At 37.9% G+C, this 72,089-nt stretch overlaps 1 protein-coding gene across 2 annotated transcripts; it reads left to right on the top strand.

The window, feature by feature from the left end:
* Window positions 1-27,771: 27,771 nt before the first annotated feature.
* sp3a (sp3a transcription factor) lies at window positions 27,772-48,833 on the top strand. Of its 2 annotated transcripts, XM_061971608.2 has the most exons (7): window positions 27,772-27,955; window positions 28,222-28,319; window positions 31,608-31,682; window positions 41,467-42,709; window positions 44,026-44,212; window positions 44,324-44,520; window positions 47,420-48,833. In XM_061971608.2, the coding sequence occupies exons 1-7, from the start codon at window positions 27,949-27,951 to the stop codon at window positions 47,710-47,712; spliced, it is 2,100 nt and encodes a 699-aa protein (XP_061827592.2). In that variant the 5' UTR covers window positions 27,772-27,948; the 3' UTR covers window positions 47,713-48,833. The 2 variants fall into 2 exon arrangements, with proteins under 2 accessions (XP_061827592.2, XP_061827593.2); XM_061971609.2 differs by lacking the exon at window positions 31,608-31,682.
* Window positions 48,834-72,089: the final 23,256 nt, after the last annotated feature.

Raw genomic sequence — 72,089 nt, 5'->3', positions numbered from 1 at the left:
TGCCGTCTGAGGGATCGAAGGTCACGGTCATTCAATGTTGGTTTCCGGCCATGCCGCTTACGTGGAGTGATTTCTCCAGATTCTCTGAACCTTTTGATGATATTATGGACCGTAGATGTTGAAATCCCTAAATTTCTTGCAATTGCACTTTGGGAAACGTTGTTCTTAAACTGTTTGACTATTTGCTCACGCAGTTGTGGACAAAGGGGTGTACCTCGCCCCATCCTTTCTTGTGAAAGACTGAGCATTTTTTGGAAAGCTGTTTTTATACCCAATCATGGCACCCACCTGTTCCCAATTAGCCTGCACACCTGTGGGATGTTCCAAAAAAGTGTTTGATGAGCATTCCTCAACTTTATCAGTATTTATTGCCACCTTTCCCAACTTCTTTGTCACGTGTTGCTGGCATTAAATTCTAAAGTTAATGATTATTTGCAAAAAAAAAAATGTTTATCAGTTTGAACATCAAATATGTTGTCTTTGTAGCATATTCAACTGAATATGGGTTGAAAATGATTTGCAAATCATTGTATTCCGTTTATATTTACATCTAACACAATTTCCCAACTCATATGGAAACGGGGTTTGTATTTTGTTTTTATTTACCATTTACACAACATGACAACTTCACTGCTTTTGGGGTTTGTAGAACGCAAATCGCTACCTGGCAATTAGAGCGCTTATTGCTAACTGGCCACTATTCCGCAAATCGCCAAATGGAAACTACAGTGCTAATTGCTCCGTGGCAACGAGATTGCTGATCACTAGTTATTTTAAATGCTAACACAAATACAATAATATAGTTGTTTTATGTTTGTATTTTACATTATTATTATTTTACAGTGATTAGGATGTCCATGTCAATGCCATTTATAAACAACACTACAGCGTGTTGAAACAATGTTAATGTGTATTTAAAAACATTCAAATTTGTGGAAAAATAATATGAAAAAAAGTCCTATCAACAAAACATTTTTCAACCAGTCTGCACTAATTTAGCAGGCCCTTTTGAAGACTTCTGATTTAGCGTGTCTGTCTTCATGTACATGAATGTATGCTGATCATCAAAACACCTACAATACTGGGGAGAGATGCAAATAAAATCATTTAACACTCACAGTGTGATTTATCAAAACTTCAATTGTTCTGCGGCCGCTGTTTTGCGTCTGTATTTAGCACGTATGGAATGTTTGCGCAAACTGGCACAGTTACGCACACAATTTTAATGTTTTAACTATGAAAATATTAGATTTTTGAATATGAATTCTACTTTATGGAAATTAATTGGCTATGGACCTATAACTTATTGCGAAAAATAAGGAACGACTGTACTATCAATTTCTGCATGAATCATTTTTTTGCACATGTCTTATTGTGGCTTAATATTTATGATGAATTATTTTTTGTGGATTTTATTTTATATTGGTGAATTTATACTTAGTTGTTATTCTTTTTATATCACTTAAGTATTTAAACTACTTCTAAATATTCATAAAAAAAACATTATTTATATTTTGTTGATAGATAGATAGTACTTTATTGATTCCTTCAGGAGAGTTCCCTCAGGAAAATGACAAGCATCCTGAACCTAAAATAATAGATATAGTAAAATGGGTGTAATTTGAAATCCAATTTTTTTTTTAATTTGGGGGCCGCATTGGGCTAAAAAAAATATTGTCCGGGGCCAAAAGCAAACAATATGCAATATACACACATATATAGCCAATACATCAATACATATACTGTATATGTGTACATATATACATGTTATAGCAATATAATATTATAAACATATATATTATATATATATATGTATATATATATATATGTATATATATATATATATGTATATATATATATATATATATATATAAATGTGTGTGTGTATATATATATATATATATATATATATATATATATATATATATGCGTATATATATATATATATATATATGCGTATATATATATATATATATATATATATATATATATATATATATATGTGTATATATATATATATATATATATATATATATATATATATATATACATATATATATATATATATATATATATATACATATATATATATGTATATATATGTAATTAAATAAGGCATTTAAATACATTTTAAATCGAAATCACTGCACTAACTTTATTGTTGTTGTGTTTTTGTAATCATTTATTCCAACTCTGTGTGCTGTCTCATTCGGAGTGCCTGTGTGGTCACATTTACACAGATGTTTTTACATCTGTGTAAACCTGTTTTACATCTGTGTAAATGCAGATAGCAATGATCTGCATATTAATTTCATACCTAGGTGAAGAGGGAAGTTTGGCCATCATATAAACATGCAGTACAACCTGCGATAAGGCCCTATTTTCGAAGATAATCGCCAATACGCTGCCAGATTGACGCACGTTCACACCGATACACACACACATAGACACACATACACAATACACTATATGCACACATCACGGGTTTCACTATGTAAAGCACTTTGAGTCACGACTAGAGAAAAGCGCTATATAAATATATTTCACTTTTTTGTGAGTGTTAATTGCGACGTAACAACAATAATTTTTACACTAATGGGTTTCCCCTTGACTGCCAAGATACCTGGAAGGTAATTGGCGGAGAATGAGGAAGTGTGATTGGGAAGTGCGGACTCGCGGAGATAAAAATATTTGCACATGTCTGTGTGATCATGTTTTGTTTAAGTTATGTTCTGCTTGGTTTTGGACTCTTTTTAGTTCCTGCTTTTCACTCCCTTGTCTTGTTTCCATGGTTACCCATTAGTTTCACCTGTTTCACGTTTGGACTCATTGTGCACTCTTGTTTGTCACCATAGCAACCCATTAGTTTTCACCTGCCCTCACGACTCACGCACCTGTCTTTAATCATGTCACTATTATTTAAACCCATTGTTGCCAGGAAGTCTCCCTGGCGACATCATACCCCTGACACTCTTTATCGTCACTCTGCATAATGCCATGTTCACAGTCCCATGCCAAGTAAGTTTTTGTTTCATTGTTCACAGTTTCTGCCTTTGTGCAAGTTTTGTTTTCATTAGCCAAGTTTTTTACCTCTGCCATTGTGCGCGCCTTTTGTTTGTTCTTTTTTTGATAATATTAAATACAATCATGTACTCACATTCCCGTCTCGCCCGAGCCAACTTTCCGTTGCCTTCCGGAAAAACCAACCCCAAGGACCAAGTCTTGACAAAACCTGTTGGAATTGTGCAGTTTGTTATCATAAAATTGGTGATAAAAGTTAAAAATAGCGTCGGACCTTGTGTGATTTCTTCTGGGGGCTGGAATATATTATATTACTTTAATTTGTTTCAAGTAAAAAAACAAAAAAACGTATTTTTAAGGTGTGGCGGTAAAAAAAAAATACTGTTGTAGCACGTCACGTTCAATTACATTAAGGGGAAACTCTGGCGGATTCACAATATTATCAGGAAATGATTGGCGACACTTACCAATTTTTAGCTAACAGACTGAACAACAACACACTACTTCAATTACTTCAACTTTAATAAACCCCCCATCATCACAACATGACGACCCTGCAATATAAAGTTTAAAAGATAAAGTATTTACCTTTTATCGAACTTTAGGAGTATGTTAAAGATCGGCTCCTACCTCGTTTACTTCCGTGACCACCCCCTTAAAGTTTTGTAATTAATTAGATATACCAAGCAGCTGAAATGCGCCAAACATGGCAATGTATGGAGGGAGTGTTTTGCAAATTACCCATCGTGCTTTTTAGTAGATTTATATGGGTTTAATTTTTAGATTATGTATGGTGCTTAGACCTGTTTTATAATGTTCACAAAGTTCAATGAGTAGGTTGTGTGTTATAGACCGTGTGCGTTGAATCTCTGTGTTGGTCATGGTTTAACTGCACCATGAGTGGGAAAGATTATTTGGATTGTGTCAAATAAATGAATACTATGCTCACTAGACCTCAAAATAAAACTCATGGTTCATTAACCAAAATTACCAACAATGTCCACAAGATCTCGACAGTTATGCAGCAATTTGGCTGACGGGTAATTAACATTGAACCCCGGCCAGAATTCCTATTTAACTTTGAACGTGTCGCGGGCCAAATTGCACACCAGAGCGGGCCATAGTTTGGAGACTCCCGGCCTTAATGGTTGTAAGTTGTTCTTCAACATAAAAGCAGAACTGTAGTGAATTCTCTGAGTACAGAAGAAGTGTCAGGATCATCAATCAAGCGGTGCCACTCTGGCCCAACAAACCGCAAAGCCATCAAACCAAGAAGACCACAAAGTGGAAAGCACCCTTTTTCAAAACACACATGAGAGAAGGAAAAAAAAAGCCATAGAAGGCTTTGGTAAATCACACACAAAAGATCTTTAAACAAAAGAACCGTTATGACAAATAAATATTAATATCCAAGACGGAGTTGTGACTCTAAGGATGGAGTTGAGTTTGTGTAATTCAATACTTCAATTCAATTTGGTTTATTGGGAATGACAGACAAATCGCTGCCATGTTGTTTGCGAGCAGACAACAGAACATTGTAGAAGTATTTAGGTTGTGAAGCGTTTAAATACAGTCAACACAAAAGTGACTTTTTTAAACATGTTGCCATACTTGATGTCAGTCAGTGTCATGTCTGTGTGATCATGTTTTGTTTTGGTTATGTTCGGTTTGGTTTTTGGACTCTTTGTGCACTCTTGTTTGTTTTGTCACCATAGCGACCATTAGTTTCACCTGGTTCACGTTTTGCACACCTGTTGTCAATCATGTCTGTATTATTTAAGCCCATAGTTGCCAGGAAGTCAGCCTGGCGACATTAAAGGCCTACTGAAACCCACTACTACCGACCACGCAGTCTGATAGTTTATACATCATAGATGAAATCTTAACATTGCAACACATGCCAATACGGTCGGGTTTGCTTACTAAAGTGCAATTTTAAATTTTGCGCGACATATCCTGCTGAAAACGTCTCGGTATGATGGCGTCAGCGCGTGACGTTGCGGATTGTAGAGGACATTTTGGGACAGCATGGTGGCCAGCTATTAAGTCGTCTGTTTTCATCGCAAAATTCCACAGTATTCTGGACATCTGTGTTGGTGAATCTTTTGCAATTTGTTCAATGAACAATGGAGACAGCAAAGAAGAAAGCTGTAGGTGGGAAGCGGTATATTGCGGCCGACTTCAGCAACACAAACACGGCCGGTGTTTCATTGTTTACATTCCTGAAGGATGACAGTCAATCTTTACCATTGGCCTGTGGAGAACTGGGACAACAGAGACTCTTACCAGGAGGACTTTGAGTTGGATACGCAGACACGGTACCGTGAGTACGCTTCCAAACATTTGATCGCTTGCCCGTACGTGCGTGCCACTATGTGCATGTCACGTACGTAACTTTGGGGACTTTGGGGAAATATATGTGCTTTATGAACTTTGGGGAGGTGAACGGTACTTTGGGCTGTGGGATTGAGGGTGTTTGAGTTGTATTGGCGGGTTATATGGACGGGAGGGGGGAGGTGTTTGTTATGCGGGATTAATTTGTGGCATATTAAATATAATCCTGGTTGTGTTGTGGCTAATAGAGTATATATATGTCTTGTGTTTATTTACTGTTTTAGTCACTCCCAGCTGAATATCAGGTCCCATCCGCCTCTCACAGCATCTTCCCTATCTGAATCGCTCCCACTGCCCTCTAGTCCTTCACTCTCACTTTCCTCATCCACGAATCTTTCATCCTCGCTCAAATTAATGGGGAAATCGTCGCTTTCTCGGTCCGAATCGCTCTCGCTGCTGGTGGCCATGATTGTAAACAATGTGCAGATGTGAGGAGCTCCACAACCTGTGACGTCACGCTACTCGTCTGCTACTTCCGGTAGAGGCAAGGCTTTTTTATCAGCGACCAAAAGTTGCGAACTTTATCGTCAATGTTCTCTACTAAATCCTTTCAGCAAAAATATGGCAATATCGCGAAATGATCAAGTATGACACATAGAATGGACCTGCTATCCCCGTTTAAATAAGAAAATCGTATTTCAGTAGGCCTTTAACTCTGTTTGACTTCTGTTACCCATTCAAGATTCAAGATGATTTATTGTCAATTCTTAACATGCACAAGACACATAAGAACTGAAAAGTATATTTTCGGCACAGTCCCACTAAGAGCAGACATACGTTTCAGGGTAGACAATACAAGACCGCCGACGGTGCAGCCATTTTTACGGCGCTCCTTAAAAAAAGGTGAGAAAAAGGTGATATTGGTAAAGGGGGGAGAGTAAAAAAAATATCAGTCAAAGGCTGGATCCGCAAGAGGGGGTCCAGACTGAGTCCAAGGGGAAAAAACTCATTTGCAATGCAAACATAAACACGTTACATTTAGTCACAACAAACTCACAACAGAGGGTAACCCATGCTACCATAGTTCCATGCCAAGTGAGTTTTGTCTATATTCTTGTCACAGTAAGTGTTTATTTGTTTCATGTTCATAGTTTTTTGCCCAAGTGCTAGTTTTTGTTTCATTAGTCAAGTTTGTTCTCCGCCTTTGTGCGCGCCTTTAATGTTGTACCTTTTGTTAGTGTTAAAAATAAATAATGTGTTTACCTTCACGCCATGTCCGATCCAACTTTACTTGCATCTCAGGAAAACAAACACCCCATAGACCACGTCTTGACAAGTCAGCACTAAGGTATGGTCCGCCTGTAACTAGGGACGTGATATCAAAATCTCATATCGTAGTCATAGTGACCAAAATGATCACAGTTATCACGGCGGTATTGTTGAATGGGCTCAAAAAGTACTTATACACACACTGACATCTTTTGACCAATTCATTTTTTTAAGAACTAAAATAGATAGACTCACTCAGACCTGGAATTTCATCATTTTAGAGGCAAGGCCACTTGGCCTTTGGTGTCTTCAACCTTTTGAGGGCACACATGCCAACTGTCAGGTCAGGAAGGCCATCAAATAAACAATCATTTTAGGTTCACGGTCATAATTAATGTAGCTTAAAGGTTAAGGATGATTACAATATTAATATGCATTACTTTCAATTAAATACATTAACAAAGTTTTCCAAAATAAATCAACTCAATTTATGGAAAAAAAAAGTGCCAACATGGCACTGCCATATTTATTATTGAAGTCACAAAGTGCATTATTTTTTTTTTAACATGCCTCAAAACAGCAGCTTGGAATTTGGGACATGCTCTCCCTGAGAGAGCATGAGGAGGTTGAGGTGGGCGGGGTTGAGTTGGGGCGTGGGGGGATAGGCGGTAACTGGGGGTGTATATTGTAGCGTCCCTGAAGAGTTAGTGCTGCAAGGGGTTCTGGATATTTGTTCTGTTGTGTTTATGTTGTGTTACGGTGCGGACGTTCTCTCGAAATGTGTTTGTCATTCTTGTTTGGTGTGGGCTCACAGTGTGGCGCATATTTGTAACAGTGTTAAAGTTGTTTATACGGCCACCCTCAGTGTGACCTGTATGGCTATTGATTCAAGTATGCCTTGCATTCACTTGTGTGTGAAAAGCCGTAGATATTGTGTGATTGGACCGGCGCGCAAAGGCAGTGTTGTCTGGATGGAAATCGGGAGAAATTCGGGAGAATGGTTGCCCCGGGGGAGATTTTCGGGAGGCGCACTGAAATTCGTGAGTCTCCCGGGAAAATTGGAAGGGTTGGCAAGTATGACTGGGAGACGCAACTGCTCTGTACTTCTCCCTACGTCCGTGTACCACCCCGTACAGCGGCGTTTTAAAAAGTCATACATTTTACTTTTTGAAACCGATACCGATCATTTCCGATATTACATTTTAAAGCATTTATCGGCCGATAATATCGTCAGTTTGGTATTATCGGACATCTCTACTCATAGAACACTTTTCCACTTTGTATCAGTCCATCTTAGATGAGCTCAGGCCCAGCGAAGCCGACGGCCTTTCTGGGTGTTGTTGATAAACGGTTTTCGCCTTGCATAGGAGAGTTTTAACTTGCACTTACAGATGTAGCAACCAACTGTAGTTACTGACAGTGGGTTTCTGAAGTGTTCCTGAGCCCATGTGGTGATATCCTTTACACACTGATGTCGCTTGTTGATGCAGTACAGCCTGAGGGATGGCTTAGCTGCTTACGTGCAGTGATTTCTCCAGATTCTCTGAACCCTTTGATGATATTACGGACCGTAGATGATGAAATCCCTAAATTCCTTGCAATAGCTGGTTGAGAAAGGTGTTTCTTAAACTGTTCAACAATTTGCTCACGCATTTGTTGACAAAGTGGTGACCCTCGCCCCATCCTTGTTTGTGAATGACTGTGCATTTCATGGAATCTACTTTTATACCCAATCATGGCACCCACCTGTTCCCATTTAGCCTGCACACCTGTGGGATGTTCCAAATAAGTGTTTGATGAGAATTCCTCAACTTTATCAGTATTTATTGCCACCTTTCCCAACTTCTTTGTCACGTGTTGCTGGCATCAAATTCTAAAGTTAATGATTATTTGCAAAAAAAAAATGTTTATCAGTTTGAACATCAAATATGTTGTCTTTGTAGCATATTCAACTGAATATGGGTTGAAAATGATTTGCAAATCATTGTATCCCGTTTATATTTACATCTAACACAATTTCCCAACTCATATGGAAACGGGGTTTGTACAATTTATCATTACATCCTTAGGTATGTAAACTCTGTTTACATTCAGGTAATCTTTTCTCCTTTGTTCAATTATGTGATGCGTCTGTTTTGTAAATGATAACTAAAGATTTTAACAGGGTAAAATATGAGATGAAAAGAAGTCGCTGCTGTATTTCAGGATGGTTCTTCACACTCATTGGATATTCCATCCACACGTCTCCATGCTGCACCAATTTCATCTGTCTCTCTCTGGTTCCATTTACAGTGTCCCTCATGGGGCCTCCAGCGGGACACTTTCTCTCTGTGGGGTCATTCGCTCTCAGACTGGACGTGGTGACAGCGGTTGTTAATATGTTAATGTCAAACACTCGGGGCCACTGTGGGCAGAGTTTTTCTCCTCTACGTTTCTGCAATGTGCTGAAACCGTAACAACGTCTTCAAGAAGACCGTGAAAAGCAATTGCTACGCCGCAGAGATTAGAGCACTTTTATAATACAAACCGACAGCCAAGGAGCTGTACATTAAAGTGTACAGTAGGTCAAAATGTATCTTCCAAAGTGTCTCCTGTCCTGCATTGGGCATACAAATGTTGCATTCACACAATTTTTAGGATATCTAGCTGGTCTCCTATACTTTGAAGTAGGTCTACAAATTGTTTATACCTTTCCAAAGTCTCCTGGAGTAAGACAGATATAGCTGAAAGGGTTTTCCAAAGCTGTTTCCAATGGTCTGTGTTTACCTGACACTTGGATTGACAGCGAAGTGATTAGAAATATCCACCATTCACTGCTGTGAGCTCCTGAGTGCCCGGAAAGTGCTTTTGTAGTCTGGCTGTAATGGTCCAAGTTTGAATTGAAGGTTGAGAGAAATAGCCTCACCGCGGTGGTGCACTCCGAGGAACTGACACACCACAATAATACACGGAAGTGTAGTCCTGATAGCAACACAGGCGGGCACAGAGCGGGCACATTAACATGTACGCGCTCATTTAGTGCACGCTCACAATGTTGTCATGCACACAAAAGCTATGAGGGTGGACTGTACTCAAAAAGAGGTACATTTTTCGAGACTTTATGATGACAGTCATGTTTCTAATGCAACCATGAACCATTTCACATTTCTTAATCACCAGGCAGAGGTCAAAACTGCGGCATAAGTAGTATCATCACAGTCTAATTTGTATGTATAATACCATAATGCAATGAGTTAACTGTCTGTGATGACAGATGTGAGACAGGTCTCAACGTTTTCAAATCCAGACTTATTTAAACGGGGATAGCAGGTCCATTCTATGTGTCATACTTGATCATTTCGCGATATTGCCATATTTTTGCTGAAAGGATTTAGTAGAGAACATCGACGATAAAGTTCACAACTTTTGGTCGCTGATAAAAAAAGCCTTGCCTGTACCGGAAGTAGCAGACGAGTAGCGTGACGTCACAGGTTGTGGAGCTCCTCACATCTGCACATTGTTTACAATCATGGCCACCAGCAGCGAGAGCGATTCGGACCGAGAAAGCGACGATTTCCCCATTAATTTGAGCGAGGATGAAAGATTAGTGGATGAGGAAAGTGAGAGTGAAGGACGAGAGGGCAGTGGGAGCGATTCAGATAGGGAAGATGCTGTGAGAGGCGGGTGGGACCTGATATTCAGCTGGGAATGACTAAAACAGTAAATAAACACAAGATAGTCTATTAGCCACAACACAACCAGGCTTATATTTAATATGCCACAAATTAATCCCGCATAACAAACACCTCCCCCTCCCGTCCGTACAACCCGCCAATACAACTCAAACACCTGCACAACACACTCAATCCCACAGCCCAAAGTATTGTTCACCTCCCCAAAGTTCATACAGCACATATATTTCCCCAAAGTCCCCAAAGTTACGTACGTGACATGCACATAGCGGCACGCACGTACGGGCAAGCGATCAAATGTTTGGAAGCGTACTCACGGTACCACGTCTGCGCAACCAACTCAAAGTCCTCTGTTGTCCCAGTTCTCCACAGGCCAATGGTAAAGCTTGACTGTCATCTTTCGGGAATGTAAACAATGAAACACCGGCTGTGTTTGTGTTGCTGCAGCCACTGGCCGCAATACACCGCTTTCCACCTACAGCTTTCTTCTTTGCTGTCTCCATTGTTCATTGAACAAATTGCAAAAGATTCACCAACACAGATGTCCAGAATACTGTGGAATTTTGCGATGAAAACAGACGACTTAATAGCTGGCCACCATGCTGTCCCAAAACGTCCTCTACAATCCGTGACGTCACGTGCCGGCGTCATCATACCGAGACGTTTTCAGCAGGATATTTTGCGTGAAATTTAAAATTGCACTTTAGTAAGCTAACCCGGCCGTATTGGCATGTGTTGCAATGTTAAGATTTCATCATTGATATATAAACTATCAGACTGCGTGGTCGGTAGTAGTGGGTTTCAGTAGGCCTTTAAAACACTTATGACAAATTATAGCATTTTCTGCATTCTTTAGTTTGAATGCAATCAATCAATCAATCCAAGTTTATTTATATAGCCCTTGATCACAAGTGTCTCAAAGGGCTGCACAAGCCACAACGACATCCTCGACTCAGATCCCACATCACACTGCAAAAACTGAAATCTCAGTAAGATGAAATATCTCAAATAAGGGTGATATTTGCTTATTTTCTGTCTGATAAGATAATTCTTCTCACTAAGCAGATTTTATGTTAGAGTGTTTTACTTGTTTTAAGGGTTTTGGTCCTAAATGATCTCAGTAAGATATTACAGCTTGTTGCTGAGATTTGATGACCTATATTGAGTAAAACATGCTTGAAACTAGAATATCAAGTGTTGCAAAGCTGTGTCATCAACACTCACAAGTATAAAACTACTTTTTTAAAGTAATAATTTCTTACTTCAAGCGTGAAAAAAAAAATCATGATGCCGAGCGCATATCATTATGTCAAGATAATGGCACTAGCATTTACTTAATTTAAGAATATTTTTCAACATATTGAGCAAAAAGGTCTAAAAAAAAAGAAAAGTGCACTTGTTAGTGAGAATATACTTATTTTAAAGTATGTTTGGGTTCATTGAGGTTAGCTAATTTTTACTTGTTTTGGAAAGTCTTGACAAGCCAAATTTTCTTGTTCTATTGGCAGATAATTTTGCTTAGTTCAAGTAAAATAACCCTCATTTTTGTATTTTTTTTTCTTGTTTTTGAACACTGACTTTTTGCAGTGCAGGGCGAGAAAAAATCTCAACCCAATGGGAACAACAAGAAACCTTGGAGTGGACCGCAGATGTCTTGCCTTACCTTGCCTTCTTCAAACCTGCATCTCAACCCAAATCCTTTATATGTGAGGTAGAATTGTTTATCACATATCCACTATACTGCCTAAAAAACATCATAAGAATAAATCAAAATTACAACAAATATTCCCTGAAATTTTTTTAGCATAATTTGATGAGGTTTTTAAATATATTTTTATTGTTTAAAATATATTCCACAATATGTACAGTTGCTTTGGTTCCTTGTAGGGATGTCCGATAATGGCTTTTTGCCGATATCCGATATTCCGATATTGTCCAACTCTTTAATTACCGATACGGATATCAACCGATACCGATATATACAGTCGTGGAATTAACACATTATTATTCCTAATTTGGACAACCAGGTATGGTGAAGATAAGGTACTTTTAAAAAAAATTAATAAAATAAAATAAGATAAATAAATTAAAAACATTTTCTTGAATAAAAAAGAAAGTAAAACAATATAAAAACAGTTACATAGAAACTAGTAATTAATGAAAATGAATCAAATTAACTGTTAAAGGTTAGTACTATTAGTGGACCAGCAGCATGCACAATCATGTGTGCTTATGGACTGTATCACTTGCAGACTGTATTGATATATATTGATATATAATGTAGGAACCAGAATATTAATAACAGAAAGAAACAACCCTTTTGTGTGAATGAGAGTAAATGGGGGAGGGAGTTTTTTTGGGTTGGTGCACTAATTGTAAGTGTATCTTGTGTTTTTTATGTTGATTTAATAAAAAAAAAATTAAAAAAACTATACCGATAATAACAAACCCGATACCGATAATTTCCGATATTACATTTTAACGCATTTATCGGAAAATTTATTAGCAAAATAGCACATGTTGCCTTCTCATAAAATTAAGTGTGGTAAATCTAAGTCTTTATTATTATTATTTTTAAATGCACAGCACAATCACCACAAATTGTATCCGTACGGTAAAGTTCAAAATGTTTATTTATTTATTCATTATTTTTTTATTTTATTGAACAACAAACATTAAACATTAACAAACAATTAATCCTCTGATTATATTACAGAAAAGAGCAGTGCGGATCATTCACAGCGTTGTTGTTGTTTTTTTAGAACATACTTATAATCTGTTTTTGCAATCAAAGTTGCTCAAATTTGATGACTTTGTTAAATATAATACATTAATTATCTTATATAAAGCATTTAACAAATTATTGCCGCCTAATCTACCACGTTTTTTATAAGGCGAGTGCAGGCTCATAACTTGAGAGGCTTTGGATATTTCTCATTGCCGAGAGCTCAAACCACTCGTAAAGGTTTTTGTGTCTGTATGTAAAACAATGGAACAAACTGGACTTACAACACAAGCAATGCCAAACTATTAATGGATTTAAAGTATTACACAACCATGGGGTCTGCTTCAAATGTAGAGATGAGGGTCTTTAATTTGACTCGCTGTTGTACTCTGTCTAAAAGTGTTAACATGTACTCAATGTTTCCTTACCATTATTGCTATGTTGTCTATTACCATTGTTGCTATGTTGTCTATTACCATTGTTGCTATGTTGTCTATTACCATTATTGCGATGTTGTCTATTACCATTGTTGCTATGTTGTCTATTACCATTATTGCGATGTTGTCTATTACCATTATTGCTATGTTGTCTATTACCATTGTTGCTATGTTGTCTATTACCATTGTTGCTATGTTGTCTATTACCATTATTGCTATGTTGTCTATTACCATTATTGCGATGTTGTCTATTACCATTATTGCTATGTTGTCTATTACCATTAATGCGATGTTGTCTATTACCATTGTTGCTATGTTGTCTATTACCATTATTGCTATGTTGTCTATTACCATTGTTGCGATGTTGTCTATTACCATTGTTGCTATGTTGTCTATTACCATTGTTGCTATGTTGTCTATTACCATTAATGCGATGTTGTCTATTACCATTGTTGCTATGTTGTCTATTAGCATTATTGCTATGTTGTCTATTACCATTATTGCTATGTTGTCTATTACCATTATTGCGATGTTGTCTATTACCATTATTGCTATGTTGTCTATTACCATTGTTGCTATGTTGTCTATTACCATTGTTGCTATGTTGTCTATTACCATTATTGCTATGTTGTCTATTACCATTATTGCTATGTTGTCTATTACCATTGTTGCTATGTTGTCTATTACCATTGTTGCTATGTTGTCTATTACCATTGTTGCTATGTTGTCTATTACCATTATTGCTATGTTGTCTATTACCATTGTTGCTATGTTGTCTATTACCATTGTTGCTATGTTGTCTATTACCATTGTTGCTATGTTGTCTAATACCATTATTGCTATGTTGTCTATTACCATTATTGCTATGTTGTCTATTACCATTGTTGCGATGTTGTCTATTACCATTATTGCTATGTTGTCTATTACCATTATTGCTATGTTGTCTATTACCATTGTTGCTATGTTGTCTATTACCATTGTTGCTATGTTGTCTATTACCATTATTGCTATGTTGTCTATTACCATTATTGCGATGTTGTCTATTACCATTGTTGCTATGTTGTCTATTACCATTATTGCGATGTTGTCTATTACCATTGTTGCTATGTTGTCTATTACCATTATTGCTATGTTGTCTATTACCATTATTGCTATGTTGTCTATTACCATTGTTGCTATGTTGTCTATTACCATTGTTGCTATGTTGTCTATTACCATTGTTGCTATGTTGTCTATTACCATTATTGCGATGTTGTCTATTACCATTGTTGCTATGTTGTCTATTACCATTATTGCGATGTTGTCTATTACCATTATTGCTATGTTGTCTATTACCATTGTTGCTATGTTGTCTATTACCATTATTGCTATGTTGTCTATTACCATTGTTGCGATGTTGTCTATTACCATTGTTGCTATGCTGTCTATTACCATTGTTGCTATGTTGTCTATTACCATTAATGCGATGTTGTCTATTACCATTGTTGCTATGTTGTCTATTAGCATTATTGCTATGTTGTCTATTACCATTATTGCTATGTTGTCTATTACCATTATTGCGATGTTGTCTATTACCATTGTTGCTATGTTGTCTATTACCATTGTTGCTATGTTGTCTATTACCATTGTTGCTATGTTGTCTATTACCATTGTTGCTATGTTGTCTATTACCATTGTTGCTATGTTGTCTATTACCATTGTTGCTATGTTGTCTATTACCATTATTGCTATGTTGTCTATTACCATTATTGCTATGTTGTCTATTACCATTGTTGCGATGTTGTCTATTACCATTATTGCTATGTTGTCTATTACCATTATTGCTATGTTGTCTATTACCATTGTTGCTATGTTGTCTATTACCATTGTTGCTATGTTGTCTATTACCATTGTTGCTATGTTGTCTATTACCATTATTGCTATGTTGTCTATTACCATTATTGCTATGTTGTCTATTACCATTGTTGCTATGTTGTCTATTACCATTGTTGCTATGTTGTCTATTACCATTGTTGCTATGTTGTCTATTACCATTATTGCTATGTTGTCTATTACCATTGTTGCGATGTTGTCTATTACCATTATTGCTATGTTGTCTATTACCATTATTGCTATGTTGTCTATTACCATTGTTGCTATGTTGTCTATTACCATTGTTGCGATGTTGTCTATTACCATTATTGCTATGTTGTCTATTACCATTATTGCGATGTTGTCTATTACCATTGTTGCTATGTTGTCTATTACCATTATTGCGATGTTGTCTATTACCATTATTGCTATGTTGTCTATTACCATTGTTGCTATGTTGTCTATTACCATTATTGCTATGTTGTCTATTACCATTATTGCTATGTTGTCTATTACCATTGTTGCTATGTTGTCTATTACCATTGTTGCTATGTTGTCTATTACCATTATTGCGATGTTGTCTATTACCATTGTTGCTATGTTGTCTATTACCATTGTTGCTATGTTGTCTATTACCATTGTTGCTATGTTGTCTATTACCATTGTTGCTATGTTGTCTATTACCATTATTGCGATGTTGTCTATTACCATTGTTGCTATGTTGTCTATTACCATTGTTGCTATGTTGTCTATTACCATTAATGCGATGTTGTCTATTACCATTGTTGCTATGTTGTCTATTAGCATTATTGCTATGTTGTCTATTACCATTATTGCTATGTTGTCTATTACCATTATTGCGATGTTGTCTATTACCATTGTTGCTATGTTGTCTATTACCATTGTTGCTATGTTGTCTATTACCATTGTTGCTATGTTGTCTATTACCATTATTGCTATGTTGTCTATTACCATTATTGCTATGTTGTCTATTACCATTGTTGCTATGTTGTCTATTACCATTGTTGCTATGTTGTCTATTACCATTGTTGCTATGTTGTCTATTACCATTATTGCTATGTTGTCTATTACCATTATTGCTATGTTGTCTATTACCATTGTTGCTATGTTGTCTATTACCATTGTTGCTATGTTGTCTATTACCATTATTGCTATGTTGTCTATTACCATTATTGCTATGTTGTCTATTACCATTGTTGCGATGTTGTCTATTACCATTATTGCTATGTTGTCTATTACCATTATTGCTATGTTGTCTATTACCATTGTTGCTATGTTGTCTATTACCATTGTTGCTATGTTGTCTATTACCATTATTGCTATGTTGTCTATTACCATTATTGCGATGTTGTCTATTACCATTGTTGCTATGTTGTCTATTACCATTATTGCGATGTTGTCTATTACCATTATTGCTATGTTGTCTATTACCATTGTTGCTATGTTGTCTATTACCATTATTGCTATGTTGTGTATTACCATTATTGCTATGTTGTCTATTACCATTGTTGCGATGTTGTCTATTACCATTGTTGCTATGTTGTCTATTACCATTGTTGCTATGTTGTCTATTACCATTAATGCGATGTTGTCCATTACCATTATTGCTATGTTGTCTATTAGCATTATTGCTATGTTGTCTATTACCATTATTGCTATGTTGTCTATTACCATTATTGCGATGTTGTCTATTACCATTGTTGCTATGTTGTCTATTACCATTGTTGCTATGTTGTCTATTACCATTATTGCTATGTTGTCTATTACCATTGTTGCTATGTTGTCTATTACCATTGTTGCTATGTTGTCTATTACCATTATTGCTATGTTGTCTATTACCATTGTTGCTATGTTGTCTATTACCATTATTGCTATGTTGTCTATTACCATTAATGTGATGTTGTCTATTACCATTGTTGCTATGTTGTCTATTAGCATTATTGCTATGTTGTCTATTACCATTATTGCTATGTTGTCTATTACCATTATTGCGATGTTGTCTATTACCATTGTTGCTATGTTGTCTATTACCATTGTTGCTATGTTGTCTATTACCATTGTTGCTATGTTGTCTATTACCATTATTGCTATGTTGTCTATTACCATTATTGCTATGTTGTCTATTACCATTGTTGCTATGTTGTCTATTACCATTGTTGCTATGTTGTCTATTACCATTGTTGCTATGTTGTCTATTACCATTATTGCTATGTTGTCTATTACCATTGTTGCTATGTTGTCTATTACCATTGTTGCTATGTTGTCTATTACCATTGTTGCTATGTTGTCTATTACCATTATTGCTATGTTGTCTATTACCATTATTGCTATGTTGTCTATTACCATTGTTGCTATGTTGTCTATTACCATTATTGCTATGTTGTCTATTACCATTATTGCTATGTTGTCTATTACCATTGTTGCTATGTTGTCTATTACCATTGTTGCTATGTTGTCTATTACCATTATTGCTATGTTGTCTATTACCATTATTGCTATGTTGTCTATTACCATTATTGCTATGTTGTCTATTACCATTATTGCTATGTTGTCTATTACCATTGTTGCTATGTTGTCTATTACCATTATTGCGATGTTGTCTATTACCATTGTTGCTATGTTGTCTATTACCATTATTGCGATGTTGTCTATTACCATTATTGCTATGTTGTCTATTACCATTGTTGCTATGTTGTCTATTACCATTATTGCTATGTTGTCTATTACCATTATTGCTATGTTGTCTATTACCATTGTTGCGATGTTGTCTATTACCATTGTTGCTATGTTGTCTATTACCATTGTTGCTATGTTGTCTATTACCATTAATGCGATGTTGTCCATTACCATTATTGCTATGTTGTCTATTAGCATTATTGCTATGTTGTCTATTACCATTTTTGCTATGTTGTCTATTACCATTATTGCGATGTTGTCTATTACCATTGTTGCTATGTTGTCTATTACCATTGTTGCTATGTTGTCTATTACCATTATTGCTATGTTGTCTATTACCATTGTTGCTATGTTGTCTATTACCATTGTTGCTATGTTGTCTATTACCATTATTGCTATGTTGTCTATTACCATTATTGCTATGTTGTCTATTTCCATTATTGCTATGTTGTCTATTACCATTGTTGCTATGTTGTCTATTACCATTGTTGCTATGTTGTCTATTACCATTATTGCGATGTTGTCTATTACCATTATTGCGATGTTGTCTATTACCATTGTTGCTATGTTGTCTATTGCCATTATTGCTATGTTGTCTATTACCATTGTTGCTATGTTGTCTATTACCATTATTGCTATGTTGTCTATTACCATTATTGCTATGTTGTCTATTACCATTATTGCTATGTTGTCTATTACCATTATTGCTATGTTGTCTATTACCATTGTTGCTATGTTGTCTATTACCATTATTGCGATGTTGTCTATTACCATTGTTGCTATGTTGTCTATTACCATGGTTGCGATGTTGTCTATTACCATTATTGCTATGTTGTCTATTACCATTGTTGCTATGTTGTCTATTACTATTATTGCTATGTTGTCTATTACCATTGTTGCGATGTTGTCTATTACCATTGTTGCTATGTTGTCTATTACAATTAATGCGATGTTGTCTTATACCATTATTGCTATGTTGTCTATTACCATTGTTGCTATGTTGTCTATTACCATTGTTGCTATGTTGTCTATTACCATTATTGCTATGTTGTCTATTACCATTGTTGCTATGTTGTCTATTACCATTGTTGCTATGTTGTCTATTACCATTATTGCTATGATGTCTATTACCATTATTGCTATGTTGTCTATTACCATTGTTGTTATGTTGTCTATTACCATTGTTGCTATGTTGTCTATTACCATTGTTGCTATGTTGTCTATTACCATTATTGCTATGTTGTCTATTACCATTATTGCGATGTTGTCTATTACCATTGTTGCTTTGTTGTCTATTACCATTATTGCTATGTTGTCTATTACCATTATTGCTATGTTGTCTTTTACCATTATTGCTATGTTGTCTATTACCATTATTGCTATGTTGTCTATTACCATTGTTGCGATGTTGTCTATTACCATTGTTGCTATGTTGTCTATTACCATTGTTGCTATGTTGTCTATTACCATTAATGCGATGTTGTCTATTACCATTATTGCTATGTTGTCTATTACCATTGTTGCTATGTTGTCTATTACCATTATTGCGATGTTGTCTATTACCATTGTTGCTATGTTGTCTACCTTGTTTGTATGTTGCAGTCTACCTTGTTTGTATGCACATGTGTCATGTGAGCAAGTTTTAATGTTGTAAATGTGATGTTTTATGTATTTGTTTACTGTTTTTAATGTAACCTTGCTGCTGCCCTCTTGGCCAGGTCTCCCTTGGAAAAGAGATCTTTGATCTCAATGGGATTTTACCTGGTTAAATAAAGGCTGATAATAATAATAATAATAATGTTGTCTATTACAATTATTGCGATGTTGTCTATTACCATTGTTGCTATGTTGTCTATTACCATTGTTGCTATGTTGTCTATTACCATTGTTGCTATGTTGTATATTACCATTGTTGCTATGTTGTCCATTACCATTATTGCTATGTTGTCTTACCATTATTGCGATGTTGTCTATTACCATTGTTGCTATGTTGTCTATTACCATTGTTGCTATGTTGTCTATTACCATTATTGCTATGTTGTCTATTACCATTGTTGCTATGTTGTCTATTACCATTATTGCTGTATTGTCTGTTACCATTGTTGCTATGTTGTCTATTACCATTATTGGGATGTTGTCTATTACCATTGTTGCTATGTTGTCTATTACCATTATTGCTATGTTGTCTATTGCCATGGTTGCGATGTTGTCTATTACCATTATTGCTATGTTGTCTATTACCATTGTTGCTATGTTGTCTATTACCATTATTGCTATGTTGTCTATTACCATTGTTGCTATGTTGTCTATTACCATTATTGCTGTATTGTCTGTTACCATTGTTGCTATGTTGTCTATTACCATTATTGGGATGTTGTCTATTACCATTGTTGCTATGTTGTCTATTACCATTATTGCTATGTTGTCTATTGCCATGGTTGCGATGTTGTCTATTACCATTATTGCTATGTTGTCTATTACCATTGTTGCTATGTTGTCTATTACCATTATTGCTATGTTGTCTATTACCATTGTTGCGATGTTGTCTATTACCATTGTTGCTATGTTGTCTATTACCATTATTGCGATGTTGTCTATTACCATTATTGCTATGTTGTCTATTACCATTGTTGCTATGTTGTCTATTACCATTATTGCTATGTTGTCTATTACCATTATTGCTATGTTGTCTATTACCATTATTGCTATGTTGTCTATTACCATTGTTGCTATGTTGTCTATTACCATTATTGCGATGTTGTCTATTACCATTGTTGCTATGTTGTCTATTACCATGGTTGCGATGTTGTCTATTACTATTATTGCTATGTTGTCTATTACCATTGTTGCTATGTTGTCTATTACCATTATTGCTATGTTGTCTATTACCATTGTTGCGATGTTGTCTATTACCATTGTTGCTATGTTGTCTATTACAATTAATGTGATGTTGTCTATTACCATTATTGCTATGTTGTCTATTAGCATTATTGCTATGTTGTCTATTACCATTATTGCTATGTTGTCTATTACCATTATTGCGATGTTGTCTATTACCATTGTTGCTATGTTGTCTATTACCATTGTTGCTATGTTGTCTATTACCATTATTGCTATGTTGTCTATTACCATTGTTGCTATGTTGTCTATTACCATTGTTGCTATGTTGTCTATTACCATTATTGCTATGATGTCTATTACCATTATTGCTATGTTGTCTATTACCATTGTTGCTATGTTGTCTATTACCATTGTTGCTATGTTGTCTATTACCATTGTTGCTATGTTGTCTATTACCATTATTGCTATGTTGTCTATTACCATTATTGCGATGTTGTCTATTACCATTGTTGCTTTGTTGTCTATTACCATTATTGCTATGTTGTCTATTACCATTATTGCTATGTTGTCTTTTACCATTATTGCTATGTTGTCTATTACCATTGTTGCGATGTTGTCTATTACCATTGTTGCTATGTTGTCTATTACCATTGTTGCTATGTTGTCTATTACCATTAATGCGATGTTGTCTATTAGCATTATTGCTATGTTGTCTATTAGCATTATTGCTATGTTGTCTATTACCATTGTTGCTATGTTGTCTATTACCATTATTGCGATGTTGTCTATTACCATTGTTGCTATGTTGTTTACCTTGTTTGTATGTTGCAGTCTACCTTGTTTGTATGCACATGTGTCATGTGAACAAGTTTTAATGTTGTAAATGTGATGTTTTATGTATTTGTTTACTGTTTTTAATGTAACCTTGCTGCTGCCCTCTTGGCCAGGTCTCCCTTGGAAAAGAGATCTTTGATCTCAATGGGATTTTACCTGGTTAAATAAAGGCTAATAATAATAATAATAATGTTGTCTATTACAATTATTGCGATGTTGTCTATTACCATTGTTGCTATGTTGTCTATTACCATTGTTGCTATGTTGTCTATTACCATTGTTGCTATGTTGTATATTACCATTGTTGCTATGTTGTCCATTACCATTATTGCTATGTTGTCTTACCATTATTGCGATGTTGTCTATTACCATTGTTGCTATGTTGTCTATTACCATTGTTGCTATGTTGTCTATTACCATTATTGCTATGTTGTCTATTACCATTGTTGCTATATTGTCTATTACCATTATTGCTGTATTGTCTGTTACCATTGTTGCTATGTTGTCTATTACCATTATTGGGATGTTGTCTATTACCATTGTTGCTATGTTGTCTATTACCATTATTGCTATGTTGTCTATTACCATTGTTGCTATGTTGTCTATTACCATTATTGCTATGATGTCTATTACCATTGTTGCTATGTTGTCTATTACCATTATTGCTATGTTGTCTATTACCATTGTTGCTATGTTGTCTATTACCATTATTGTTATGTTGTCTATTACCATTGTTGCTATGTTGTCTATTACCATTGTTGCTATGTTGTCTATTACCATTATTGCTATGTTGTCTATTACCATTGTTGCTATGTTGTCTATTACCATTATTGCTATGTTGTCTATTACCATTGTTGCTATATTGTTTATTACCATTGTTGCTATGTTGTCTATTACCATTATTGTGATGTTGTCTATTACCATTGTTGCTATGTTGTCTATTACTATTATTGCTATGTTGTCTATTACCATTGTTGCTATGTTGTCTATTACCATTGCTGCTATGTTGTTTATTAACATTATTGCTATGTTGTCTATTACCATTATTGGTATGTTGTCTATTACCAGCGTTGCTATGTTGTCTATTACTATTGTTGCTATGTTGTCTATTACCATTGTTGCTATGTTGTTTATTACCATTATTGCTATGTTGTCTATTACCATTATTGCTATGTTGTCTATTACCATTATTGCTATGTTGTCTATTACCATTATTGCTATGTTGTCTATTACCATTAGTGCGATGTTGTCTATTACCATTGTTGCTATGTTGTCTATTAGCATTATTGCTATGTTGTCTATTAGCATTATTGCTATGTTGTCTATTACCATTGTTGGTATTTTGTCTATTACCATTGTTGGTATTTTGTTACCATTGTTGGCATATTCATTCTTCCTACATTGATGATACAAATTTTTGTTACAGTGTAATAATTAAGTGGTAATGCCACTATGATACAACATTTGTATAGTCCTTAAACAAAGTAACATTGAAACTCAATGGATTAATAAGTGAATGGAGAATTGGGGGTGGGATTAAATAAATTATCTTCTTACCACTCCCTTTCAGGCAAAACATGACAATCATTACCTTTTGCATTATATTTATTTCTATTATTATGTATTGTCTACCTTGTACTTTCTTTCTTTTTTTAATGTCATTGCCTGCAATAAATGAACATACATTTATAATTCACTCAACAGTCAAGGCACTTTTAACAACAAGGAAAGAAAACAAAGACAAATACAGATAGGGAATTAAATAATAAATAATTTATAAAGACAAAAAGGGCTACTTAAATCACTTTAAATGTTTTTCCCAAAACTATCAATTCAAGGACTTTGTTCTCTCAAACATTCTCCCAGATTTGATTGACAATTGTAAACCATTAAGCCAATGTTAAAGTTGAAAATGTTCAACAGGAAAATAATCCGCCAATTATCCCAAAATGGTTGTGGGTCTGTCTCCTATGTAATTGCGCTCTGGAATAATGTTGTGAATGACATCTGCTGGGTCAAAACGTGGTCCTTTCCTAACAGGTATTTACTTACCAACAAAGTCAAAGAGATATATTTTAAAATCATTCATCGTTATTACCCTGTAAAGACTGTGATGGTTAGATACAAGAAGGACATTGATGTTACCTGCACATTATGCATGTTGCACTTTATGTAACATGCATGTTGCACCTTATGTAACATGCATGTTGCACCTTATGTAACATGCATCCAGAGACTGTTTACCACTTGTTTTGGACTTGTGAAAGCACTCCATCACTATGGCAGGGCATGTGTCGCTTCATTCTGGACAATATTCATGACAAATTTGTGCTTTGTTTTAAAAATGTGCTATTTGGATTTATCCATCCATCCATTTTCTACCGCTTGTCCCTTTTGGGGTTGCGGGGGGTGCTGGAGCCTATCTCAGCTGCATTCGCACTGTACGAAAAAATGTTGAAAAGGAATTTTACCTTTGCAACCTCATTATACTAAGTTTTATATTCATAAATATAAGTTTCTCAATACCCGACCTGTTTTTTGTGCCTTTTAAAAAAGAATTAGAACTCTACGTTAAAACGCCCTCTACCTCTAACAACCAAAAAGCTGTGAAAACGATGATGCTGTGTTCCAAATTTAAGTTATTTACTGAAATTGAGTGAGCCTATGGCTTTGCACTTTGTTTGTTGAATCGCGATTTTCACGTTGTGCGATTCAGAATCGATTCTCATTTTAAAAATTTTTTTTTTTTTTTAAATCCATCCATCCATTTTCTACCGCTTATTCCCTTTGGGGTCGCGGGGGGCGCTGGAGCCTATCTCAGCTACAATCGGGCGGAAGGCAGGGTACACCCTGGACAAGTCGCCACCTCATCGCAGGGCCAACACAGATAGACAGACAACATTCACACTCACATCCACACACTAGGGCCAATTTAGTGTTGCCAATCAACTTATCCCCAGGTGCATGTCTTTGGAAGTGAGAGGAAGCCGGAGTACCCGGAGGGAACCCACGCAGTCACGGGGAGGACATGCAAACTCCACACAGAAAGATCCCGAGCCCTGGATTGAACCCAAGACTACTCAGGACCTTTGTATTGTGAGGCAGATACACTAACCCCTCTGCCACTGTGAAGCCCTTTTTTTTTAATATTTAATAAAAATATATATATATACAGTATATATATTTTTTTTAAATTAATAAATCCAACAAAACAATACAGAGCAATACCATAACAATGCAGTCCAATTCCAAAACCAAACTCGACCCAGCAACACTCAGAACTGCAATAAACAGAGCAATTGAGAGGAGACACAAACACGACACAGAACAAACCAAAAGTAGTGAAACAAAAATGAATATTATCAACAACAGTATCAATATTAGTTACAATTTCAACATAGCAGTGATTAAAAATCCCTCTTTGACATTATCATTAGACATTTATAAAAATAATTTAAAAAAAAGAACAATAGTGTCACAGTGGCTTACACTTGCATCGCATCTCATAAGCTTGACAACACACTGTGTCCAATATTTTCACAAAGATAAAATAAGTCATATTTTTGGTTCATTTAATAGTTAAAACAAATTTACATTATTGCAATCAGTTGATAAAACATTGTCCTTTACAATTATAAAAGCTTTTTACAAAAATCTACTACTCTGCTTGCATGTCAGCACTCAGCAAACTGGGGTAGATCCTGCTGAAATCCTACGTATTGAATGAATAGAGAATCGTTTTGAATCGGGAAAAAAACGTTTTTGAATCGAGACTCGTGTTGAATTGAAAAAAAAAATCGATTTTGAATCGAATCGTGACCCCAAGAATCGATATTGAATCGAATCGTGGGACACCCAAAGATTCACAGCCCAAATATATATATATTAGTGATGGGTCCGGCAATTTACATGTACAACTGCCCTTGATGCTGCCACAGAAAGAGGTGTTTTATGCCGCTCCTTCTTTGTCTCATTTTGTCCACCAAACTTTTTATGCTGTGCGTGAATGCATCGGCGCATGCGTTGAGCTCATAGAGCAAAACCCTGTGTCGGTGCGCGTACCGCTTTTAGAAAGTCACGTGACCGATCATGAGCTGTTTCGGTCACGTGACCGATACGCGAACTGTGTCGCACTGACGCCTCCTCTGTGCCCTGTGAGCGGGTATTTTCTTCAGCTGGAGAAATAATAACTAGGAAGAGAAATCGTCTAAGATTTAATACGTTACAAAAACTGATTTTTTTGAATAAAAATGTGTAAAAAAAAAAAAATTCCCAGTCCACAAGCATCCTCATTCACACCACATTATCTTAGATTTTCTTGTTATGATACATGTTCACATTATTTATTGACTGTATCTAAAAAAGATAAATATATATTTTTTATTTAAATGAAGATATGAAATAATCCTAAATGAAATACAATGACTTGGTTTATATTATTGTATATACTAGGTCATAAAATCAGTGTCAGTTGAGTGGGTCCATAGGTTGCCTGTAGGAATTTTTAATGTCCAGCAGATGTCAGTATTTAGTGACACAGTATCAATACAGTTTTGCAATGTGTCGAAACGCTTCATGACGCCTCATCAACCCATCCATCCATCCATCCATCCATCCATCCATTTTCTACTGCTTATTCCCTTTGGGGTCGCAGGGGGCGCTGGAGCCTATCTCAGCTACAATCGGGCGGAAGGCGGGGTACACCCTGGACAAGACGCCACCTCATCGCAGGGCCAACACAGATAGACAACATTCACACTCACATCATTGGCAACACTAAATTGGCCTCATCAACCCATCACTTATATATATATATATATATATATATATATATATATATATATATATATATATATATATATATTATATTAGGGCTGCAATAACTTATCGATTAAAATCGATTATAAAAATAGTTGGCGATTAATTTAGTCATCGATTCGTTGGATCTATGCTATGCGCATGCGCAGAGGCTACGTTTATTTATTTTTATTTTTATTTTTTTTAAACCTTTATTTATAAACTGCAACATTTACAAACAGCTTTAGAAACAATAATCAAAATAATAGGGGTGTAACGATACGTGTATTTATATCGAACCGTTTCGGTACGAGGGTTTCGTTTCGGTGCGGAAGTGTACCGAACGAGTTTCCACACGGACATATAAGTAGCATACTGCACGTTGTGTAAACAATACTCAAAATGCCGGACATTTGAGGCATTTAAGAAACACCGCCCGACAGCCCCGCAAAAGAGGACATGTCCGGTGAAAAGAGGACATATGTCGGGCGGTGTTTCTTAAATGCCTCAAATGTCCGGCATTTTGAGTTAGGGTTGCGTGTATTTTCACTGTACGTTCAGGGTTAAGAAGGTTAAAAACACAACAAATTGTGCGTGCAGCAGCATTCGTGAGGGAGGGGCAGAGACAGAGAGAGAGAGAGAGAGTTGTGATAAACACGCATGCGTCGTCAAGCTCTGCTTTTTATCCATACATTTATCAGATTTCATTTTTTATTATCTATAGCAGGGGTGTCAAAAGTGTGCATTTTTGTAACATTTTCCTTGTTTTATTTGGCAAGTTGAAAGAACATGGCGCCAGTATGCTGTTTTTTTTTCAATAAAATACTGGAAAGGATAGAAATGTAGTTTGTCTTTTTTATCCGATTATTAATCGATTAATCGAAGTAATAATCGACAGATTATTCGATTATCAAATTAATCGTTAGTTGCAGCCCTAATATATATATATATATATATATATATATATATATATATATATATATATATATATATATATATATATATATTGCATTCTATTTCAGTTACTTTGAATTTACAACCCCCTGACGCTGTTTTGTACTGTTTTTGTACTTTGATTACTATTTCTCAACTGTTTGTAAATGTTAAAATTCAAAAATGAAGGTTTATAAAATAAAAAATTAAAAAATTAAAATAATAATAATAATAATAATAATAATAATCCGCCAAAGATTGACTGATGTGTTGACGAGCAAATCAGAATGCGAAGCCAAAAAGAGCTAACCAATCAAATATGTAAAGGAAGGCGGGACTTCCTTTCTGTGACGCAAACGCTTCAGTCAACACTGCAGGCCCCACCCTTTGTGTTGCTTACCGCCAGTCAATCAAAAATAGAAAAAAAAAATCTTGACAGTTATCACCTATTTCTACGCGGCTACCATCAACACAAACTGCTAGTCATGTCCAGTCGGTGGTAACTGTCAAAACTATCCGCGTAACGGCAAGTCACGCGATGACTGGTATGTATTCTTTCCATCTTGTTCTTCACCCACGTATGCTAACGCGGCTAAATTAGCTTACTAGATGCTAGTAGCTAACTAGATTAGCGACCTACACCCAAGTGTCAAACTCGTCGCTTCCACGCCGCGACTTCTTTTTGTCCTCACGATAGCGGCGGTGCTCCTAACGAGTTTTCCAAGCTTAAAACGATAGGCACTATGGTGATGAGGTTTGTTTAGCTACAGCTAGCTCTGCTCTAACTCCCCCATATTGTGTCCCCACGCAGCGCCAGAACACCCCCTGAAAGCAGAAGGAATGGCGGCTTTGGACGCGACCAGCAGCCGGAGCAACTTTTTGCAACATGACGACGATAGGGGCGACCAGGTAAGACTTTTTACATTTGTAGCACATTAGTGGAGTGTAGCGAGTGGGCAAGCAAACTTGGGAGGGGTGATATGAACCCCCCGCGCTTCCTCTCAGGCTGGGCTTAAAATCCCGCCTTCTGGGTGACAGAGACCCGCCTGACATACTTGCCAACCTTGAGACCTCAGAATTAGGGAGATTTTCAAAAGGCCCGCTGAGGGGTGTATATATATATATATATATATATATTTATATGTAAATATAAATATAGCCATCCATCCATTTTCTTCCGCTTTTCCGAGGTCGGGTCGCGGGGGCAGCAGCCTAAGCAGAGAAGCCCAGACTTCCCTCTCCCCAGCCCCTTCGTCCAGCTCCTCCCGGGGGATCCCGAGGCGTTCCCAGGCCAGCCGGGAGACATAGTCTTCCCAATGTGTCCTGGGTCTTCCCCTTGGCCTCTTGCCGGTCGGACGTGCCCCAAACACCTCCCTAGGAAGGCGTTCGGGTGGCATCCTGACCAGATGCCCGAACCACCTCATCTGGTTCCTCTCCAGTAAAGCAGTGGCTTTACTTTAGACTTAGACTTAGAGGCCTACTGAAATGCGATTTTCTTATTTAAACGGGGATAGCAGGTCCATTCTATGTGTCATACTTGATCATTTCGCGATATTGCCATATTTTTGCTGAAAGGATTTAGTAGAGAACATCGACAATAAAGTTCGCAACTTTTGGTCGCTGATAAAAAAGCCTTGCCTGTACCGGAAGTAGCAGACGATATGCGCGTGACGTCACAGGTTGTGGAGCTCCTCACATCCGCACATTGTTTACATCATGGCCACCAGCAGCGAGAGCGATTCGGACCGAGAAAGCGACGATTTCCCCATTAATTTGAGCGAGGATGAAAGATTTGTGGATGAGGAAAGTGAGAGTGAAGGACTAGAGGGCAGTGGGAGCGATTCAGATAGGGAAGATGCTGTGAGAGGCGGATGGGACCTGATATTCAGCTGGGAATGACTAAAACAGTAAATAAACACAAGACATATATATACTCTATTAGCCACAACACAACCAGGCTTATATTTAATATGCCACAAATTAATTCCGCATTACAAACACCTCCCCCCTCCCGTTCATATAACCCGCCAATACAACTCAAACACCTGCACAACACACTCAATCCCACAGCCCAAATTACCGTTCAACTCCCCAAAGTTCATACAGCACATATATTTCCCCAAAGTCCCCAAAGTTACGTACGTGACATGCACATAGCGGCAAGCGATCAAATGTTTGGAAGCCGCAGCTGCATGCGTACTCACGGTACCGCGTCTCCGCATCCAACTCAAAGTCCTCCTGGTAAGAGTCTCTGTTGTCCCAGTTCTCCACAGGCCAATGGTAAAGCTTGACTGTCATCTTTCGGGAATGTAAACAACTGTGTTATCCGGCACAACAGTCAGGGGGTGCATTCTACGGCGGGGGTGCGTTATCTGGCACAACACCTGTCGCAATACACCGCTTCCCACCTACAGCTTTCTTCTTTGCTGTCTCCATTGTTCATTGAACAAATTGTAAAAGTTTCACCAACACAGATGTCCAGAATACTGTGGAATTTTGCGATGAAAACAGACGACTTAATAGCTGGCCACCATGCTGTCCCAAAATGTCCTCTACAATCCGTGACGTCACGCGCAGGCGTCATCATACCGAGACGTTTTCAGCAGGATATTTCGCGTGAAATTTAAAATTGCACTTTAGTAAGCTAACCCGGCCGTATTGGCATGTGTTGCAATGTTAAGATTTCATCATTGATATATAAACTATCAGACTGCGTGGTCGGTAGTAGTGGGTTTCAGTAGGCCTTTAGACTTAGACAAACTTGAATGATCCACAAGGGAAATTGTTCAACACAGTAGCTCAGTTACATTGATGGAAATTGTAAGGATGGAAAGGACAATTCAGGTATAAATAGACAAATATAGCGATAAAAAAATCGAACATATATACGAATATATACATATGTGTACAGAATAATATATATATACAGATATATTATATTATGTCTATAACATATATACAATATATACCAATGACCATGTACAATATTACAGTATATACAGTATATGTGACAGCAGCAGCATAAAATAGAGAGTAGATCCAGCAGGAAATAGAAAATAGACATTATGAACATTATAAACAAAGAGAAGTAGCTAACATGTCAGGTGTCAGGTAATAGACAGATGTCATCTATTGCTGTATGGCGAGTGATTATACAGCTGGATGGAGTGTGGAATGAAGGAAGTTGAAGGAGCCTGTTGGAGTATGAGCTCCGCTGTCCCCTAATTGTCAGGTGGAACATATATAAGTCGCACTGGAGCCAGGCCAAACTATGAAAAAAACTGCGACTTATAGTCCGAAAAATATGGTATATATAGCTGTAATTCACTGAAATTCAAGTCTTTCTTATATATATATGTATGTATGAATATATATATATATAAATGAAATACCGTATTTTTTGGACTATAAGTCGCAGTTTTTTTCATAGTTTGGCCGGGCTCCAGTGCGATTTATGTTTTTTTCCTTCTTTATTATGCATTTTCGGCAGGTGCGACTTATACTCCGGTGCGACTTATACTCCGAAAAATACGGTACTTGAATTTCAGTGAATTACAGCTATATATATATACATAGCTGTAATTCACTGAAATTCAAGTATTTATTTTATTATATATATATATATATATATAAAAGTTTGTTAACAAATTATCGATGTCGATGCCATTAGCGAATCCTCTCATCGAACCGATTCCTTATCGAATCTCTTATCGAATCCAGATAGGTTGTTGTGTGTGCACCTTGGGTGTGCACTGAGTTCCAAAAGCCATAGATGTTATGTGACCGGGCCGGCACGCTGTTTATACGGAGGAAAAGCGGACGTGACTGAGGACAGCATGCGGACGTGACTGAGGACAGCATGCGGCCATTAAAGGGTGAAGGTTTCAGGTGAGAGAGGACGCTAAAGGCACGCCCCCAATATTGTTGTCCGGGTGGAAATCGGGAGAAATTCCTGAGAATGGTTGCCCCGGGAGATTTTCGGGAGGGGCACTGAAATTCAGGACTCTCCTGGGAAAATCGGGAGGGTTGGCAAGTATGCCGCCTGAAATCTCAAGCATTTGTAAACATTAGGTGAATGATGTCTGTGGAGGTCAACATGTGCATGCAACTTTCAAGTTGCAAAACTTGGGTGACACGTACTCTATTTGGCTAATGGCCACTCAATTTCTCCCCCTTGAACTTGCTCATGGGGTGCAGGACATTGAGTCATCACCCCTCGACCTGCTTGCAACCACCTGCACTAGGGCACCAGAGCTGACTGCCGCTGATGTGGTAAGTCAGACCCTCTGGTAGGGTCCTTAGAAGCCTCACATAATGTGACCCCAATCATAAGGCAGTTCTTTACCACAGTCACACTGTTGGGACACTTAATAAGAGGCACATGCAAAATAAGAATGATTGATTCATTGATTCATTGAAAAGTTTATTGACATGTTAAAGAATGGAATCCATGTAATGCTTTAAAAAGGCAAATGGATGGCACAAAAAGCCAAAAGGCTTCTTTCCATTGTGGTCCGTTAAATATTCATCACATTTGATACATTCAATAATAAAAGATATATAACCTGTAACATGTATACAAAAAATTACGTTAAAAAAATGTATAAATTGTGTACATATACACAGTATACATGTCGGGTGATTTGAAAAACAATATATACAAAAAATGGGGGTTGGGGGGGGGTGTATATATACACTATGTACATGACACTAAGTACATGACTATGCACATGTTGACTCCAAAAGTGTGCAAAACAGAATGAGAAAATATATATACACTATAACCACATATAAATATATATACACTATAACCACATGTAAATATATGTAAACCACTTATAAATATATATATACACTATAGCCACATATACATATATATATACACTATAACCACATATAAATATATATAAACCACATACAAATATATATATATATATATATATATATACTATAACCACATATAAATATATATACACTATAAACACATATAAATATGTATACACTATAACCACGTACAAATATACATACACTATAACCACATATAAATATGTATACACTATAACCACATATACATATACATACACTATAACCACATATAAATATACATACACTATAACCACATATAAATATTTATACACTATAACCACATATAAATATATATACACTATAACCACCTATAAATATATATACACTATAACCACATATAGATATACATACACTATAACCACATATAAATATATATACACTATAACAACATATAAACCTGTTAGATGCTTCAAAGAGTTGCTGGGGATCAATTTTGGTTCAGATCAGGTAGAGGTTGACCTGAGCCATGATTTTATGGCAACATTTAGTCGGGACAAGACAAGTTTACAACTGCACTCTTCCATTTTGAGAGGTGACACTAATGTTACGTAAATAATTATGAATATTATAAATAGAATTAAAGTTACGATACTTAATAGGGGTGTAACAATTAATCGATTGATTGATTGAAACTTTTATTAGTAGATTGCACAGTACAGTACATATTCCGTACAATTGACCACTAAATGGTAACACCCAAATAAGTTTTTCAACTTGTTTAAGTCCACGTTAATCAATTCATGGTAATCATCAATAGTTGGATTTATATTCATACATTTCAAGTACATTGATCTGAAGATATGTATTGATCCAAGATCGTTATAAATAGATAATTTTATTGATAACATTGGGCTTAAGAACCAGGCAGGGTAAAAATCTGCAAAAAAAACAGAAATTTGCTTTCGTAAACATACATTTTCGCGTCAAAATATCACTTTGTGTTTTGTAATGAAATATCAATAAACATACAATACAAACAATATTTGTTGGAATGCTTGCCTCAGGTACTTGCTGTTCCTCTTGCCTAAATGCTACACTGAGTTGCAGGACGGGGAGACGATCAGTAGCACCGAAACAAGCTGGCTAGTTAGCTAACCATCTTGCTATCTTACTTGTTGTCGCACCCATTTGCTCTCCGAGCCACAACGTTAACGGCTGTCCAATTTGCTGTTAAATCATATTTGGATAATTACAGTCAGAACACTGTTAGTTCAAAACCAGTTATAGTTCTAGAGTAGTTTTTTAGCCAGCGAGATGGCAGATGTCACAACACCGGAAGTATATTATCCAAGGGGGCATTGCTACAAAGTAGAGGTGCCAAGTAGAGGTTTCTGACTTATTTGCACGCAAACTTAATAGAATTTTACATTATACGGTTTCTCCTACATGTAAACAATCGCGACGCCAGGGCAAGATTAATGCCGCCACACCTTCAAAAAAAAAAAAAAAAAAAATATATATATATATATATATATATATATATATATGTATATATATATATATATATATATTCAAAAAAAAAGTATATATATATATGTATGTATGTATCAATATATATATATATATATACACAGGTATATTTTTTTTTCACATAAACACTTAACATGAGAACAAGTTTAAATGATATAATGTCTGAATGGATATACCGTATATAGTCTATAATTTACGTACTATTGGCTATAATACGTTTGAAAAACAGCTCAAATATCATAAAAAGGTTCCTCATTGCTTTATTTTGCAGGGAAAAAAGTGCATCTAAATCGCCTGTCAGAAGCGGATAAGCTGGTTGCGCACCTAAAGGTTTTCATTCATTCATTCATTAAAGGTAGTTGACACACAGCTAAAATGAGGAGAGAAAGTTAAGAGAAATTTATTTTAAGTTAATTAATGCATTTTGTGTTTAAGCCTGTTTAAATTACCCTCATTCTTTTGACATTACTATCAACAATATCGTCTAACTTTACGCTGTGTGCGTTTTCGAACCTCCGTTTGAACATCGCTGTGTGAAGTGTGCATTTGTCCCCGTGCGTGTGTGGTTTTTCTCCGGGCACTCCAGTTTTCTCCCACATTCCAAAAATATGTATGTTAGCTTCATTGTGGACTAAATTGTCCATAGATATGAATGTTAGTGTGAAGGATTGTTTATATACAGTATATGTGCTTGCGATTGGCTTGTTTATGAGCTAGTCCATTGTACGTTAGCATTAAGCTAGCGGCATTAGCGCTCAACCTTAATCCTGCATAACTGAATTGATTTTTTCATCTTATTTCAAATTATATTATTAACCTAATGTGATTCTTACATGTATGTGCACTTCATGTGTATGTATATAATATACTTTATTTAGTGTGGTTAGATTTACAGTGACTTAATTGTGAAGAATATCAACAAAACACCGTAGGTTATTTTTTTCAACTCAAATTCAAAAGTCTGTTTACATATTTGGCAAGCATAGTAAAAATTGCAACAATCGGGGGGGGGGGGGGGGGGGGGCAGAAAAAATGTTGCCTGTGTTACCTTTTACAATAAGCAGCCACAATAAAATGTGCATTGAACAAAGAGAGCTTGGTCGACCAAGTCAAATTGCTTGTGTAAAGCTGATTGTGATTTCGATTCTATTAAAAAAATGATATTAATGGCATTATTAACTCATAACACTAATATTTGTTTTCAAATATACTTAAGACATTTGTTTAGCCTTTTTAAATGAAATATAAGCATCATTGCAAATCAAAATTATCATGTTATATATATTGATGTCATATTGACCACACCCCCACCGCCATGTATATAGTGGCAATCTCGGGGAAACCTGTAGGGTGTCTGTATGCAATTGAATGTGGCGTGCCGCCATTGCATTTTTATTACTGCCACATCTTGAAAATAAGATGTTGTTTTTTTACTTGGAAACAAATTACAGTAATATAATATATTATAGCCCCCAGAAGCAATCACGCAAAGTCAGACGCTATTTTTACCTTTTATGATACAAACGGCGCAATTCCAACAGGTTTTACCTCTTGTGGGGCGGCGTAGCTCGATTGTTAGAGCGGCCGTGCCAGCAACCCGGGGGTTCTAGGTTCAATCCCCGCTTCTGCCATCCTAGTCACAGCTGTTGCGTCCTTGGGCAAGACACTTCACCCACTTGCCACCCACATTGCTTAAAAAAAATAATGTAACTTAGATAATGGGTTTCACTATGTAAAAGCGCTTTGAGTCACTAGAGAAAAGCGCTATATAAGTATAATTCACTTCCTTTTCACTTCGGACACACAAAACCTCGTCATTCTCCGCCAATCACCTTTCAGTCACGGACTACCGAAACCGCATATGAACAAAATGCACGCCATTGTCTGGAGTGTTGTCAGCATGTCTGCGATGTGGATGTGTTTTTTAGATATATTACAGATATACCTGCGGACAGCCATCTCCAAAATGTGCAAATATTAAGTGGACAGTGGCGGCTTTGAAGAAGAGAAAGTCCACCTAGAGCGGGGGTCGGCAGCCTACGGCTCTAGAGCCGCATGCAGGTCTTTAGCGCTGCCCTTTTACAAAAATGTATGAAAATGGAAAAAGATAGGAGAAAATATATAGTTTTAGTTTTAATATGGTTTCTGTAGGAGGACAAACATCACACAAAACCTTCCTATTTGTTAAGAATCCCACTGTTTACATTAAACATGCTTCACTAATGAGAGTATTTGGCGAGCGCCGTTTTGGCCTATTAACTTTGGCGGTACTTGAACTCACCATAGTTTGTTTACGGTACATGAACAACTTTCCCGGACGCTGCCAGAGAAAGATGTGTTTTACGCCACTGCTTTTTTTATGGTGTGCGTGAATGCACAATGGTGAGCTTTGTTGATGTTATTGACTTGCGTGTAGTGCTAATCAGGCATGTTTGGTCAGTGCATGCCTGCAAGTAATCGATGCTAGCATGCTATTTCGGCTAGCTGTATATACATATTGCATCATTATGCCTCGTTTGTAGGTATATGTGAGCTAATTTAATTTCCTTTATTTATGTCCTCTGTGTATTTAATTTATATTTGCTTAACTTGGACACACACATCTATACATTTGGCAATTATAAGCCAGTAACTTCCAGGAGTTATCTCACCCTCTGAGAAGCCTCTGTTTTACTAATGTTTTCCAATCTTGTAAAAATGTGTAGAATAAATATTACATTTCAACATTTCTGTCAGCGAAGATTGGCGTCAGCCTGTGACATAGTTTTTTTGATAGTAGGCTAATATAGATACTTGCATCATGGGTTGCCTTTATTATAACACTATTGTAAGGCTTTAAATTTTTTGCGGCACCTGACTTCTTTTTTTTTTTAATTTTTGTTCCAATTTGGCTCTTTCAATATTTTGGGTTGCCGACCCCTGAACTAGAGCAACAACACGAAGCAAGTGTGACGTCATGCTCGCTGCAGCTCTCTTCTTTTGTCAGGGACAGAAGTTAAAGTCTCTTAACACGAGTACATTCTATACCACCAAAAGAAATGCTAGATTTGTTGGTAGTTGTTTTAATAATAAAAAAAAAAAGTCATTAAATGTCTGTAAACACTTGAAAAAATAATTACAAAGTACATTGTACAAAAATCAGCAACATTTGAAAACGTATGGCAAAACAACAAATACAATGTTGATACTAATTGATAACGGATTTGTTTTAAATTTATGTATACATCTTTTGAGCCTTTTTAAGGAAAATCATATCATCGTAGCAAATTAGGTAAATTACTCGATGACGTCATGGTGACCACGCCCCCACACCACTGGTATCTTGGCAGTTTAGGTGAAAACCCTGAATAAAGATGTTAATTAATTCTGTCTGTCCATCTGTGGCATCATTAACAAACAAAAATGGCAGATACCTCTGGTTGTTGAGAAATGTCATAAGAAAAGCAAACGTCACAAGACTATATCATACATTACAACACAAAAGCATTTAGCTACAGAACGATTGCGAAAGACACGACAAATACAAACAACACAAAACAATAATATAAAGCCACAACACAACTTTAAGCCACAAAAGACTCGACCGACACAACGGAAGTGACAGCGGAGGAAGTTGCAGCAACTGGTTGTTGGTTGCACTTTATTCAAATGAGATGTTAATGCATTGGCCATTAATTGTTTACTTTCTTGTATCCATAATTCATTTATACCTATTTCCCTTACAAGAAATAATAGGAATATTGGAAACTTCAGATGTAATGTCCACTGTCCAGTATTTGATTCACAGTCACAGTGGTTGAATTTTGTTTGCTAAAAAGTTACTTAAATTGATTACAACTTACTGAATTGTTTAAGATGGTATCGTTCTCAAAAAATATATTGTCCCTGAATCATATCGGCAACCACGCATTCTGAATCGAATGAGATTGTCGTTAAAAAGAATCGTTCCACCCCTAATACTTAAACTTACCCTGGGGCTGTAAGTGTCAAAAAACTGTCTGAGAAGTCCTGCAGTGGAAGCCTGCCTGTAGCGAACGCAATGTAAGTTTGCAATTAATGGACAACCATTATATTTTGACGCTAAAACAATAAATGACAGCTGCAGCTGGTATGTTTTCATTTGTGTAATGACCAACTGAGTCAACAGTTACAATATATTTTGTTAAACAGAATTGACTGTACTACTATTGATTAAGTGGACATGCGGTTATTATACGGCTAATAGTGGCCCTGTGTTAACCACTAAACAGCGGAATTAAATGCATTTGTTCCAGAAGGACTTACACTTGATATTTTGATATTTACAACAAATTCAAAACCAACTTTTCTTACCTTTTGAAACCTGTTTTTGTTTAATTTGGGATCCTCATAACTCCTTAGAATTTGAATCCAAACAATAAAGGCGAGGGAGGGTATTAATAAAACACTTTTGCCTCTTTCCAAGCGAGCTGTTAGTAATTCAAGAAGATTATGACGTATTTTGCCATAATTACATCAGCGAATATATCCATACATGGAAGAGCTTTGTGCAAGCCTGCCATTTTTATTCAGTTATAGTCCGACATTGTAGTCAATAAGTTCCTTCTTTTTCTATGTCCTCTTGTTGTGGGGCTGACTGGCTCCAACATGCATACGCATGCTAAAATTCTCCACTGTTGCCATTTGTTAATAAACATTTTTTTTTGCGTATAGTTAGTAGACTCGATATGGAAGCTCTAAAAACTACAACGTGGCTGATTAGGCGCGTTGGCCTGGAGGAGGGACTTGGCACATAAACAAGACCGGCCACAAAACGGCATATTCTGAAGAAAGGGGCTTTAAAGGGGAACTGACCTTTTTGGGAAATGTTGCCAATTGTTCACAATCATTATGAGAGACAAGAAGACAAAAGGTTTTTGTTTTTTTCGCTTTCCAACAAAAGTCGGCTCGTCCTAGCTGGTTAGCAATGCAGCTAGTGGGAGCAATCAATTCTACCTCTAAATCACTTTTAAAAAACGTCAACAATACTTAATTTTACGTTCCGTAACCCGTATAATAACCAAGCTGTAGCGACAGCGTGCTTTGGTATTACCGGTAGTCGTAAAAGCTAACTACGACAAGAGATAAGCTAACTTCTACAACAACACGAAACGCGTTTGAGGTTGTAATCCACAACACTGTGATACGACAGCAACTTGTACTGACTGAAAATAAGGAACAATCATATTACAGTATCTGTAAAGTATTAGCCCACATTTTATGTTGTGTTTGTACACAGCTGAGCGAGCCAGACAGCGTATGTACAGTAGTTGTCCTAACACGCATGGTGTGCTGCTTGTATCATGATCGATATTAAAGTGACTCACTCGTCTGGTCCAGCTGGCCGGGGACGTCTCCTGTTATTTTGGGTAAGCAATCCATTTATTTCAAAATAGCTTGTCTCCGAGTTCCATATTTATAGCGTCAAATTGCTTTCATCCCCCTCTCCCAACTTCTGTCTGCTCCAACGTCTCACTCTTCCTTCGTGCTCACTTTTATAAGCAGCATATATTAAGCTTCAAAAGTATACAGTTGTAAATCCTCATTTGTCCAAAAATAGTTGTCGCTGTTGTTTGTTACCATGTCTGCCATGATTAGAAAACACACTTTTAGAAGTAGGATGACACATTTTCCCAAAAGTCAGGCGTGCGCTGCACTGGAAACAGAAATCAATGCGCAGAATAAATGAGTCTCAGAAATGATTAAATATATCATAATACGGTAATTATTGTACATATTACATATTGTTATGAAGGAAGGTGTCTGTTACTAAATTATATATAGATTTGCACTGTGTATATAAAACGTTACTGAAGGGTTTTGAAGTTTTAAAGGGCTTTGAAGGCTACTATGGTGACTCCCATTAGCCGCATGTTTCCAGCGTTTTTTTTATCATATTTAAAATCGTAAAAACCAGATGTGTGTTCTTGTCTCTCATAAATTCCCCCAAAATGTGCAGTTCTCCTTTAAGGATTGCAAAATGTTGATCAAAGAACCACCATTACATGTTATGTAGAAAACATTGAAATGTTTTAAATGTAGGCAAAAGAATCATATGGTCCCTTTTAAGTGCTTTATTTGTACAAGTGGTTGTTTATAGGTGCAGCCAGGCAGTGCTGTCCATTGATTAGTCAACAGAGAGATGTTACTTCCTTGTTACAACTAAAATTCAAATGTGTAACCGTCTGGAGTCCTATCAAAAATGCAGTGCAGCTCTAAGTGGAACAAACTTTTCCGTACTCAAGTTTATGCGCGGTAGCTTATCATTGATGCGCAGGCCTGAGAGCACGACTGAAGCAATAGCGGTCTAGCTATTTAAGTTTGCACTTATGTGACTGTAAGACCATGCCAATGTGTATTCGGTTGTATTGTTGATTACTTAAGTGATTTTTTTTTTTGTCTTTTCAACCCACTTGTTACAAGTTGGTCCATCTAAAGCAGGCCTGGGCAATTATTTTGACTCGGGGCCAAATTTAAAGGAAAAAAATATGTCTGGGGGCCGGTATATCTATTATTAGGAACACTTATACAAAACCTCACAATAATGTCTGATTGAATGCTAAAAAATGTTATGACAGACTGCCTTAAAAACGGAATTTAATTTTTTTTTTTACTAAATGAGACACCCAGAATGTACATGAAAATAAAGAATGTGGGATTTACAATATTAACTATGAAGGATAAAACACTGAATATTGACAACATATGAACGTCACACCCCCTCTCGATCGACATATTTTACAATCAAGCGAAACACAACAAAAATGCAACAAACACAGCGAAATATGAACACAAAGGGTAAAAAAAACCACCTTTAATCTGATATATGTGATATATCACTAAGCTTTAGAACTTTGTTGTAAAAATCTCTTTCCACGTCTGTCCCTGACACCCACATTTCTGTGGAAACGTTTTGTGGAAACGCTCCCCACCCACAATGCTTGGTGCCTCGTCTTTGCTGCTGTGACTTAGATGACCATTGTAACTAATTAGATTACCATAGTAACTAATTAGATGACTATAGTAACTAGTATATCATGCAAAAGCGCAGATTCCAACCATTGAAAGACTTAGTATAGTTGAAGACTTACGGTCATTTGAAAGAATCACTGCACATCATAATGGCAGCTACACTTTCCATCTTAAAGATCTAAAAAAAATTTGGGGGAATGTCCGGCGGGCCCGATTGAAAAGCTTAACTGGCCGCACGCGGCCCCCGGGCCTTAATTTGCGCAGGTCTGATCGAAAGTGTAAAGCTTAGTTGTTTTTTAAAACACTACGTCTTGCTTAGCACATTGGATCTTTGTTGGCCTCAAAATATATTGTATAAATAACATGCTTTCAAATTTTCCTATTCAAAATTATTTTGGGGGATGTTCTATTTATGTTTTCACCTAAATTTAATGGGAGGATCGTCTTTGGAAGAATGCCTTTCCATTATATGATTTACAGATCGCAATATTACAAACTGTAAACAGAAGGCTGCAAACAAAGCAACCAACTAACAGAACCACACAGATGAAAACAACCACTTAAGATAACAATATTCTGCTTGTTTGAAGTGTAAAATACGCTTACATAGCTGGCCATAAATTGCCTTTTTAATGAGTGCTTTTTTTTTAGTTTAGTTTAAATCACTTAAGTCCTAGTGATTTGTTGTAAATACTTCCATGTGTGTAATATCTATAATTTTCTATTTTAGACTACAGATCCGACATCTCCACAGCTTACTGTGTCTGATAAATGGGAGGTGTTAACTCCCACCACAGCAGCAAAGAGCGATTCTGGGATGATACAGATCCAAGGCCAAGGAATATTAACATCAAATGGACAGTACGTTCTTCCTCTCCAGAACTTGCAAAGTCAGCCGATCTTTGTGTCATCAGGAAACGACACTGCCTCCGCCAATTCAGTGCCTAACGTTCAGTACCAAGTAATTCCTCAGATTCAGACTTCAGACGGACAGCTGAGCTTTGCCACCACTGGCATGGAAGGAGCGACTCTGAGTCAGGATGCCACTGGGCAGATTCAGATCTTGCCTGATGGTGGCCAGAGTCTCAGCGTGACATCAACTGCAAACATCCTTTCAAACACCCAGAGCCTCATATCACATACTGGGGATGTCCAGCAGATGCAGGGGATTTCTATTGGCAGCTCCACCTTCAACAACCAGGGTCAGGTTGTTACTAATGTGCCTATGGGTTTGCCGGGGAACATCACTTTTGTTCCTATTAACAGTATAGACTTGGACGCACTCGGCCTCTCAGGAGCCCAGACCATAGCAACAGGCATCACCGCAGATGGTCAGTTAATCATGGCGAACCAACCTGGGACCGTTTCAGTGAACCAGGCGAAGACGGACGATCACCTTTCACAAGCAGTAAATGACGCAAATGCAGAGCTCTTTGTGCCGACGTCTTCCTCCCAGCTACATAACCCATCGAGTGGCGCACATCTCCTGACACAGGGCGCCTCGTTGTCATCGGTGGCAACAGAGCAGTCCAACGCCACAGCTAGCCTCCAAGAAGGCTTTATCCAACAGACCCACCAAGAGCAAAACATCCATGTGTCGTCTTCTCAGCCCATTGTCCAGCTGCAGCAGGTGCCACTGCAGACCATCAATGGGCAGGTGGTCCAGTCGGTAGCCACGGGCAGCCAGGGCATGCAAAATCTGCAGCTGATCAACCCTGGGACTTTTATCATCCAAGCCCAGACAGTTACCCCGTCAGGTCAGATACAGTGGCAGACATTCCAGGTGCAAGGTGTGCAAAGCCTGCAAAACCTTCAGCTTCCCACCACTCAGCCTCAGCAGATAACGCTGGCTCCAGTCCAGACCCTTTCACTGGGTTCCAGTCCAGTCAGCATCGGCACTGGGCAGATCCCCAACCTGCAAACAGTGACAGTCAACTCAGTGGCACAGCAGGAAGGACACACGCTCCCAGGAGGTAAACTATTTATTATATTTTTATAACAATACAAAATTAACATCTACACGATTTTCCCAATCAACCTAACCAACTCAGCCCAGCACAATAGTTCTTGCTATTAAAACTTTGTGATGATAGAGTCACTGTAATGCGAACACTCCTCGCCACTTATTTATGATAATTGACACATTTCATCACATAAACTAAAACTCCAAACTTGTATATATGTGTATGTATATATATATATATATATATATACATACATATATATATATATTGTGCAATGTGGATGTCATATGTTTAATGGCTCTGCCATGTGCAGAACTGTTAACATGTGATTGGGGATGTAAATGGGTATTGTTAAATGTGCTCAAAAAGTACCTATACACACACAAAATCTTTGGAGAAGTTAGTTTTTAATCAAATAACTAAAATAGACATATTGTTGGAAACCTTTTTTTCCCCAGGTTTTCTGTTTTTTTGCTTCACAGTTTTAGTCTTAGTAATTTATCTGTTTTAATGGTTAATATTTCATTGTTGTATATATTGGTTTGTACTGTAGTACTGTGAGTTTTATTTAAATAAAAAGTGTGCAATAAATACAATCTATTATTATTATTTCCTATTTCTGGCGGGCGTTGTTCTCTGTTCAGCGGTTCTTGAACGCACCGTAAAAACATCTCAGGTCTCGTCTACCTCTGTGTACAGAACGATCACTCTGTTCTAAGAGATCACAGCTTTTAGGCTCAATGTACACAATTGTATGTCTTAGTTGCTCAGACAGCAATGTGTTTCTATAAATTTAAATTGGGGTATGTCCTTTCTTAATGTAGAAAGACGTTAAAGTCTCTTGTTTTCATGTTCACATTTAAGCTAGCGAGCTGGTGCCAGTCAGTCCGTGAGTTTATCAAAGTGCAGTCATTGAACACGGTTTTTCAATAATTTTACTTTAAAATGTTAATACTGACCATTTGGAGTTTTACTGTGGTTATCCTTAATATTGTTTATTGTTACATCTCTAAATTACTTCTGTTTTTTTTTTCAGAAATACAATATGACCAGAACTCAGTTTAAATGTTTTATTTTTATTTTTATTAGTTCATAGCAGTCACAACCTCTCTTAGCTCCTTTCACGTAACCCGAGCATATGTTAACGTACGTTTGTTTCTTCTTCAAAATCATCTTTGTACTTATTAGGCTTATTTATTATTTATAGAATTATGGAAAAGGTAACTTAAAAAAGTGCCTCATAATCTCTTCTTGGCACGTGTCGAACAAAACATTTTTTCGTGTCTACAGTTCATTTCTTTTTTCTTTTTTTGTGTGTGGAACAGACATACGAATAAAAGAGGAACCCGACTCAGGAGAGTGGCAGCTTAGCGCCGACTCAACCCTAAACCCCAGCGATCTGTCCCATCTTCATGTCAGGCTCGTGGACGAGGACGACCAATTGGGCCAGGAGGGCAAAAGGCTGCGCAGGGTGGCGTGCACTTGCCCAAACTGCAAAGAGTCTGTCGGAAGGTAAGTTATCTTAATATAATTTCAGCACCCCGACACTAAAGTGCACTGAGAGTGAGTACTGCATTATGCATAAATGTCACCGAATACTCATTGTGCCAATACGTTTCGCAGAGCACCCAGTATAGGGAAGAAGAAGCAGCACGTCTGCCACATTGCAGGCTGCGGGAAAGTGTATGGAAAGACGTCACACCTGCGAGCACACCTGCGCTGGCATTCAGGGGAGCGTCCTTTCGTCTGCAGCTGGATGTACTGCGGGAAGAGGTTCACGCGCAGTGATGAGCTGCAGAGACATAGGAGAACACACACAGGTGCCCCAGTTAATTATATTCATATGTCAAGTAAATTTGAAATTAGACTTCTGCAGGCATTGGTATAATTGCCAACATCCACTGACCATTGCCGTTTAGTTACTAATCGGTTCTATGACCAAGTTTGTAACTCAAAACACTTTTATCTCGAATCAGCGCCACCCATTGACATTTTTTTAAATAAAACAACACAATTTAATTAATTTTCTCCGATTTTCACCTTTACAATAATAATAAGGGCGTGCCATGATGGTACAGCATTTAGCACCCTCCACAATCTGTTCAAACAGCGTGCCAACCGAGCTGTTTGTCATATGCATCTTCTACTTGCACACGTAAGTGACAGCAAGGCATACTTGGTCAACAGCCACACAGGTTACACTGACGGTGGCCATATAAAACAACTTTAACACTCTTACTAATAATGCGCCACACTTTGAACCAAAACCAAACAAGAATGACAAACACATTTCGGGAGAACATCTGCACCTTAACACAACATAAACACAACAGAAAAAATACCCAGAATCCCATGCAGCCCTGACTCTTCCGGGCTACATTATACACCCCTGCTACCACCAAACCCCACCCCCACCCCAACCCCAGGTCCCCAGGTACCACCTTAATGACCAACATTAAAATAAGTGTATTTAATATTTTGGCCACCGTAATGTTGAACACAGTTTGAACAGCAATGCTGTGTTTGAATGTAGGAAAATAAAACACTGTACTTTAATCAAGTGGGTTTTTTTTGGCGTACTGCTTGATGGAGCCTGTGTAACACAGCTATACGATAATGCTAGTGAGTAATCCCGAATGTTTCTGGGTGCATCCTACGGGGTTTATTGTGGCATTCATCTATTAGCGGTCGGAAGGCACATAACTCAAATTATGTTTGCAGCTTAAAGGGGGAATGCACTTTTTGGGGTTATTATGCATATCGTTCACAATCCTTATAAAAGTCATGGCGATGGATGTATTTTTTTTTTTAATGCATTTAAACTTATATTGGAGTCAATAGGAGGTTCTCTATTCCGCCCATAAAACCCAAACATAAAAAAAACGCCAATAATACTCCATTTACATTTTGTGACTTGAATATTAACCAAGTATTAGTGATATTGTTATTATAAGCGGCAACGCAGACAAACTATAGCAGCGTGATCACTAACGTGTGTGCCTATGTTTACATCGAGTGGTGAGCTGCTTCCTTTGCTCGTGAAAGTTTATTGTATATTATAAATCATGCCTATCACCTGGATATTGGAAGAACAATGATGTACACTTTGACACCCAATTTAGATTCGGAAAAGGTGAGAATAACACGAAAAGACACTTGATCTCACCCCCCTTTTCTTCGCGAGGATTATGAATCATTCTTTATCTACAAACCCTGTTTTCATGTGAGTTGGGAAATTGTGTTAGATGTAAATATAAACGGAATACAATGATTTGCAAATCATTTTCAACCCATATTCAGTTGAATATGCTACAAAGACAACATATTTGATGTTCAAACTGATAAACATTTTTTTTTTTTGGCAAATAATCATTAACTTTAGAATTTGATGCCAGCAACACGTGACAACGAAGTTGGGAAAGGTGGCAATAAATACTGATAAAGTTGAGGAATGCTCATCAAACACTTATTTGGAACATCCCAAAGGTGAACAGGCAAATTGGGAACAGGTGGGTGCCATGATTGGGTATAAAAGTAGATTCCATGAAATGCTCAGTCATTCACAAACAAAGATGGGGCGAGGGTCACCACTTTGTCAACAAATGCGTGAGCAAATTGTTGAACAGTTTAAGAAAAACCTTTCTCAACCAGCTATTGCAAGGATTTTAGAGATTTTACCATCTACGGTCCGTAATATCATCAAAGGGTTCAGAGAATCTGGAGAAATCACTGCACGTAAGCAGCTAAGCCTGTGACCTTCGATCCCTCAGGCTGTACTGCATCAACAAGCGACATCAGTGTGTAAGCCTGCACTGAGTAGAAATCAGTGATGAAGTGGGGGGGGGGGGGAAGCGAAAGTTGTGACGCGTTTTATTAATTAATGCGTTGTGTATGTTTAAAATAATCCAAACGCGTAAATATTAAATACTATTATAAATGTGCCTGTTACTACATTACATATATACTCAGAGTGCATTTGTAAAACCTTAAAGGAGGTGTTTGGATGTTTTTAAGGGTTTATAGGCAGAATAGAGTGACATCAATAGGCTCCATTGTAAGCAGACTTTTGATTGCATTTAGTATTTAAAAAAAAAAAAAAAAATCCCAAAAATGTGCAGTTCCCCTTTAATGGATGAAAAAAATCTAAGAGTCCACTAGTACCCAAGTTGAAGTACCACTGTACTATTTATTACGAGTACTGTATTTTTCGCAGTTTTTTTTCATAGTTTGGCCGGGATCCAGTGCGATTTATATATGTTTTTTTCCTTCTTTATTATGCATTTTCGGCAGGTGCGACTTATACTCCGGTGCGACTTATACTCCGAAAAATGCGGTAATAGAATAATAGTATCCCTATTATTCACATATCTTGCTATTTGTGGTACACACCTTTTTGGGGGAAAAACCTACTTATTTTCACAGTCGGGTGCCCATCTAGATTTATTTCAGGAGGCTTTGATTGACACACCTATTTCCCTTCATGTTTTTGCCTGTATATTGGTCCAATAGTCTAGTATTTTGTGGCGGCATTTGGGCTCCTCTGGTCAGCATATTGCATACCAAAGCTCAATGGAACTCAAAATGGTCTTTTTTTAAATAACTAAGTATAGACATGTGTTTTGTGTATTTTGTCTTTACTTGTTTTTTGATATGTGAAACAATTTACTCAAATAGAAATAACTTTTCTTAGTGCGTAACATAATACCTTTTTTCTGGCAGGCGAGAAGAAGTTTGTGTGCCCAGAATGTTCCAAGCGCTTCATGAGAAGCGACCATTTGGCCAAGCACATCAAAACTCACCAGAACAAAAAAGGGGTAAACTCCGTGAGCGCAGTGGTAACCTCTGTGGAGTCGGCAGGGTCTTCAGACAGCATCATCACCACACCGGGCGGGACCACCCTCATCCTTACCAACATCCAGCAGGGCGTGAGCAATGCCCAGGACATATTGGCCAACGCTGAGATCCCCCTGCAGCTCGTCACCACTTTAGCAGCGAGCGAAGTCATGGAGTGATTGACGATCCCCTCACAAACTCATGTGACAGCGTTCTCGTAAACTCCTCCTGTCTGCATTTTTATCAAAATTTTGAAGACAATAAAGAAATGAATATATATATAAATATATATATTTTAACATGCAAATAGTACATCTTGTCCACTGTGCAAAAATAGTGGCGATGATAATATAAAGAGACATTGCAGTAAATACACAAGGATATGCCTTATTTTGTACAACATTGTAGTTGCGAGTCTCGAATGTCCCCAATCAACTTTGTTAATGTGTTTTTCACTTTTTCTTACCGCCACTTTATGTCCTTGTTCCCTTTTTCTGTGAGCAAAGACTAGATTTCACCACAGAGCTAATTTTACCCGCATAAAATACTGGTTTTGACGCAAATGTATTTGTTTTTCTCGCCATAATATGCATTTACCCCAGTGTAGTCAGTGCTTCCAAGTCAGCAATTCCTACAATGTCTATTACTTTGCAGGGTGAAAACAATCAATCATTTTATTGTGATTTCTCCTCAAAATGACCAACATATCAATCATCGAATCTTTAGATATTTTGACGAAACAGTATTGGGCTTTATCACAAAATACATTGCTTATGTTCCAGTAATGTCTTGGTTGACTTGCCAAAAAAGCCATTTTGGTGATTGTTGCCAAATTTTCCTCGAATCTCAGGGTGAGGTTTGACCAAGTGGAGGAAATCTCCCCGATGTAGTCATTTTGGGGCAGGGGTTATAAAAGAAATCTTCATGGATGGACCAAAAGCTGTAAAGAGCAACCGCACTAGCATGATACTTGCTACTGTAGAGTCATTAACCGTGTTGATTTGTTTTGTTACTTTTATTTTGTATAATATATGTAATATTTCCCATCACGACAGTAAAAATAACAATCAGTACAGTTTAGGAGTCAAGGGTGTAGATGTTTCAATTGTGGTACTTAAAAATGTTTTAACAGCACTGTGCTCATCACTCGCATTTTGTAGTGAACTATTGTTTATATATGTTTGCAAATGTATTTGTGGCTTTTTATAAGAATCGTCCTTTCCTTGTTAAATGGCCTTTTTCTTTCTTATCCCTCACTTATCTTTTACAGGATTAAGTGACATGTTATGACATTATTTTATATACGTATATATATATATGTATGTATATATATATACATATGTATGTATGTATATATATGTATGTATATATATATATGTATGTATGTATATATATATATATATATATATATTGTCGTCTTCAGCATTCACACGTCTTCTTGTGTACTTGACCTTTTTGCTACCGTACTTTAGACCTCTGTATAAAACCTGTCTATAACGCCGCCATTATAAACATTTCTGTTACAATCGCATTTCCATGATTCAAAGAAGAAGAAAGAAATCTGAAAACCGTTTCACGACATTTTCCTTGTAATGTATTTCCCTTTGTTGCTGTTTGAGGACAGCCAGGAGTTTTCATCTTGATCCCTGCAGCCTCAACTCTGACTGTGCGGACCAGCAGATGTCACCACAGCCAAGGGAGCGGCGCAAGAGTCCGGTTTGACCCCCTGGCCTTCCCTGCCTGGCATTGCAAAGACAGTTTCAAGTGGACAAGGCCAATAGGAGGTGTGTACCCTCAGTTGAAATACTTAAAGCATGTACTGCCGAGAAAGTATCATGACTGCAACCAAGTGGAGTGATTCCACCTGTCTAGACAACCTCACCCAGCTGGCACAAGATATTGATACAATGTTGATTATACATATATTTCCTTGAAAACTGATCTTGAAAAAACATAGTTGTATTTGTAAATTGAGATAAGGTTGGATCCACGTTGTTGGTTGGGAAATAACAAATTTCAATGGTCAAATAACCCTCACAACTCGACATTGAATAGACGTCAAAAAGCATGTTGTTTCAACATATTTGTGTTGTAAAATGACCAAAATTCAATAGTCAAATCAAGGTCAAAACCCAACATTGATTAAACGCCGTCAAAAAGCATGTTGTTCCAACATATTTGTGTTGTAAAATGACCAAAATTCAATAGTCAAATCAAGGTCAAAACCCAACATTGATTAAACGCCGTCAAAAAGCATGTTGTTCCAATGTTAGGTTTGAGTTGCTCATCGTCAGGACCTAATTTAAGAAGTTCTCAACGTGTTGATGCTTTGTGCCTGCTGGGCCCCGTATTTGCATTATTATTATATTAATGTATTGCTGTAGTTCTGCTGGTCTGCATTGATGTACAACTACATTTTTTGGAAGTTCGATGCAGTTTTTATGGATCTCAAACTTACCCTGTTCACTGTATACATTATACTGAATATCTCAAAAATCTGTCGTCTTTCTCAGTATAGTACAAACAAAAATATTGTGTAGGAGCATGATTAAAATGCTTTATGACAGGGATATTTAACTGTGTTGGGGGCCACATTTGCAGAAAGCTGCAAACTTCTCCCTTCTCTTCACTATATTTTGTCAGAGTATCTGGAGCGTTCTGCTGTTTTTAAGGACATTCTGCAAAAAAGCGAATTAAATATCTCTGACAGCACTCTTTTTATTTTTTTATTTTTAACAGAACTTCCAAGTCACCAGATGAATAGCCCAAACGACAAAAAGGGGACCTAAAATGAATCCTTGAGGAACACTACTATAGAAGTAGATCACATGACTAAAAAAACAAACAAAGTTTGTCTCTCAAGTTTTGACCTGACCTCGGGGTCATTTCTAGGCCCATTTTGGCCACCGGGCCGCCAGTTGAATAGCCATGATTAAATTAGCACATGCTTTTTTTTTGACAGAAAATAAAAAGCAAGTCAAATTATGTTAACTGTTAAAGAGGCCTGTCCACCTTCTTTTCATTTGCATAATTTAATGAGTTCAAGTCATTGTAATGCAATACCAAGTGCAGCAGGAACATAGAATGACAGTTTGAGTTAATGAAATGTGTTAACGGTATCATCATTTACTTGTATGTTAATTAGTCCAATTAATTTCCCTTGCTCTGAAATCTGAATATTGTAATAATCTTTGCTCCCCGCTGGAATGAAATCTTCAATGCCCACACCTCTGGGACAATCTGCGTGAGGCATCAGGGTTGCTCCACTTGTACAGTGCGGCACTTTTGATGACTGTGAGCTTCTTTGATCAATTCTTATCATTATTATTTAGTTGTAATGCATGTCAGAAATCACAGCCACGGTTGGAGGACTGCTTGAAGTCATTTGCATGCTGCTTCATTTCATTATTTCTTCTTTTACAGATGAATGCTTTATGCTTGCTCTCTTCTGAGGGAAACGGGGGCCAAATTTATCAATAAAACCTAGTCTGTGCGCACCGAAAAGAAGGTAAAATTGTATATTTTATACTAAAACACAACACATATAAACCTGGTATAAAGTGTACATCGAAGGTGTTTTTTTAAACGTCATGTTTGAGTGATTTTCCTATTGTGTAATTGTGTTTAAGGACTATTCACCTAATCAAATGTATAAAAGCATGATCAAATTAACAGTAAAATGCATTTTTAGGCAAAGTATCCTGCAGACTGATGTCATTGTACATGTAATGAATACACTATAAAAGAATGTGACGGAGACAGAAATGTGTTAATTTAAATTCAAATATGTTTTTTTTACATATTTGTCATATTCCTTATTCCAACTGTAGTTAGTTTATTTTATAAAAAGCAATTAGTTGAACTTCACATGTCAATGTGGCCCTAGGTTTTTGCTAAGTTAGTTCTCGGTTTCCCGATCATCTAAGTGCAATGATTTTCAATTATGTTTGTTCAAAGAGACATTGCACACACAATGACATATAGAATGTTGTGTAAATATGCCAGATTATAGTAAGAATGATAATAATTTCCATCCACAGTCCCTCAACATACAGTAAAAATAGGTTTATACAACAGCACAATACAATAAAAATAGATAAAATTGCAAGCATATATTAACAGTTGTAATGAAATTGTTTGGAAAATGTTCAAATGTATCAGTTGTTTTATAGTTTCTCATTATTACAATATCTCACTGAAAATGTTATGTTCATTCACATAATGACAATAACGACTCTTGACCCCGAAAGGGACAAGCGGTAAAAAATGAATCAACCCTGGATAAGGCACACCTGTGAAGTGAAAACCATTTCAGGTGACTACCTTTTGAAGCTCATGGAGAGAATGCCAAGAGTGTGCAAAGCAGTAATCAGAGCAAAGGGTGGCTATTTTGAAGAAACAGGAATATAAAATGTTTTCAGTTATTCCCGTGTTCATTCATAGTTTTGATGCCTTCAGTGACAATCTACAATGTAAATAGTCATGAAAATAAAGAAAATGCATTGAATGAGAAGGTGTGTCCAAACTTTTGGCCTGTACTGTATATACACAGTGTATATACAAAGTCTACATAACCCTTTTAAAATGGCAGGTTTTTGTCATGTAAAATAATTAAATCAAGATAAATCACAACTTTTTCAACCTTTAATGTGACCTATAACCTGTACAATGCAATTGAAAAACAAACAGAAATATTTTAGGTAGGTGAAGTGAAAATAAACAACTGAGATAATGTGGTTGCATAAGTGTGCACATCCTTTAATAACTAGATGTGGCTCTGTTCAGATTGAACCAATTACTACATTCAAACTCATGTTCAACTGGAGGCAGCACGCACCTGTCACCAATTAAAGTGCCTCTGGTCAACTCCAAATAAAGTTTAGCTGTTGTACAAACCCCGTTTCCATATGAGTTGGGAAATTGTGTTAGATGTAAATATAATGATTTGCAAATCATTTTCAACCCATATTCAGTTGAATATGCTACAAAGACAACATATTTGATGTTCAAACTGATAAACAATTTTTTGTTTTGCAAATAATCATTAACTTTAGAATTTGATGCCAGCAACACGTGACAAATAAGTTGGGAAAGGTGGCAATAAATACTAATAAAGTTGAGGAATGCTCATCAAACACTTATTTGTAACATCACACATGTGTGCATGCTAATTGGGAACAGGTGGGTGCCATGATTGGGTATAAAAACAGCTTCCCAAAAAATGCTCAGTCTTTCACAAAAAAGGATGGGGCGAGGTACACCCCTTTGTCCACAACTGCGTGAGCAAATAGTCAAACAGTTTAAGAACAACGTTTCTCAAAGTGCAATTACAAGAAATTTAGGGATTTCAACATCTACGGTCCATAATATCATCAAAAGGTTCAGAGAATCTGGAGAAATCACTCCACGTAAGCGGCATGGCCGTAAACCAACATTGAATGACCGTGACCTTCGATTCCTCAGACGGCACTGTATCAAAAACCGACATCAATCTCTAAAGGATATCACCACATGGGCTCAGGAACACTTCAGAAAACCACTGTCACTAAATACAGTTCCTCGCTACATCTGTAAGTGCAAGTTAAAGCTCCACTATGCAAAGCGAAAGCCATTTATCAACAACATCCAGAAACGCCGCCGGCTTCTCTGGCCCCGAGATCATCTAAGATGGACTCATGTAAAGTGGAAAAGTGTTCTGTGGTCTGACGAGTCCACATTTCAAATAGTTTTTGGAAATATTCGACATCGTGTCATCCGGACCAAAGTGGAAGCGAACCATCCAGACTGTTATCGACGCAAAGTTCAAAAGCCAGCATCTGTGATGGTATGGGGGTGCATTAGTGCCCAAGGCATGGGTAACTTACACATCTGTGAAGGCACCATTAATGCTGAAAGGTACATACAGGTTTTGGAACAACATATGCTGCCATCTAAGCGCCGTCATTTTCATGGACGCCCCTGCTTATTTCAGCAAGACAATGCCAAGCCACATTCAGCACGTGTTACAACAGCGTGGCTTCATAAAAAAAGAGTGCGGGTACTTTCCTGGCTCGCCTTCAGTCCAGACCTGTCTCCCATCGAAAATGTGTGCCGCATTATGAAGCGTAAAATACGACAGCAGAGACCCCGGACTGTTGAACGACTGAAGCTCTACATAAAACAAGAATGGGAAGGAATTCCACTTTCAAAGCTTCAACAATTAGTTTCCTCAGTTCCCAATTGTTTATTGAGTGTTGTTAAAAGGAAAGGCCATGTAGCACAGTGGTGAACATGCCCTTTCCCAACTACTTTGGCACGTGTTGCAGCCATGAAATTCTTAAGTTAATTATTATTTGCAAAAAAAAAATAAAGTTTATAAGTTTGAACATCAAATATCTTGTCTTTGTAGAGCATTCAATTGAATATGGGTTGAAAGGGATTTGCAAATCATTGTATTTCGTTTATATTTACATCTAACACAATTTCCCAACTCATATGGAAACGGGGTTTGTACAGGCTTTTCTTGACATTTTGGTAGCCACATCTTCCAGCACAAGCCATGATCTGCAGACAACATCCAAAGCATCAGAGAGATCTCATTATTCAAAGATATCAATCAGGGGAAGGCTACAAAAGAATGTCCAATGAATTAAATACACAATGGACCACAGTGAAGACCATCATTATCAAATGGAGAAAATGTGGCACAACAGTGACATTACCAAGAACAGGACGTCCGTCCAAAATTGATGATAAGAGAAGAAAACTAGTTAGGGACGCCACAAAGAGGCCGACAGCAATACTGAGGGAGCTGCAGGAATTTCTGGCAAGTACTGGCTGTGTAGTACATGTGACAACGATCTCCAGTCTTACAAAGGAAAACATCCAAGCATGGCTTAATTCAGCAAAAAAGACATCTGAAATCTACCAAACGCATATGGGAAATTGTGTTATGGTCTGATGAAACCAACCTTGAACTTTTTGAGCATCATTTCAAAAGGTATATTTGGCGCAGAAACAACACTGCTCATCACCAAAATAACACCATACCTACAGTGAAGCATCATGATTTGGGGCTGTTTTTCTTTAGCTGAAACTGGGACTTAAGTCAGGGTGGAGAGAAATATGAACAGTTCCAAACACCAGTCACAGTTGGCACAAAACCTTCGGCCTTCTGTTAGAAAGCTGAAGAGGAACTTCATCTTTCAACACGACAATGACCCAAAGCACACATCTAAATCAACAAAAGGATGACTTCACAGGAATATGATTGAGGCTTTGGAATGGCTCAGTCAGAGTCCAGACCTAAATCCAATCAAACATGTGTGGGGTGATATGAAGAGGGCTGTGCACAGGAGATGCCCTCGCAATCGCTCAGATTAGGAGAGGTTTGCAAAGAAGAGCTCCTACCCAAAAAGAGTGTTGCATAAATTAAAAATGTAATTTATCATTTTCCCCTTTAAAGGTTTCAGTTTGTTTTTCACTACAGTGTACAGATTATTGGTCACATTAAAGGTGAAAAATGTGTGAAATTATTTGTCTTGCTGTCATTTTTTACATCACGAAAACCTGACATTTGAACAGAGGTTTGCAGACATTTTATATCCACTGTCTGTCTATCTGTGTTGGCCCTGTGATGAGGTGGCGACTTGTCCAGGGTGTACCCCGCCTTCCGCCCGATTGTAGCTGAGATAGGCTCCAGCGCCCCCCGCGACCCCAAAGGGATTAAGCGGTAGAAAATGGATGGATGGGTGGATGGATGTATATATACACACACATGTGTGTGTGTGTGTGTGTGTTACATTTATACATCAAATATATGTTTGATTTTTCAATTATAAGGTTGGGTAAAAAATCTTAAAAAAAAAAGTCCTGCCACACAAATATTTTTGATGTTGTTTATATATATATATGCAGTACAGGCCAAAAGTTTGGACACACCTTCTCATTCAATCTTTATTTTCATGACTATTTACATTGTAGATTGTCACATCAAAACTATGAATGAACACATGTGGAGTTGTGTACTTAACAAAACAAGTTGTAATAACTGAAAACATGTTCTATATTCTAGTTTCTTCAAAATAGCCATCGAGAGAATGCAAATGAATCAAAGCAAAGGGTGGCTATTTTGAAAAAAACTAGAATAAAAAACATGTTTTCAGTTATTTCACCTTTTTTTGTTAAGTACATAACTCCACATGTGTTCATTCATAGTTTTGATGTGACAATCTACAATGTAAATAGTCATGAAAATAAAGAAAACACATTGCATGAGAAAGTGTGTCCAAACTTTTGGCCTGTACTGTATGTACAGAAACGTGTGTGTGTGTGTGTGTGTGTGTGTGTGTGTGTGTGTGTGTGTGTGTGTGTGTGTGTGTGTGTGTGTGTGTGTGTGTGTGTATATGCATGTATATATACACATAAATATATCCATATATATGTTTAAATATCAAATATAATATAGAATAGAATAGAAAGTACTTTATTGATCCCTGGGGAAAATTTGTGTATATTCAAATGTTTGATATTTCAACTATAACTGAGCACAGTCCTGTTACTTACATATTTTTGATGTTATTTATTTTATATATATATATATATAGACTTAGACTTCCTTTTTATTGTCATTCAAATTTGAACTTTACAGCACAGATAAGAACGAAATTTCGTTACATAAGCTCATGGTAGTGCAGGATAAAAAAGCAATAAAGTGCATATATAAATAAATAAATAATATATATAATATATATAAAATAAATAAATATATATAAATAAATAAATAGATTACTGTACAGATAAATATATTGCACTTTTTCACATGCATCCACGTTTATGGATGTATGTTTTATTGTTGTTTATTCCAGCAAGTTAATCCATTTTGGGGGGGGGTTGAAGGGATAATTTAATTATGATGCGTTGAAGAATCTTACGGCTTGAGGGAAGAAGCTGTTACAGAACCTGGAGGTTCTGCTACGGAGGCTGCGGAACCTCTTTTTAGAGTCCAGCAGTGAAAACAGTCCTTGGTGGGGGTGGGAGGAGTCTTTGCAGATTTTCTGAGCCCTGGTCAGGCAGCGGCTTTTTATATACCTGTATATGCATATATACGCACGCAAGTCATTCTCCATTTATCCATGATCGCCATGAGCTGTCATCACAGGAGCAAATGTCTGCTAGACAGCTTGTATTCAGAGAGTTGGAGCTTCACTTCTGTGCTTGGATTACAATTTAGTGCATTTGTAACATAAAATATAGGTTGTTATTGTAACTGGATTAGTAAAATGAGATACAAACTCAGGAAAAATGAAAGAGGGTAGGGAGGACGTCGAGAGGCACTTTCTTTATTGCAAACAGTCAAGTCTCGTCAAAACACGTCAAGACAGCTCTTCTCAAACAAGTCACACAATTCCTGCTTTAAAATAAAAGCGCTACGCTGTAATGTAAAATGTGATAGTTATACCTAAATAAATGTTGTACAAACCCTGTTTCCATATGAGTTGGGAAGTTGTGTTAGATGTAAATATAAACGGAATACAATGATTTGCAAATCATTTTCAACCCATATTCAGTTGAATATGCTACAAAGACAACATATTTGATGTTCAAACTCATAAACTTTTTTTTTTTTGCAAATAATCATTAACTTTAGAATTTGATGACAGCAACACGTGACAAAGAAGTTGGGAAAGGTGGCCATAAATACTGATAAAGTTGAGGAATGCTCATCAAACACTTATTTGGAACTTCCCACATGTGTGCAGGCTAATTGGGAACAGGTGGGTGCCATGATTGGGTATAAAAACAGCTTCCCAAAAAATGCTCAGTCTTTCACAAGAAAGGATGGAGCGAGGTACACCCCTTTGTCCACAACTGCGTGAGCAAAGAGTCAAACAGTTTAAGAACAATGTTTCTCAAAGTGCAATTGCAAAACATTTAGGGATTTCAACATCTACGGTCAATAAAGGTTCAAAGAATCTGGAGAAATCACTCCACGTAAGCGGCATGGCCGGAAACCAACATTGAATAACCGTGACCTTCAAAAACCGACATCAATCTCAAAGGATATCACCACATGGGCTCAGGAACACTTCAGAAAACCACTGTCACTAAATACAGTATGTCGCTACATCTGTAAGTGCAAGTTAAAGCTCTACTATGCAAAGCGAAAGCCATTTATCAACAACATCCAGAAACGCCCCCGGCTTCTCTGGGCCCGAGATCATCTAAGATGGACTGATGCAAAGTAGAAAAGTGTTTTGTGGTCTGACTAGTCCACATTTCAAATTGTTTTTGAAAATATTCGACATCGTGTCATCCGGACCAAAGGGGAAGCAAACCATCCAGACTGTTATCGACGCAAAGTTCAAAGGCCAGCATCTGTGATGGTATGGGGGTGCATTAGTGCCCAAGGCATGGCTAACTTACACATCTGTGAAGGCACCATTAATGCTGAAAGGTACATACAGGTTTTGGAACAACATATGCTGCCATCTAAGCGCCGTCTTTTTCATGGACGCCCCTGCTTATTTCAGCAAGATAATGCCAAGCCACATTTAGCACGTGTTACAACAGCGTAGCTTCGTAAAAAAAGAGTGCGGGTACTTTCCTGGCCCGCCTACAGTCCAGACCTGTCTCCCATCGAAAATGTGTGGCGCATTATGAAGCGTAAAATATGACAGCGGAGACCCCGGACTGTTGAACGACTGAAGCTCTACATAAAACAAGAATGGGAAAGAATTCCACTTTCAAAGCTTCAACAATTAGTTTCCTCAGTTCCCAATCGTTTATTGAGTGTTGTTAAAAGAAAAGGTGATGTAACACAGTGGTGAACATGCCCTTTCCCAACTACTTTGGCACGTGTTGCAGTCATGAAATTCTAAGTTAATTATTATTTGCCAAAAAAAAAATAAAGTTAATGAGTTTGAACATCAAATATCTTGTCTTTGTAGTGCATTCAATTGAATATGGGTTGAAAAGGATTTGCAAATCATTGTATTCAGTTTATATTTACATCTAACACAATTTCCCAACTCATATGGAAACGGGGTTTGTATATCAATTGAAGAATAGGGCGCGGAATTTTGTTTGCAAACTGTAATATTGTGTATATTATTTTATAACATGTTGTGGTTGACAGTCCTCAATTACAGGATGTTTAGCAGGCTGCATATTACCCTCTATTCATACACATAGGTATGTTATTTTTAAAATAAAATAAATCCTGTTACTTTCAGTCCAACTAGTCAAAGTGGTCATCTTCGGATTAAGAAAAAAATATGTTGCCTTCATTTTGAGTAGTTTAATATGTGTATCAGATGAGAGTTGAAAAAAGATAGAATATTCTAGTTGTTTTTTAGAAAGTCACAACAAGCAAATGGCACCGATTTGTTGGAATGACACTAAATCTTCCCCAGTTTCAAAATGAGTATCAATCAAAGTTTACTTATATAGCCCTTAATCACAAATGTCTCAAAGGGCTGCACAAGCCACACTCGGATCCCATATCAGGGCAAGAAAAAACTCAACCCAATGGAACTATGAGAAACCCTGGGCCCACTATGCACTATGGCCCCAGAAATCGTTCAAATCGTCCATGCAGAAAGAAGAAAAGGTTATGATCATACAATAACATTTCCAACAGTATGCAAGCTTGGGTTATATATGTTGCTGTGCGCTCTAGGCAGAAATGACATTATTCAAGGATTATGCTGTCCCCTCAATTACAAATCACTCGAGGGATAGAGGCTGCGTCTTCTCCATTTGGGCCTCAATTTAACGGTTGTCCCCATTAGTAAAAAACCAGGCCTGCAATTCAGCCGAATGACTATTATTTTCCTTTCTCAAGGAACAACTTGAAAGTACAGCACAATGAATTGTTGGTGTGGCACAGCTGCATTTGTGTACATCGGTTTTGTGTGTAAGGCATCTCTTCAGATTGAGAGCAGAAAGAATTCATGCATATAGACCAAAAGTATCTTCTGAAGTGCCACACTGCTTAATATTCCCTTTAAAGATGTTTTTTTTCTGCTCAGGATTGAAGGGTGTCCTCGTGGTGCACCATTCCTGCCACGCTCTTGTCCTTGATCACCTACACAGAGCAGACAATAGCACTGATCATTGCCCCACCCCCACGCGCCAGAAAACCCAGCATGGCTCAACTCAATAACCTGATATTCTGCCGTCTACTCAATGTGGGCAATTTAGCAGCACCAGGTCAGCACCTTTCTCTGTTTTTTTTTAATCTCAGAGACAATTTGGTGACCTCCCCCCTGTGCACCGACATGTCCAAAGGAGACAAAACACAATTGTAGCACCAGCAAAAGTGCTTGTGTTGTGACATTGTGTTCAGGTTTGGATTGCTCAAGGTGATACCTGGAGTGGGACAAGGGGAGCTGGGGGGGGGCTACTATTATGTAAAGGTGATACCCAGCATGCTCTTTCCTGTATTTTCACTCATCATTTACTGTCGTGCGTCCGGGTGTGGATGTTTAAATTGCTGTGGTTACAAATCATTTGCGATCATCCCGTTATGTGCGGAGGTGCCATTCAGCTGGAAATTAAACACTCGTTGCAGCAGGGAAATGATAGTCTGGACTCCTCCTTTTGAGGGATGGAATTCAAATCGGATCAATCTTCATTGCGAAATTTCTGCCCTGCTGCTTTGCATTTAATGTTATGTATCCAACTGTGAAAATTGAATCGACAACAATGTGGCCACCTGCCTCAAATATCCCGCATGATGATGTCCATTGTGTCTCTATTTTTACTGACGATAAAATTGCGTAAGATGATGTACCGCCATATAGTTTCCGCCGCCGTTTAAAATAACTCTGCCTTCATTGCTCACCTCTAGGTCAAACCTGACAACCGCGCTTCAACTCCCTCGACCGGAGTGCGCTCACAGTGACAAGCCGGCCGTGGTATTCAGCCTATTGGAAGACAATTTCAGATATGAAAGGAAACCTTTTTGTGTCTGGAAATGTACATTAAACGGAGTCAACAACATCCCCCCGAGGTCACTGCAGAGTCTCCCTGCAGAGAGTGCGAGCCAACAGGAATCGGCGCCCGCCTGTGATGGCTCTGTGGCAGTTTTGACACAGGTAATATGCATGCACAATGTCAGTGGCGGCGATGCAGAGACAATGATGTACATATCATTTTCCTCCCTGACTGATTGAAGACTGTAATCTGTGCCGGACTTTGTCTCTGATTACACCCATCTCAGGGAGCAAAACAAGGACTCCAGGCACTGCGCTCATGCCAGACTTTCAGCCGTCAAGAGGACTGAAGCCCACCTCAAAGGTGAGCTCAATTTTGGTCCCATTTATACCTTTGTAATAAGTGTCGGATAAAATGCATCTGGCAGACGGTGGTCATACAAAAGCTGCCATGAAGATGACATTGGAACAGAGATGCGGGAAGCACACAAGGTCATTCCATTGCCATCTTCTGCTCACTTGTACAATCCTTGCTTGAAGGAAATTACACTCCGCAGCTACCGGGGGCGCTCTGAAGCAAAAGCCTTATTTGTTACTTCTACTTTACAATTGATAACAAAAAATATAAATTGATTTCAATTATATTTGTGATACATAAACAAATGTGTTGTGGTGAGGGATGCGTACAGAAACCCGTTTTTGGAATGGCACCGGTGCTGACGTAAGCGGTAGGAACCAGACTAAGAAAAAAAGTAATCGGTAGGGATGTTCCGATCAGAGTTTTATGCTGCCGACACCGATCTTCCATGAGTGAGATAGGCCGATATCAATAGCGGGCGTACTGTACGTTTTTCAATGTATCTATGGCGAGTGCTGTTGACAGTTTAACAATATCAACACAATATCTAAACTGGTTCTTTATTCCCTTGTGTTGCATACAATTGTTTGAGGAAAACAACAGTACACAATACATAACAAAATCAAAAACTACTATCTACTACCGGTACTCATTTAACTTCAGTTTTTGACCTCACAGTCCTCCTGTGACTAGGGAATTATTCTCTGAGTTTGTAAACATTAACAAAAACAACAACAAAAATATTTTGGGAAAATATAAATATCAATCTACCGGTAATCACTCTCGTATCAATCATATGCTGATACTATCTCCTTTGTATCGACACCACGAATTTACAGATCGATCCGCCCTTCTCTTACATGCTGACACACCAACAATTGTTGTTATAATATCCTCTCTAGTCTAGACTCTCATTAATCTTCTTGATCATTTCCTGTTAATAGTTGCTTACTGTCTGCTGTAACTAGGGATGTCCCGATCCAGGTTTTTGCACTTCCGATCCGATACCGATATTGTTTTTGCACTTCCGATCCGATACCGATACTGACCGATACCGATACTGACCGATACTGGCCTATCCGAGCATGTATTAAAGTTTAAAGTTATTTAGCCTAATTAGTTGTCAGAATCATGTTGAAAAGGGTTTTAGTACTCTTGATAACAACTAGCCCGCTGAATTAGGGGAGTTTGAATAATACACAATGGTTGGTAACAAGAAACTGACCTGTTTATTCAAGGATAAACACAAAATAGACAAAATTATACATGACAAACAGAAATGGCATCATTGAACTAGGGCTGGGCGATATGGCCTTTTTTTAATATTGCAATATTTTAAGGCCATATTGTGATACACGATATACAGTATATCTCGATATTTTGCCTTAGCCTTGAATGAACACTTGATGCATATAATCACAGCAGTATGATGATTCTATGTGTTTTGATTGATTGATTGAGACTTTTATTAGTAGGTTGCACAGTGAAGTACATATTCCGTACAATTGACCACTAAATGGTAACACCCCAATAAGTTTTTCAACTTGTTTAAGTCGGGGTCCACTTAAATTGATTCATGATACAGATATATACTATCAGATATATACTATCATCATAATACAGTCATCACACAAGATAATCACATTGAATTATTTACATTATTTATAATCCAGGGTGTGGAGGGGGGCGCCGGATGTAAGTGTCAAAAAGACAGCCAAAAGAGTTTGATATGAGAATAAATCTAAAGTTAAAATATAGGGTAGAAATGCACCCATTTGCAGGAAATGTAGTCTTGATTTTCAACATTTTCTTTCAAGGCTTGCATGTCTACATTAAAACATTCTTCTTCATACTGCATTAATATATGCTACTTTTAAACTTTCATGCAGAGAAGGAAATCACAACTAAAAAAATCACTAATTTTTTCATACGGTTTTGATGTGGAAATGTTTGATGGTGTGGACGCGTGGCACCGAATGGAGATAAGCGTCTCGACAGACGTTACAATATTTGAACAATGATGACGAAAACTGTTTTCTCTGTCGTGTCCATGTGTCGAAAATTGTTATGCGCTTATTTTTTTATTAGATTTTGTGCATGGCATATAATTGCTATAAGCAGAGGACGCTTAAACAGTGCGCAATTGCACAGGCGCGCACCTTAGAGGGAGCGTTGCTCGCACGGCTGCGCTAGCATCACAGCTAACGTTAGCCTTGCTGCTACCTCTCTGCTCGAAGAGGGCGTATACGTGTGTGATGTATGACGTGACAGTATGTGACGTATGACGTGACAGTATGTGACGTGTGTCGTGACAGTATGTGACGTGTGTAAGAAGGTGCGCTTGCTGTCTGTGAGAGGGAGACACAAAAAAGAGTGAGAAGAGCCTGTCGTGTAATGCCAGCAGCTAAAAGCAACTGCATGAGAATTCACAGACGTGTGGATGTGTTGAAGGTGTGCTGGAAAATGCGGAACGGAAATTAGGAGCAGCAGAAAAGTGGAATGTATTATTTAAATAGGTGCGTTGGAAAACACGGACCGGAGTTTTTTTTAAACTGGATCTGGATCGGCATTTTCCCATGCCTTGCCGATACGCATTTTTTTGCAAATATCGACAGCCGATCCGATCCAAATATCGGATCGGGACATCCCTAGCTGTAACGTGGTTCCATCTACACTTCTTAACATTTACTAAGCACTTCTATCTCTGTGTTTTTTCACACTCACATTCACACCACCCATCCATTTTCTACCGCGAGTCCCTCTCGCGGGGGTTGCTGGAGCCTATCCCAGCTGCACTCGAGCGAAAGGCGGGGTACACCCTGGACAAGTCACCACCTCATTGCAGGGCCAACACATATAGACAACATTCACACTCACATTCACACACTAGGGCCAATTTTAGTGTTGCTAATTAACTTATGCATGTCTTTGGAGGTGAGAGGAAGTCGGAGTATGCGGAAGTAACCCACACAGTCACGGGGAGAACGTGCAAACTCCACACAGGCCTGAGTGCTAACCACTGCGCAACAAACTAAACCAAATATTTTCTCTCAACCTAAACAATTAGCCAAGAGACAGCTTATATACCAAAACAACCCTTGAGCTGGGGCACTCCTAAGATGAGGTACCACTGTATTTGCTAATTCTATACTAAAAACACACTCCTGTTACTTTCAGTCATACCCAAATGAGTCATATTCAGCTTAGGAACCTTAGATATCAATGAAATAAAGTTGCCTAAGATTGGCCCTTACAAATGTTGAGTCATTCAATATGTGTATCATCAGATTTAGAGTTGACAAAACAATTACATTTATTTTGAGGGTTACAACAAACTAATAGCACAGTTACGGAGGAATGGCCCAATTGTCTTCCAAATGAAGCTTCCGAAGTAGAGAAACAGCCACTCTTGTAAGTGCACTGCTTGTGGAAAATATTTAGAAATTCTACTTACTTTATCAGTGAATAATTCCTGAATCTTAGTGACAAAATGCTGAGGCGCTCGCAAATAGAAACTGCATCATGGATGTTACTGCCTTTTGTTGTGACAACACAATGTACATTGGTGAAGAAAGCAAACCGATGCCAACCAGCAGTCACACTGTTACTTGATTTAGCTTGGTCCCATTCAGAAAGGAAATCACACCACACAGAATCAACCCTTTGCAATGTATCTTCATGTAAAAATAGGAGAGAATTTATCTGTTGACAATAGGTAAGCGCTCTAAAGAAGGTACCTCTCAGGGGAGACGTAATGGGTTCTGGGCGATTGAACAGTCTTCCATGCTTTAGTGCACCTGCACTGAGTTAGAGCTGTCATCATTACCACTTCCTCTGAGGTTTACCCCATAAGCAACCCGGACACTCCCACTCACAGCTATGCCTCACTGTGGCCGAACATTTTAACTTCATATGGTGCGTCTTTACAGATACACACTCAATATGAAGGATGTGATTCCTTCAAATTAATACTGACAAATCCTTTTCAAATTAGGGATGAACTCTATTTTGATAAGATGCAGCCTGTATAAAGTCTTAAAGGGGAACATTAACACCATTTCAGAAGGGTTAAAGCCATTCAAAATCAGTTCCCAGTGGCTTATTTTATTTTTCAAAGTTTTTTTCAAAATTTTACCCATCACGCAATATCCCTAAAAAAAGCTTCAAAGTGCCTGATTTTAACCATCGTTATAAACACCCGTCCATTTTCCTGTGATGTCACATAGTGAATACAAACAAACATGGCGGAAAGAACAGCAAGCTATAGCGACATTAGCTCGGATTCAGACTCGGATTTCAGCGGTTTAAGCGATTCAACAGATTACGCATGTATTGAAACGGATGGTTGTAGTGTGGAGGCAGGTACCGAAAACTAAATTGAAGAAGAAACTGAAGCTATTGAGCCATATCGGTTTGAACCATATGCAAGCGAAACCGACGAAAACGACACGACAGCCAGCGACACGGGAGAAAGCGAGGACGAATTCGGCGATCGCCTTCTAACCAACGATTGGTATGTGTTTGTTTGGCATTAAAGGAAACTAACAACTATGAACTAGGTTTACAGCATATGAAATACATTTGGCAACAACATGCACTTTGAGAGTGCAGACAGCCCAATTTTCATCAATTAATATATTCTGTAGACATACCCTCATCCGCGCTCTTTTCCTGAAAGCTGATCTGTCCAGTTTTGGAGTTGATGTCAGCAGGCCAGGGAAGCTAGGGTCGATATTCTTCTCTTGATCATCTTCGGTGGCATAAGGGACGGTGTGAGCCAAGACATCCAGGGGGTTTAGCTCGCTCGTCTGCGGGAACAAACTGCCGCCATTGCTTGCCGTGCTACCGAGGTCCTTTGTCCCTGAATTGCTCACACACTCCGGCAGATTCAATGGGGGTCTGGCGGCAGATTTCTTTGACTTTATCGTTGGAAATGCATCTGCTTTGAGTGTCGCAGGATATCCACACATTCTTGCTATCTCTGTCGTAGCATAGCTTTCGTCGGTAAAGTGTGCGGAACAAACGTCCAATTTCTTGCCACTTTCGCATCTTTGGGCCACTGGTGCAACTTGAATCCGTCCCTGTTCGTGTTGTTAAACCCTCCGACAACACACCGACGAGGCATGATGTCTCCAAGGTACGGAAAACAGTCGAAAAAACGGAAAATAACAGAGCTGATTTGACTCGGTGTTTGAGAAAATGGCGGATTGCTTCCCGATGTGACGTCACAACGTGACGTCATCGCTCTGAGAGCGAATATTAGAAAGGCGTTTAATTCGCCAAAATTCACCCATTTAGAATTCGGAAATCGGTTAAAAAAATATATGGTCTTTTTTCTGCAACATCAAGGTATATATTGACGCTTACATAGGTCTGGTGATAATGTTCCCCTTTAAAGATGTAGTGATTCTGGTTGTTTAGCATAAACAGTACATACTAGTTGAAGTCTGGCTGCAGGTTAGATAATATTATCAAGACATGCTGTTATGACGTTTGACAATGTGCTTCTGGCTGTATTTAAACACATGGTTAAAAAGCACACATTTCACAACTGTCAGTATCTGCTGTGACCACCATTTGCCTCACGCAGTGCAACACATCTCCTTTGCATAGAGTTGATCAGGTTGTTGATAGTGGCCTGTGGAATGTTGGTCCACTCCTCTTCAATGGCTGTGCAACGTTGCTGGATATTGGCAGGAAGTGGAACACGCTGTCGTGTACGCCGATCCACAGCATCCCAAACATGCTCAATGGGTGACATGTTAGGTGAGTATGCTGGCCATGCAAGAACTGGGATGTTTTCAGCTTTCAGGAATTGTGTACAGATCCTTGCAACATGGGGCCGTGCATTGTCATGCTGCAACATACGGTGATGGTCTCGGGTAAATGGCACAACAGTGGGCTTCAGGATCTCATCACAGTATCTCTGTGCAATTAAAATGCCATCAATAAAATGCACTTGCGTTTGTTGTCCGTAACATACGCCTGCCCACACCATAACCCCACCCCCACCATGGGCCACTCAATTCACAACATTGACATCAGCAAACTGCTCTCCCACACAACGCCACATACGCTGTCTGCCGACTGCCCTGAACAGTGACAACCAGGATTCATCCGTAAAGAGAACACTGCAGATGAGCATTCCCTGAGACGGTTTCTCATAGTTTGTGCAGAAATCATTGATTATCCAAAACAATTGTCGCAGCAGCTGTCCGAGTGGCTGGTCTCAAACGATCATGGGTGTACCTGCTGGATGTGGAGGCCCTGGCCTGGTGTGGTTACACATGGTCTGCGGTTGTGAGGCCGGTTAGATGTACTGCCAAATTCTCTGAAATGCCTTTGGCGACGGCTGACGGTAGAGAAATGAACATTCAATTTATGGGCAAAAGCTCTGGTGGACATTCACGCAGTCAGCATACCAACTACACACTCCCTCAAAACTTGCAACATCTGTGGCATTGGGCTGTGTGATAAAACTTCACATTTCAGAGTGACCTTTTATTGTGGGCAGCCTAAAACACACCAGTGCAATAATCATGCTGTTTAAACAGCATCTTGATATGCCACACCTGTGAGGTGGGATGGATTATCTCGGCACAGAAGAAATACTCACTAACACAGATTTAGATTGTGAACAATATTTGAGAGGAATAGGTTTATTGTGTACGAAGTAAAATTTTAGTTTAACTCATGAAAAATGGGAGCGAAAACAAAAGTGTTTTATTTTTATTTTTGTTCAGTATAATAAGGAAAGCAAGTTTGTTGTATAAATATCACCGCAATACCTCCATGGTTTGATTTAAACATTTTCGGGACTTATGAAGAGCCCAAATACACAAAAATAGGTACAAACCCCGTTTCCATATGAGTTGGGAAATTGTGTTAGATGTAAATATAAACGGAATACAATGATTTGCAAATCCTTTTCAACCCATATTCAGTTGAATGCACTACAAAGACAACATATTTGATGTTCAAACTCAAAAACTTTATTTTTTTTGCAAATAATAATTAACTTAGAATTTCATGGCTGCAACACGTGCCAAAGTAGTTGGCATGTTCACCACTGTGTTATAAATGATAAATGATAAATGGGTTATACTTGTATAGCGCTTTTCTACCTTCAAGGTACTCAAAGCGCTTTGACAGTATTTCCACATTCACCCATTCACACACACATTCACACACTGATGGCGGGAGCTGCCATGCAAGGCGCTAACCAGCAGCCATCAGGAGCAAGGGGTGAAGTGTCTTGCCCAAGGACACAACGGACGTGACTAGGATGGTAGAAGGTGGGGATTGAACCCCAGTAACCAGCAACCCTCCGATTGCTGGCACAGCCACTCTACCAACTTCGCCACGCCGTCCCCGTGTTACATGGCCTTTCCTTTTAACAACACTCAGTAAACGTTTGGGAACTGAGAAGACACATTTTTTAAGCTTCTCAGGTGGAATTATTTCCCATTCTTGCTTGATGTACAGCTTAAGTTGTTCAACAGTCCAGGGGTCTCCGTTGTGGTATTTTAGGCTTCATAATGTGTCACACATTTTCAATGGGAGACAGGTCTGGACTACAGGCAGGCCAGTCTAGTACCCGCACTCTTTTACTATGAAGCCACGTTGATGTAACACGTGGCTTGGCATTGTCTCGCTGAAATATGCAGGGGCGTCCATGGTAAGGTTGCTTGGATGGCAACTGGATGTTGCTCCAAAACCTGTATGTACCTTTCAGCATTAATGGCGCCTTCACAGATGTGTAAGTTACCCATGTCTTGGGCATTAATATACCCCCATACCATCGCAGATGCTGGCTTTTCAACTTTGCGCCTATAACAATCCGGTGGTTATTTTCCTCTTTGGTCCGGAGGACACGACGTCCACAGTTTCCAAAAACAATTTGAAATGTGGACTCGTCAGACCACAGAACACTTTTCCACTTTGTATCAGTCCATCTTAGATGAGCTCAGGCCCAGCGAAGCCGACAGCGTTTCTGGGTGTTGTTGATAAACGGTTTTCGCCTTGCATAGAAGAGTTTTAACTTGCACTTACAGATGTAGCGACCAACTGTAGTTACTGACAGTGGGTTTCTGAAGTGTTCCTGAGCCCATGTGGTGATATCCTTTACACACTGATGTGGCTTGTTGATGCAGTACAGCCTGAGGGATCGAAGGTCACGGGCTTAGCTGCTTACGTGCAGTGATTTCTCCAGATTCTCTGAACCCTTTGATGATATTCCGGACCGTAGATGGTGAAATCCCTAAATTCCTTGCAATAGCTGGTTGAGAAAGGTTTTTCTTAAACTGTTCAACAATTTGCTCACACATTTGTTGACAAAGTGGTGACCCTCGCCCCATCCTTGTTTGTGAATGACTGAGCATTTCATGGAATCTACTTTTATACCCAATCATGGCACCCACCTGTTCCCAATTTGCCTGTTCACCTGTGGGATGTTCCAAATAAGTGTTTGATGAGCATTCCTCAACTTTATCAGTATTTATTGCCACCTTTCCCAACTTCTTTGTCACGTGATGCTGGCATCAAATTCTGAAGTTAGTGATTATTTGCAAAAAAAAAAAAGTTTATCAGTTTGAACATCAAATATGTTGTCTTTGTAGCATATTCAACTGAAAATGGGTTGAAAATGATTTGCAAATCATTGTATTCCGTTTATATTTACATCTAACACAATTTCCCAACTCGTATGGAAACGGGGTTTGTACCAATAGGTGAGAAAAGTTGGTTTTGTATAATAGGTCCCCTTTAAATTAAATATCTTTAAGCATAGCTCAGGTTTACCATCAGGGGCTTAGCACAAAATTTTGGGACCCCCATCTCACCTTAAACCCGACATCGCCGCCCCATACAAACACACTTGGTATGTTCACATGCACTAAAATACTAATTATTGCATGGATTCAGTTGAAACCAACTTTTTGAAACACAAATAAAAGCCTTCATTAGGTTTTTGACTTTTAAAGATAGGATTACCAAATGTAGAACATCCACAAACTAGAGCATGAATTGATGGAGTCTGCTTGGATGAGAGGGGAAACGTCTTCTAAGACTAAGACAAACTAAACTGTCCAGTTGTGATCGATTGAACCCCCTGAGTATAAAATTAACTGGATGAATGTGGATATCTATAGACATATTTAGAAAATATCTGGATAAACCTTTCTAAATAATACGGTGTTGTATAAAGTGTCATTAATCACTTAAATATAATTATAAATCTGCCAAGTTTATGTTAAGTGTAAAGTAGAGATCACCTGATTCACGTATTCACCTTGAATGCGCCACAGTTAGTAAGTAGTCTTAGATTCTTCTTCTTTTAATTTACGCGACCTTTTTAATGAACACAAGCAATTTCTTACGACAGCAGAGGTGTACTGTAGCGTGTTTGTTTGTTTATTAGCAGGCTACTTCCTGTTTCATAGAAGATGATGGACACGCTGCATCATTAGGATTTTGGGAATTGACGCTTCCTTTGAATATTATGCTAGATCCACTCGACGTCCATTGAACCGGTCACATCTGCGGTCCCCTCCAAGGTTTCTCATTGTATCCCTTTGGGTTGAGTTTTTTCTTGCCCTGATGTGGGATCTGAGCCTAGGATGTCATTGTGGCTTGTGCAGACCTTTGAGACACTCGTGATTTAGGGCTATATGAGTAAACATTGATTGATTGATTTGATGCATTGTGATTCAAAATTGTTTGTATTTATATTTATTATTTACAATATTTATCCAACATACAATGTGTTCTTTCCTGGCTACTGTTCACCCTCCCTACAAAGTGAAAATCCGTTTTATACATGTCCCCTATTATTTTCTCAAAATGGCTGCTGTGAAAAGGAAGCTACTGGTAGCCAAAGAGTCAGTACTGTAGTTCCACATCTTGTCAGAGAACTAATGTTTAACAGCAGCTGCACAATAATAATCTAATCCTACTTAGAATAATTGTTGGTCCACTCATTAGTTTGCTTAGAAGTGCTTCTGCCATGTCCTTCTTATTGACGGACTCACCAGCAGTCATCCTGGAAACAAGTCGGAGCTGTAGAGTAAAGGCACCATCACAGCCTCACCCTGACATGCAGATGTTTTCCTGCTTCCTCCTCCCACACATTTCTTATATCAGCATCCAAAACGAGCGGCTGGGAAAATGAAGGAGAGGAAAAGTTTACATTGTGCCAGAAAAAGGAAATGGAAATTACAGGCAGTGTCAGATAATTGAGCTTGTCGCCAGAGACATGCTAATAACAGACAGAGATGCACAAGACTTGTCAGTCCGTCGCCACGATGACAGACTCTCTCTTGTGTTGATGAGCTGTTTTAGAGGGCAAATTGTTCCACGCAAACGCCATCGTTATTACGAGCTGGCAAAGCGCTCGCTTGTGTACCCGATTCTGCTTGAAGTGACAGAATCCAATTGACCGGCACATATTCATGCACTTTATTTTCTTTATTCTCAAGCAACAATGCAGATAATTACTGCACCAAGTAAAACCGAAAATAGAATTTCATTGTGTCCCGTGGAAACAATGGCGGAGCTGTCTCAGCAGCAACGCGTCTGCTGACATTATTGTAACGACCGGGAGGCCTCGTGTAAGACAAGCTGCAATCCAACTTGAAAGGACATTGATCTTTTTTCATACAATATATAAATGTACTGTATAATCCAACCTGGGTTTATGCTCTCTATACATCATGACAGGCCCTTTTGACACCTTCTCTCCCTTAGATTATAGACATTAGAAATTATAGCACATGAAGATGTTAACACTAATTTTAAAGAGTATTTTTTTAAAGTTGTTAAAGCACATGTCATGCATTAATTAAACCTGTCAACCAGAACTTTAAGAATGGTATGGTTAGTTAAATCATATCCTAAAGTCTGCCTTTCCATTGATGATAATGTTAAGTTTCATTTCACATTTTTAGAGACATTTTTCTTTTTGTGGTTGTGGTTTGCAGTCGTGTAAATTGTTGGTATTTTTGGGGGCTTAATAAAAGTTGGATTCAGTAGATTCAGTCAGTATGATGCAGTATATCCAACCAAAAGTCGAAACCACTGCAACCTACAGCCGCATTAATAAACATGTCTCTAAAAATGTGAACTGAAACTTAAAGGCCTACTGAAATGCGATTTTTGTATTTAAACAGGGATAGCAGGTCCATTCTATGTGTCATACTTGATCATTTCGCGATATTGCCATATTTTTGCTGAAAGGATTTAGTAGAGAACATCGACGATAAAGTTCGCAACTTTGGTCGCTGAT

This window comes from Nerophis lumbriciformis, linkage group LG13 (genome assembly GCF_033978685.3).
Source record: "Nerophis lumbriciformis linkage group LG13, RoL_Nlum_v2.1, whole genome shotgun sequence".
In the NCBI taxonomy this organism is placed as follows: domain Eukaryota; kingdom Metazoa; phylum Chordata; class Actinopteri; order Syngnathiformes; family Syngnathidae; genus Nerophis; species Nerophis lumbriciformis.
This window is presented reverse-complemented; position numbering and strand designations above follow the sequence as displayed.

Bases quoted from the DNA above. Each gene is read 5' to 3' on its own strand.
- sp3a (XM_061971608.2), top strand. The intron at 31,683-41,466 runs GTAAGTCAGACC...TTTCTATTTTAG, and splicing joins AGCTGACTGCCGCTGATGTG to ACTACAGATCCGACATCTCC. The intron at 42,710-44,025 runs GTAAACTATTTA...TGTGTGGAACAG, and splicing joins AGGACACACGCTCCCAGGAG to ACATACGAATAAAAGAGGAA.